General features: G+C 54.3%; 5 long non-coding RNA genes across 7 annotated transcripts; all 5 read left to right on the top strand.

The window, feature by feature from the left end:
- The first annotated feature begins 2,212 nt into the window (after nucleotides 1-2,212).
- Nucleotides 2,213-26,702, top strand: LOC135407939 (uncharacterized). Of its 2 annotated transcripts, XR_010427083.1 has the most exons (21): nucleotides 2,213-2,350; nucleotides 2,895-2,933; nucleotides 3,523-3,596; nucleotides 3,701-3,805; nucleotides 4,379-4,675; nucleotides 4,780-4,881; nucleotides 5,349-5,744; nucleotides 5,849-5,950; nucleotides 11,158-11,557; nucleotides 11,662-11,763; nucleotides 12,231-12,627; nucleotides 12,732-12,833; nucleotides 18,143-18,442; nucleotides 18,547-18,648; nucleotides 19,116-19,512; nucleotides 19,617-19,708; nucleotides 24,431-24,455; nucleotides 25,027-25,326; nucleotides 25,431-25,532; nucleotides 25,829-25,940; nucleotides 26,362-26,702. It is a non-coding gene; the product is annotated as an uncharacterized LOC135407939 (long non-coding RNA). The 2 variants fall into 2 exon arrangements; XR_010427084.1 differs by lacking the exons at nucleotides 3,701-3,805; nucleotides 4,379-4,675; nucleotides 25,027-25,326; nucleotides 25,431-25,532 and having other exon boundaries at nucleotides 3,523-3,592; nucleotides 25,802-25,940.
- LOC135407943 (uncharacterized) lies at nucleotides 8,996-9,959 on the top strand. The gene is made up of 3 exons (XR_010427088.1): nucleotides 8,996-9,231; nucleotides 9,776-9,814; nucleotides 9,904-9,959. It is a non-coding gene; the product is annotated as an uncharacterized LOC135407943 (long non-coding RNA).
- Nucleotides 15,880-16,844, top strand: LOC135407942 (uncharacterized). The gene is made up of 3 exons (XR_010427087.1): nucleotides 15,880-16,115; nucleotides 16,661-16,699; nucleotides 16,789-16,844. It is a non-coding gene; the product is annotated as an uncharacterized LOC135407942 (long non-coding RNA).
- LOC135407941 (uncharacterized) lies at nucleotides 22,766-24,428 on the top strand. 2 transcript variants are annotated; one of them, XR_010427085.1, is made up of 4 exons: nucleotides 22,766-23,001; nucleotides 23,545-23,583; nucleotides 24,173-24,246; nucleotides 24,351-24,428. It is a non-coding gene; the product is annotated as an uncharacterized LOC135407941 (long non-coding RNA). The 2 variants fall into 2 exon arrangements; XR_010427086.1 differs by lacking the exons at nucleotides 24,173-24,246; nucleotides 24,351-24,428 and adding an exon at nucleotides 23,673-23,728 and having other exon boundaries at nucleotides 22,767-23,001.
- Nucleotides 26,703-29,506: 2,804 nt separating the features above from the next.
- On the top strand, nucleotides 29,507-38,433 carry LOC135407944 (uncharacterized). The gene is made up of 5 exons (XR_010427089.1): nucleotides 29,507-29,632; nucleotides 29,828-29,952; nucleotides 30,504-32,224; nucleotides 32,298-32,429; nucleotides 34,266-38,433. It is a non-coding gene; the product is annotated as an uncharacterized LOC135407944 (long non-coding RNA).
- Nucleotides 38,434-62,873: the final 24,440 nt, after the last annotated feature.

Here is a 62,873-nt window from a genome sequence, read left to right as displayed (position 1 = left end):
TCTAAAAATAGCCAGCGGGGATCATCAGGTTTTCCAGGCAAGAAGAACAAGGAGAGAGATGAGGGAATGGGGTTCCAATTCCTAATGATTTGGTGGGTGCAGGAATGATTTGTGTGTGTTTTCCAGTCCCTTTTGATTCCTGAGATGATTTTAAAATGATGGCTTTAGCAATCAACTAAATCGGAGCTGTTGTTTTTGAGAGGAAATGGTGCCAAATAAATGCAGAGTTTTGGGTCAGTTTTGGGGATGATTTGGGTCAGTTTTTGGGGTCAGTTTGGGGTCACTGTTTGGGGTGATTTGGGTCAGTTTTGGGTCAGCTTTTGGGATGATTGGGGTCAGTTTTGGGTCAGCTTTTGGGATGATTTGGGTCAGGTTTTGGGGTCAGTTTTGGGTCAGCTTTTGGGGTGATTTGGGTCGGTTTTGGGTCAGCTTTTGGGATGATTTGGGTCAGGTTTTGGGGTCAGTTTTGGGTCAGCTTTTGGGGTGATTTGGGTCGGTTTTGGGTCAATTTTTGGGGAGCACTGGGTGTTACTGGTGGTTGTTGGGGAGCACTGGGTGTTTACTGGGGAGCACTGGGTGTTACTGGGGGTTGTTGAGGAGCACTGGGTGTTACTGGGGTGCACTGGGGAGCACTGGGTGTTACTGGTGGTTGTTGGGGAGCACTGGGTGTTTACTGGGGAGCACTGGGTGTTACTGGGGGTTGTTGAGGAGCACTGGGTGTTACTGGGGTGCACTGGGGAGCACTGGGTGTTACTGAGGGTTGTTGGGGAGCACTGGGTGTTTACTGGGGAGCACTGTGTGTTACTGGGGGTTGTTGAGGAGCACTGGGTGTTACTGGGGTGCACTGGGGAGCACTGGGTGTTAGAGGGTTGTTGGGGAGCACTGGGTGTTACTGGGGAGCACTGGGAGAGAAGATGAAAAATAAAGAGAATAAAAAAAGGAAATATAAAAAACAAAAGAAAATTAAAAAAAAAAAAAAGGCAAAAAACCTAAAAAGGAAAGAAAATGAAAATGAAATAAAAGAGGGAAAAAAAAAAAAATAACAAAACAAAAAACCCCTTCTTGGGCACCCCGTTTCCTCTCCTTCCCCCCCCCTTCCCCCGAACCGTAAATTGCGGTGTCATCACCCCTAAAATGTGAGAAGGGGACCCCAAAATGTGGGTGGGGGAACCCCAGGGAGCCGAAAAAGCGGAGGGGGAGCCGCGGTAAGAAAGCGAAGCCGGGCGGTCGGGCGGCGGGGTGGGGGGGAAGCCGAGGCGGCGAGGCCGGCGCATGCGCAGTCGTTGGCAAGACGCCGGCGATCACGTGGTAAGTAAGGGCAGTCAGGAGAGCGACCGGCGACGCATGCGCAGTGGCTCTCGTGCCGGTGCAGCGCTCCCTGCTCGAGTTAAGGGCCGGTTCCGGCGGCAGGGCGGGACTGGCGGTCTCCCGTCTCTCCCGGGGTGTGTGTGGGGGGAATAACATGAAGATTTTTGGGGGTGAAAGCGCAGAAATTAGCGAGGAGGGACGCTAATTTGGGTAAACTCGGTCACCGGAAGTAGAGAGCGACCATAAGTCCTCCAAGGCCGCTGCCCGGAAGTCCGCCAAGCCCACAGTAAAGATGGCGCCGCCAGGACCGGAAACGACCACACTAAAGATGGCGGCCCCAGCCCGGAAGTTCGCCCCGACGCCACACTCAAGATGGCGCCGCCAGGACCGGAACTTAGCCGAGGCCACACTCAAGATGGCGGCGAGAGCTCCCACCGCCCCCCCCGCCTCAGAGAGGCGTTTATCCTGTTGCCTGACCTCCGCCGCGACCCGGACCCCCGCCCCGCGCCCGCAGCGCCGTCTCGGCACCGGCGCAGGCAGCCCCCGTCTCGGCGCCGCGGCGCGCGGCGGGCGCCGCGAGGACCCCAGGCGTCCGCGCGCGCCCGCCCCGTTCCGCTCCGCTCCGCTCCCGCCCCCGCTCCCCCCCCCGCTTCCCTCCGCTCCCGCTCCCGCCGTGCCCTGGAGATGCTGTCGGAGCTGCGCCGCCGCCTTCCCCCCCCAGGAAGCGACCGACGGCGATCGTCCCCGGGGTAAGCTGGGCGCCGCGGGTCGGCGCGGCCGCTCTTCTGCCTCTCCCGCGGCCATCGGCGACTGCAGGCAGGGGAAGCGACAGGCAAGTTTCTCGCCTCTGCGGAGAAACTTGCACCTGCGTGCCGCCGCAGGGCCGGGTTCGGATGTGCCCTGGCATTGCACACGCACCACACCCCCCCGCGGGGAGGGTCCGCGCTGCCTCGAGGACCCTGTCTGTGCTGCCGGGAGAGAGAAATCCTTTGGGAAGCTGGGCTGGAAACAGCAACTCTGTGAACTGCTCAGCTTTTCCTAGGCAAGGGCAGGTTTTAGGGAACAAAGGCCCGTACGCGCGAAAGGCGCCGCGGGTCTCGCCAAGGGGGGGGGGGAGCGCGCGGCTGCAGCGCCGCGCGCGGCTGCAGTGCCGCTCCCGGCCGTGTCCGCCAGGCGGCGACTGTGAGGCAGGGCCCGGCGCTCGGGGGCGCTCTCGCAAGCGACGCCCCCGGGAAAGCGGCGGGGTTTGGGCACTGCCGGCCTTCCCCCGGAGCGCCCGGGCTGGCCCGGCGCCTGGCAAAACCTCTGAGGGAAAAGGCAAGCAACAACTACGCTTGTTCTACCCTTTCTTTAGCCAGGGACCGGAACACAGGCAAAATCAAGGGGCTCTTTGACCTGTGCCGCAGGCTCCGAGCATTTTTCAGCCTTCCCTAGCAGGGCATTCTCACCCTCTGAAAAGCTGAAAGGCTTTGACATCTGGAGACGCGCCTGCAGCTGTGCAAATTAATGTAGTTTCTTTTAGGAAAGGAAGGGGAAGTTTTCCTGTTGTGAGCCTAAAACCGAGTCTGCTCTGCTTTTTCAATCAGGTGACGAAGCTTATGGAAAAAAAGACCAAAGGCCTCGAGGTGAGTACATTCTACTGAATTCTGCTTTTCTGGGATCGGTTTGGGAAAATCACGTGAAATTCTAAAAAGCTTCTCTCCGTGTTTTCTAGTTGTTTTTTCAGCCTTGGTCTAAGTTTCGTGTAGAAAAGGGCATAGAATTATTAGAGCCTTGGTCTAAGTTTCGTGTAGAAAAGGGCATAGAATTATTAGAACAGACAAACTAGGCTTTCTCGGGAGAGATGGAAGAAAAGTCTGCTGATTGCAGTTCTGCTTTTCTTGTCTTCCCTTCGACTGTCATTTTCTCTCCCCTGCTGTTCAAATAGGCAGCAATTAATTGCTCTGCTGAAGAGTTTGCTGTACTAAGTGTCTGTCAAATTGATGCCTTCAACTCAAGACAGCACCTGCTCCTTAGTTACAAAAAGTTCCTCACAGGAAATTTTCAGGCGTGCCCATAAATCTCCTCGCTGTTTGTTTGGGAGAACAGGGTTTTCTCGTCTGTAACAGAATAGTTGTGGCATTTGCTATGGAATGCTGGTGGCAATCTAGTCAGAAGAGGCCCCCGTGCTTCACTAATTTTCCCTTTTTGCTGTTGGGGGTGACTTCTTCCCAGGGATGTTCTTCTTGACCCCCCGAGGCAAACGGAGGTGTCAGCGTCAGGAGCCATCCTAACTGAGGCCCCGGTAGGTCAGTGCTTTTTGTGTGACTGGACGGTGAAGCTGTCTGTGTGAATGACCTGGCTACTGCTCAGTGTAGTCCTAATTAAGGTGTCTTTTACTCCGTGTTCCCAGGCTCCCTCTTTCCCTTCGGTCGCCGTGGACACTGTGCCGGACGCCTCTGGCAGGACTAACCCCGGGTCTTTTATGTCCAGTGTGCTGTGCTGCGTGTGCCTGCAGGTCAGAAAAGCTGGGAGTGCAGTCCCTCTGCTTTGGTTGCTGTGTCTCTTTGGGAGTTCTTTCGGAGGGCAATGAGAGAGCGATTTGGTTTGAAGGGGACCTTTAAAGGCCACCCTGTCTTCCGTAGGCAGGGGCACCTTCCACTCTCATCCCCGGTTGGATGCTGCAAGTCCCATCCAGCCTGGCCTGGAACACTTGCAGGGATCCAGGGGCAGCCTCGGCTTCCCTGTGCGGTGTGCTCTAATAGCTCTCCACTGGCATCAGGAAAAATGTTGTCAGCACCTTTTGTGCGACGATGGTAAGCGGGACCCGGGTGAAAATTGCCTTCTCTGAGGTGCAGAGGGAAATAATTCTCCTTTGAAGTCAAATGTATTCAGATTTGCTCGAGTCTTGTCTGCCTTATGTTTGAATTGCTTTCTATTTTAGGCAGTTGTTTTAAATTAAACTTTTATTTTGTGTCTCCCCCTTCAGCATCCTGTACAAGACAAAGCTACCTTTCTTTCCTCGTGGGAATGGACCGGCCGGGCTTGGCAATCTGACCCCTCGAAAGTCTTAAGTGACCTCTTCCAGCAGGGGAAGACTGAAGCAAGCGGTGCCAGGAAGAACTGGAGTCTCTGGAGAATAAAAGCTGGAAGCGTGCCCCCGAAAATCCCCAGCCCCGGGTGGTCAGTGGTCTGACTTGCACGGACCGGTGGCCTTGGCCAGGAGCGGTCCTGCGGGAAGCGCCTTTGCCCAGGCTGTAATTTTAATTTCCCTTGGATGCTTGGCAAAGCCCCCCTGGGTGAGCCCCAGTGCCTGGCAGGAGCGGAGCGGGCTTGCAGGGAGGCATTCACCTGGTCAGCGTCAGGAACCATCCTACCTGAGGCCTCGGTGAGTGCTTTTTGTGTGACTGGACGGTGAAGCTGTCTGTGTGAATGACCTGGCTGGTGCTCGGTGTACTCCTAATTAAAGTGTCTTTTACTCTGTGTTCCCAGGCTCCCTCTTTCCCTTCGGTCGCCGTGGGTGTGCCGGACGCCTCTGGCAGGACTAACCCTGTGGCTTTTATGTCCAGCGCGCTGTGCTGTGTGTGCCTGCAGGTAAGAAAAGATGGGAGTGCAGTCCCTCTGCTTTGATTGCTGTGTCTCTTGGGTAGTGATTTTGGAGGGGAATCCCAGAGCGATTTGGTTTGAAGGGGACCTTCAAAGGCCACCCTGCCTTCCGTGGGCAGGGACACCTTCCGCTCTCCTCCCCGGCTGGATGCTCCCAGTCCCATCCAGCCTGGCCTGGAACACTTGCAGGGATGGGGCAGGCTAAGCTTCCGTGTGCAGTGTGCTCTAATATCTCCCCACTGGCATCCTGAAAAATGTTGTCAGCGTGTTTTGCTGGACGATGGTAAGCAGGACCCGGGTGAAAATGACATTCTCTTAGGTGCAGAGGGAAATAATTCTCCTTTGAAGTCAAATGTATTCAGATTTGCACGAGTCTTGTCTGCCTTATGTTTGAATTGCTTTCTATTTTAGGCAGTTGTTTTAAATTAAACTTTTATTTTGTGTCTCCCCCCCAGTATCCTGTCCAAGACCAAGCTACCTTTCCTCATGGGAATGGACCGGCCGGGCTTTGGCAATCTGGCCCCTCGAAAGACTAAAGTGACCTCTTCCAACAGGGGAAGACTGAAGCAAGGGGTGCCAGAAAGAACTGGAGTCTCTGGAGAATAAAAGCTGGAAGCGTGCCCCCGAAAATCCCCAGCCCCGGGTGGTGAGTGGTCTGACTTGCACGGACCGGTGGCCTTGGCCAGGAGCGGTCCTGTGGGAAGCGCCTTTGCCCAGGCTGTAATTTTAATTTCCCTTGGATGCTTGGCAAAGCCCCCCTGGGTGAGCCCCAGTGCCTGGCAGGAGCGGAGCGGGCTTGCAGGGAGGCATTCACCTGGTCAGCGTCAGGAACCATCCTACCTGAGGCCTCGGTGAGTGCTTTTTGTGTGACTGGACAGTGAAGCTGTCTGTGTGAATGACCTGGCTGGTGCTCGGTGTACTCCTAATTAAAGTGTCTTTTACTCTGTGTTCCCAGGCTCCCTCTTTCCCTTCGGTCGCCGTGGGTGTGCCGGACGCCTCTGGCAGGACTAACCCCGTGGCTTTTATGTCCAGCGCGCTGTGCTGTGTGTGCCTGCAGGTAAGAAAAGCTGGGAGTGCAGTCCCTCTGCTTTGGTTGCTGTGTCTCTTGGGTAGTGATTTTGGAGGGGAATCCCAGAGCAATTTGGTTTGAAGGGGACCTTCAAAGGCCAGCCTGCCTTCCGTGGGCAGGGACACCTTCCACTGTCCCCGGTTGCTCCGAGTCCCGTCCAGCCTGGCCTGGAACAGTTGCAGGGATGGGGCAGGCTCAGCTTCCCTGTGCAGTGTGCTCTAATATCTCCCCACTGGCATCCTGAAAAATGTTGTCAGTGTGTTTTGTTGGACGCCGGTAAGCAGGACCTGGGTGAAAAGGACATTCTGTGAGGTGCTGGGAGAAGGAGGACTCGTGCGGGCACCTCCAGAGACAGCGGGAACGGGAGCGTGCTGTGGAGAAGGAAAATTCCAGGGGGTGGGTGCCGAGAAATTTGTCCTTCCCTTGCCCTGTGCTCTGCACTTAGCAATGGGTCAAGTGCAGAAGTTTCCTGGGGACCCTGGAAAATGATGCCGGGTCTGCTAAGAAAAGTGGGGCCAAAGGAGCAGGACCTGGGTCTGCGAGCGTGGGAGAAACAAGGGCCGGGTCATCCTCTGCCTCTGGGAGGGAGGGCAGCAGGAAAGGCCACGGACTAAAGCACTGAAGTGCCGTTCCCCAGGGAGCCCCTGCCCAGCACTGAACTTGCTTGTGCACTTGCTGTCCCTTTGCCAGCGGAGCCGAAGCGTCGGGTGCGGGTGCCGGGGGGATGGAGCTGCCAAGGACAAACTGGGAGGGTGTTTGCGAAGGAAGGGGGTAGAAGGAGCTCTTGATGTGCTTTTTTTACTTCTTCGTCCCACAGAATTGCCACGAGAGGAAATACCTCAGAGGGGCTTCCCTCCAGATAAGCCCTGAATATGCCAGGAGGTTTCAGCCGGGAGGAAAGGAGCTGTGGAAGAAAAGCAGCCTAAAAATAGCCAGCGGGGATCATCAGGTTTTCCAGGCAAGAAGAACAAGGAGAGAGATGAGGGAATGGGGTTCCAATTCCTAATGATTTGGTGGGTGCAGGAATGATTTGTGTGTGTTTTCCAGTCCCTTTTGATTCCTGAGATGATTTTAAAATGATGGCTTTAGCAATCAACTAAATCGGAGCTGTTGTTTTTGAGAGGAAATGGTGCCAAATAAATGCAGAGTTTTGGGTCAGTTTTGGGGATGATTTGGGTCAGTTTTTGGGGTCAGTTTGGGGTCACTGTTTGGGGTGATTTGGGTCAGTTTTGGGTCAGCTTTTGGGATGATTGGGGTCAGTTTTGGGTCAGCTTTTGGGATGATTTGGGTCAGGTTTTGGGGTCAGTTTTGGGTCAGCTTTTGGGGTGATTTGGGTCGGTTTTGGGTCAGCTTTTGGGATGATTTGGGTCAGGTTTTGGGGTCAGTTTTGGGTCAGCTTTTGGGGTGATTTGGGTCGGTTTTGGGTCAATTTTTGGGGAGCACTGGGTGTTACTGGTGGTTGTTGGGGAGCACTGGGTGTTTACTGGGGAGCACTGGGTGTTACTGGGGGTTGTTGAGGAGCACTGGGTGTTACTGGGGTGCACTGGGGAGCACTGGGTGTTACTGAGGGTTGTTGGGGAGCACTGGGTGTTTACTGGGGAGCACTGGGTGTTACTGGGGGTTGTTGAGGAGCACTGGGTGTTACTGGGGTGCACTGGGGAGCACTGGGTGTTACTGAGGGTTGTTGGGGAGCACTGGGTGTTTACTGGGGAGCACTGTGTGTTACTGGGGGTTGTTGAGGAGCACTGGGTGTTACTGGGGTGCACTGGGGAGCACTGGGTGTTAGAGGGTTGTTGGGGAGCACTGGGTGTTACTGGGGAGCACTGGGAGAGAAGATGAAAAATAAAGAGAATAAAAAAAGGAAATATAAAAAACAAAAGAAAATTAAAAAAAAAAAAAGGCAAAAAACCTAAAAAGGAAAGAAAATGAAAATGAAATAAAAGAGGGAAAAAAAAAAAATAACAAAACAAAAAACCCCTTCTTGGGCACCCCGTTTCCTCTCCTTCCCCCCCCCTTCCCCCGAACCGTAAATTGCGGGGTCATCACCCCTAAAATGTGAGAAGGGGACCCCAAAATGTGGGTGGGGGAACCCCAGGGAGCCGAAAAAGCGGAGGGGGAGCCGCGGTAAGAAAGCGAAGCCGGGCGGTCGGGCGGCGGGGTGGGGGGGAAGCCGAGGCGGCGAGGCCGGCGCATGCGCAGTCGTTGGCAAGACGCCGGCGATCACGTGGTAAGTAAGGGCAGTCAGGAGAGCGACCGGCGACGCATGCGCAGTGGCTCTCGTGCCGGTGCAGCGCTCCCTGCTCGAGTTAAGGGCCGGTTCCGGCGGCAGGGCGGGACTGGCGGTCTCCCGTCTCTCCCGGGGTGTGTGTGGGGGGAATAACATGAATATTTTTGGGGGTGAAAGCGCAGAAATTAGCGAGGAGGGACGCTAATTTGGGTAAACTCGGTCACCGGAAGTAGAGAGCGACCATAAGTCCTCCAAGGCCGCTGCCCGGAAGTCCGCCAAGCCCACAGTAAAGATGGCGCCGCCAGGACCGGAACGACCACACTAAAGATGGCGGCCCCAGCCCGGAAGTTCGCCCCGACGCCACACTCAAGATGGCGCCGCCAGGACCGGAACTTAGCCGAGGCCACACTCAAGATGGCGGCGAGAGCTCCCACCGCCCCCCCCGCCTCAGAGAGGCGTTTATCCTGTTGCCTGACCTCCGCCGCGACCCGGACCCCCGCCCCGCGCCCGCAGCGCCGTCTCGGCACCGGCGCAGGCAGCCCCCGTCTCGGCGCCGCGGCGCGCGGCGGGCGCCGCGAGGACCCCAGGCGTCCGCGCGCGCCCGCCCCGTTCCGCTCCGCTCCGCTCCCGCCCCCGCTCCCCCCCCCGCTTCCCTCCGCTCCCGCTCCCGCCGTGCCCTGGAGATGCTGTCGGAGCTGCGCCGCCGCCTTCCCCCCCCCAGGAAGCGACCGACGGCGATCGTCCCCGGGGTAAGCTGGGCGCCGCGGGTCGGCGCGGCCGCTCTTCTGCCTCTCCCGCGGCCATCGGCGACTGCAGGCAGGGGAAGCGACAGGCAAGTTTCTCGCCTCTGCGGAGAAACTTGCACCTGCGTGCCGCCGCAGGGCCGGGTTCGGATGTGCCCTGGCATTGCACACGCACCACACCCCCCCGCGGGGAGGGTCCGCGCTGCCTCGAGGACCCTGTCTGTGCTGCCGGGAGAGAGAAATCCTTTGGGAAGCTGGGCTGGAAACAGCAACTCTGTGAACTGCTCAGCTTTTCCTAGGCAAGGGCAGGTTTTAGGGAACAAAGGCCCGTACGCGCGAAAGGCGCCGCGGGTCTCGCCAAGGGGGGGGGGGGGCGCGCGGCTGCAGCGCCGCGCGCGGCTGCAGTGCCGCTCCCGGCCGTGTCCGCCAGGCGGCGACTGTGAGGCAGGGCCCGGCGCTCGGGGGCGCTCTCGCAAGCGACGCCCCCGGGAAAGCGGCGGGGTTTGGGCACTGCCGGCCTTCCCCCGCAGTGCCCGGGCTGGCCCGGCGCCTGGCAAAACCTCTGAGGGAAAAGGCAAGCAACAACTACGCTTGTTCTACCCTTTCTTTAGCCAGGGACCGGAACACAGGCAAAATCAAGGGGCTCTTTGACCTGTGCCGCAGGCTCCGAGCATTTTTCAGCCTTCCCTAGCAGGGCATTCTCACCCTCTGAAAAGCTGAAAGGCTTTGACATCTGGAGACGCGCCTGCAGCTGTGCAAATTAATGTAGTTTCTTTTAGGAAAGGAAGGGGAAGTTTTCCTGTTGTGAGCCTAAAACCGAGTCTGCTCTGCTTTTTCAATCAGGTGACGAAGCTTATGGAAAAAAAGACCAAAGGCCTCGAGGTGAGTACATTCTACTGAATTCTGCTTTTCTGGGATCGGTTTGGGAAAATCACGTGAAATTCTAAAAAGCTTCTCTCCGTGTTTTCTAGTTGTTTTTTCAGCCTTGGTCTAAGTTTCGTGTAGAAAAGGGCATAGAATTATTAGAGCCTTGGTCTAAGTTTCGTGTAGAAAAGGGCATAGAATTATTAGAACAGACAAACTAGGCTTTCTCGGGAGAGATGGAAGAAAAGTCTGCTGATTGCAGTTCTGCTTTTCTTGTCTTCCCTTCGACTGTCATTTTCTCTCCCCTGCTGTTCAAATAGGCAGCAATTAATTGCTCTGCTGAAGAGTTTGCTGTACTAAGTGTCTGTCAAATTGATGCCTTCAACTCAAGACAGCACCTGCTCCTTAGTTACAAAAAGTTCCTCACAGGAAATTTTCAGGCGTGCCCATAAATCTCCTCGCTGTTTGTTTGGGAGAACAGGGTTTTCTCGTCTGTAACAGAATAGTTGTGGCATTTGCTATGGAATGCTGGTGGCAATCTAGTCAGAAGAGGCCCCCGTGCTTCACTAATTTTCCCTTTTTGCTGTTGGGGGTGACTTCTTCCCAGGGATGTTCTTCTTGACCCCCCGAGGCAAACGGAGGTGTCAGCGTCAGGAGCCATCCTAACTGAGGCCCCGGTAGGTCAGTGCTTTTTGTGTGACTGGACGGTGAAGCTGTCTGTGTGAATGACCTGGCTACTGCTCAGTGTAGTCCTAATTAAGGTGTCTTTTACTCCGTGTTCCCAGGCTCCCTCTTTCCCTTCGGTCGCCGTGGACACTGTGCCGGACGCCTCTGGCAGGACTAACCCCGGGTCTTTTATGTCCAGTGTGCTGTGCTGCGTGTGCCTGCAGGTCAGAAAAGCTGGGAGTGCAGTCCCTCTGCTTTGGTTGCTGTGTCTCTTTGGGAGTTCTTTCGGAGGGCAATGAGAGAGCGATTTGGTTTGAAGGGGACCTTTAAAGGCCACCCTGTCTTCCGTAGGCAGGGGCACCTTCCACTCTCATCCCCGGTTGGATGCTGCAAGTCCCATCCAGCCTGGCCTGGAACACTTGCAGGGATCCAGGGGCAGCCTCGGCTTCCCTGTGCGGTGTGCTCTAATAGCTCTCCACTGGCATCAGGAAAAATGTTGTCAGCACCTTTTGTGCGACGATGGTAAGCGGGACCCGGGTGAAAATTGCCTTCTCTGAGGTGCAGAGGGAAATAATTCTCCTTTGAAGTCAAATGTATTCAGATTTGCTCGAGTCTTGTCTGCCTTATGTTTGAATTGCTTTCTATTTTAGGCAGTTGTTTTAAATTAAACTTTTATTTTGTGTCTCCCCCTTCAGCATCCTGTACAAGACAAAGCTACCTTTCTTTCCTCGTGGGAATGGACCGGCCGGGCTTTGGCAATCTGACCCCTCGAAAGTCTTAAGTGACCTCTTCCAGCAGGGGAAGACTGAAGCAAGCGGTGCCAGGAAGAACTGGAGTCTCTGGAGAATAAAAGCTGGAAGCGTGCCCCCGAAAATCCCCAGCCCCGGGTGGTCAGTGGTCTGACTTGCACGGACCGGTGGCCTTGGCCAGGAGCGGTCCTGCGGGAAGCGCCTTTGCCCAGGCTGTAATTTTAATTTCCCTTGGATGCTTGGCAAAGCCCCCCTGGGTGAGCCCCAGTGCCTGGCAGGAGCGGAGCGGGCTTGCAGGGAGGCATTCACCTGGTCAGCGTCAGGAACCATCCTACCTGAGGCCTCGGTGAGTGCTTTTTGTGTGACTGGACGGTGAAGCTGTCTGTGTGAATGACCTGGCTGGTGCTCGGTGTACTCCTAATTAAAGTGTCTTTTACTCTGTGTTCCCAGGCTCCCTCTTTCCCTTCGGTCGCCGTGGGTGTGCCGGACGCCTCTGGCAGGACTAACCCTGTGGCTTTTATGTCCAGCGCGCTGTGCTGTGTGTGCCTGCAGGTAAGAAAAGATGGGAGTGCAGTCCCTCTGCTTTGATTGCTGTGTCTCTTGGGTAGTGATTTTGGAGGGGAATCCCAGAGCGATTTGGTTTGAAGGGGACCTTCAAAGGCCACCCTGCCTTCCGTGGGCAGGGACACCTTCCGCTCTCCTCCCCGGCTGGATGCTCCCAGTCCCATCCAGCCTGGCCTGGAACACTTGCAGGGATGGGGCAGGCTCAGCTTCCGTGTGCAGTGTGCTCTAATAGCTCTCCACTGTCATCAGGAAAAATGTTGTCAGCGTGTTTTGCTGGACGATGGTAAGCAGGACCCGGGTGAAAATGACATTCTCTTAGGTGCAGAGGGAAATAATTCTCCTTTGAAGTCAAATGTATTCAGATTTGCTCGAGTCTTGTCTGCCTTATGTTTGAATTGCTTTCTATTTTAGGCAGTTGTTTTAAATTAAACTTTTATTTTGTGTCTCCCCCCCAGTATCCTGTCCAAGACCAAGCTACCTTTCCTCGTGGGAATGGACCGGCCGGGCTTTGGCAATCTGGCCCCTCGAAAGACTAAAGTGACCTCTTCCAACAGGGGAAGACTGAAGCAAGGGGTGCCAGAAAGAACTGGAGTTTCTGGAGAATAAAAGCTGGAAGCGTGCCCCCGAAAATCCCCAGCCCCGGGTGGTGAGTGGTCTGACTTGCACGGACCGGTGGCCTTGGCCAGGAGCGGTCCTGTGGGAAGCGCCTTTGCCCAGGCTGTAATTTTAATTTTCCCTTGGATGCTTGGCAAAGCCCCCCTGGGTGAGCCCCAGTGCCTGGCAGGAGCGGAGCGGGCTTGCAGGGAGGCATTCACCTGGTCAGCGTCAGGAACCATCCTACCTGAGGCCTCGGTGAGTGCTTTTTGTGTGACTGGACAGTGAAGCTGTCTGTGTGAATGACCTGGCTGGTGCTCGGTGTACTCCTAATTAAAGTGTCTTTTACTCCGTGTTCCCAGGCTCCCTCTTTCCCTTCGGTCGCCGTGGGTGTGCCGGACGCCTCTGGCAGGACTAACCCCGGGGCTTTTATGTCCAGCGCGCTGTGCTGTGTGTGCCTGCAGGTAAGAAAAGCTGGGAGTGCAGTCCCTCTGCTTTGGTTGCTGTGTCTCTTGGGTAGTGATTTTGGAGGGGAATCCCAGAGCAATTTGGTTTGAAGGGGACCTTCAAAGGCCACCCTGCCTTCCGTGGGCAGGGACACCTTCCACTGTCCCCGGTTGCTCCGAGTCCCGTCCAGCCTGGCCTGGAACAGTTGCAGGGATGGGGCAGGCTCAGCTTCCCTGTGCAGTGTGCTCTAATATCTCCCCACTGGCATCCTGAAAAATGTTGTCAGTGTGTTTTGTTGGACGACGCTAGGCAGGACCTGGGTGAAAAGGACATTCTGTGAGGTGCTGGGAGAAGGAGGACTCGTGCGGGCACCTCCAGAGACAGCGGGAACGGGAGCGTGCTGTGGAGAAGGAAAATTCCAGGGGGTGGGTGCCAAGAAATTTGTCCTTCCCTTGCCCTGTGCTCTGCACTTAGCAATGGGTCAAGTGCAGAAGTTTCCTGGGGACCCTGGAAAATGATGCCGGGTCTGCTAAGAAAAGTGGGGCCAAAGGAGCAGGACCTGGGTCTGCGAGCGTGGGAGAAACAAGGGCCGGGTCATCCTCTGCCTCTGGGAGGGAGGGCAGCAGGAAAGGCCACGGACTAAAGCACTGAAGTGCCGTTCCCCAGGGAGCCCCTGCCCAGCACTGAACTTGCTTGTGCACTTGCTGTCCCTTTGCCAGCGGAGCCGAAGCGTCGGGTGCGGGTGCCGGGGGGATGGAGCTGCCAAGGACAAACTGGGAGGGTGTTTGCGAAGGAAGGGGGTAGAAGGAGCTCTTGATGTGCTTTTTTTACTTCTTCGTCCCACAGAATTGCCACGAGAGGAAATACCTCAGAGGGGCTTCCCTCCAGATAAGCCCTGAATATGCCAGGAGGTTTCAGCCGGGAGGAAAGGAGCTGTGGAAGAAAAGCAGCCTAAAAATAGCCAGCGGGGATCATCAGGTTTTCCAGGCAAGAAGAACAAGGAGAGAGATGAGGGAATGGGGTTCCAATTCCTAATGATTTGGTGGGTGCAGGAATGATTTGTGTGTGTTTTCCAGTCCCTTTTGATTCCTGAGATGATTTTAAAATGATGGCTTTAGCAATCAACTAAATCGGAGCTGTTGTTTTTGAGAGGAAATGGTGCCAAATAAATGCAGAGTTTTGGGTCAGTTTTGGGGATGATTTGGGTCAGTTTTTGGGGTCAGTTTGGGGTCACTGTTTGGGGTGATTTGGGTCAGTTTTGGGTCAGCTTTTGGGATGATTGGGGTCAGTTTTGGGTCAGCTTTTGGGATGATTTGGGTCAGGTTTTGGGGTCAGTTTTGGGTCAGCTTTTGGGGTGATTTGGGTCGGTTTTGGGTCAGCTTTTGGGATGATTTGGGTCAGGTTTTGGGGTCAGTTTTGGGTCAGCTTTTGGGGTGATTTGGGTCGGTTTTGGGTCAATTTTTGGGGAGCACTGGGTGTTACTGGTGGTTGTTGGGGAGCACTGGGTGTTTACTGGGGAGCACTGGGTGTTACTGGGGGTTGTTGAGGAGCACTGGGTGTTACTGGGGTGCACTGGGGAGCACTGGGTGTTACTGAGGGTTGTTGGGGAGCACTGGGTGTTTACTGGGGAGCACTGGGTGTTACTGGGGGTTGTTGAGGAGCACTGGGTGTTACTGGGGTGCACTGGGGAGCACTGGGTGTTACTGAGGGTTGTTGGGGAGCACTGGGTGTTTACTGGGGAGCACTGTGTGTTACTGGGGGTTGTTGAGGAGCACTGGGTGTTACTGGGGTGCACTGGGGAGCACTGGGTGTTAGAGGGTTGTTGGGGAGCACTGGGTGTTACTGGGGAGCACTGGGAGAGAAGATGAAAAATAAAGAGAATAAAAAAAGGAAATATAAAAAACAAAAGAAAATTAAAAAAAAAAAAAGGCAAAAAACCTAAAAAGGAAAGAAAATGAAAATGAAATAAAAGAGGGAAAAAAAAAAAAATAACAAAACAAAAAACCCCTTCTTGGGCACCCCGTTTCCTCTCCTTCCCCCCCCCTTCCCCCGAACCGTAAATTGCGGGGTCATCACCCCTAAAATGTGAGAAGGGGACCCCAAAATGTGGGTGGGGGAACCCCAGGGAGCCGAAAAAGCGGAGGGGGAGCCGCGGTAAGAAAGCGAAGCCGGGCGGTCGGGCGGCGGGGTGGGGGGGAAGCCGAGGCGGCGAGGCCGGCGCATGCGCAGTCGTTGGCAAGACGCCGGCGATCACGTGGTAAGTAAGGGCAGTCAGGAGAGCGACCGGCGACGCATGCGCAGTGGCTCTCGTGCCGGTGCAGCGCTCCCTGCTCGAGTTAAGGGCCGGTTCCGGCGGCAGGGCGGGACTGGCGGTCTCCCGTCTCTCCCGGGGTGTGTGTGGGGGGAATAACATGAATATTTTTGGGGGTGAAAGCGCAGAAATTAGCGAGGAGGGACGCTAATTTGGGTAAACTCGGTCACCGGAAGTAGAGAGCGACCATAAGTCCTCCAAGGCCGCTGCCCGGAAGTCCGCCAAGCCCACAGTAAAGATGGCGCCGCCAGGACCGGAACGACCACACTAAAGATGGCGGCCCCAGCCCGGAAGTTCGCCCCGACGCCACACTCAAGATGGCGCCGCCAGGACCGGAACTTAGCCGAGGCCACACTCAAGATGGCGGCGAGAGCTCCCACCGCCCCCCCCGCCTCAGAGAGGCGTTTATCCTGTTGCCTGACCTCCGCCGCGACCCGGACCCCCGCCCCGCGCCCGCAGCGCCGTCTCGGCACCGGCGCAGGCAGCCCCCGTCTCGGCGCCGCGGCGCGCGGCGGGCGCCGCGAGGACCCCAGGCGTCCGCGCGCGCCCGCCCCGTTCCGCTCCGCTCCGCTCCCGCCCCCGCTCCCCCCCCCGCTTCCCTCCGCTCCCGCTCCCGCCGTGCCCTGGAGATGCTGTCGGAGCTGCGCCGCCGCCTTCCCCCCCCCAGGAAGCGACCGACGGCGATCGTCCCCGGGGTAAGCTGGGCGCCGCGGGTCGGCGCGGCCGCTCTTCTGCCTCTCCCGCGGCCATCGGCGACTGCAGGCAGGGGAAGCGACAGGCAAGTTTCTCGCCTCTGCGGAGAAACTTGCACCTGCGTGCCGCCGCAGGGCCGGGTTCGGATGTGCCCTGGCATTGCACACGCACCACACCCCCCCGCGGGGAGGGTCCGCGCTGCCTCGAGGACCCTGTCTGTGCTGCCGGGAGAGAGAAATCCTTTGGGAAGCTGGGCTGGAAACAGCAACTCTGTGAACTGCTCAGCTTTTCCTAGGCAAGGGCAGGTTTTAGGGAACAAAGGCCCGTACGCGCGAAAGGCGCCGCGGGTCTCGCCAAGGGGGGGGGGGGAGCGCGCGGCTGCAGCGCCGCGCGCGGCTGCAGTGCCGCTCCCGGCCGTGTCCGCCAGGCGGCGACTGTGAGGCAGGGCCCGGCGCTCGGGGGCGCTCTCGCAAGCGACGCCCCCGGGAAAGCGGCGGGGTTTGGGCACTGCCGGCCTTCCCCCGGAGCGCCCGGGCTGGCCCGGCGCCTGGCAAAACCTCTGAGGGAAAAGGCAAGCAACAACTACGCTTGTTCTACCCTTTCTTTAGCCAGGGACCGGAACACAGGCAAAATCAAGGGGCTCTTTGACCTGTGCCGCAGGCTCCGAGCATTTTTCAGCCTTCCCTAGCAGGGCATTCTCACCCTCTGAAAAGCTGAAAGGCTTTGACATCTGGAGACGCGCCTGCAGCTGTGCAAATTAATGTAGTTTCTTTTAGGAAAGGAAGGGGAAGTTTTCCTGTTGTGAGCCTAAAACCGAGTCTGCTCTGCTTTTTCAATCAGGTGACGAAGCTTATGGAAAAAAAGACCAAAGGCCTCGAGGTGAGTACATTCTACTGAATTCTGCTTTTCTGGGATCGGTTTGGGAAAATCACGTGAAATTCTAAAAAGCTTCTCTCCGTGTTTTCTAGTTGTTTTTTCAGCCTTGGTCTAAGTTTCGTGTAGAAAAGGGCATAGAATTATTAGAGCCTTGGTCTAAGTTTCGTGTAGAAAAGGGCATAGAATTATTAGAACAGACAAACTAGGCTTTCTCGGGAGAGATGGAAGAAAAGTCTGCTGATTGCAGTTCTGCTTTTCTTGTCTTCCCTTCGACTGTCATTTTCTCTCCCCTGCTGTTCAAATAGGCAGCAATTAATTGCTCTGCTGAAGAGTTTGCTGTACTAAGTGTCTGTCAAATTGATGCCTTCAACTCAAGACAGCACCTGCTCCTTAGTTACAAAAAGTTCCTCACAGGAAATTTTCAGGCGTGCCCATAAATCTCCTCGCTGTTTGTTTGGGAGAACAGGGTTTTCTCGTCTGTAACAGAATAGTTGTGGCATTTGCTATGGAATGCTGGTGGCAATCTAGTCAGAAGAGGCCCCCGTGCTTCACTAATTTTCCCTTTTTGCTGTTGGGGGTGACTTCTTCCCAGGGATGTTCTTCTTGACCCCCCGAGGCAAACGGAGGTGTCAGCGTCAGGAGCCATCCTAACTGAGGCCCCGGTAGGTCAGTGCTTTTTGTGTGACTGGACGGTGAAGCTGTCTGTGTGAATGACCTGGCTACTGCTCAGTGTAGTCCTAATTAAGGTGTCTTTTACTCCGTGTTCCCAGGCTCCCTCTTTCCCTTCGGTCGCCGTGGACACTGTGCCGGACGCCTCTGGCAGGACTAACCCCGGGTCTTTTATGTCCAGTGTGCTGTGCTGCGTGTGCCTGCAGGTCAGAAAAGCTGGGAGTGCAGTCCCTCTGCTTTGGTTGCTGTGTCTCTTTGGGAGTTCTTTCGGAGGGCAATGAGAGAGCGATTTGGTTTGAAGGGGACCTTTAAAGGCCACCCTGTCTTCCGTAGGCAGGGGCACCTTCCACTCTCATCCCCGGTTGGATGCTGCAAGTCCCATCCAGCCTGGCCTGGAACACTTGCAGGGATCCAGGGGCAGCCTCGGCTTCCCTGTGCGGTGTGCTCTAATAGCTCTCCACTGGCATCAGGAAAAATGTTGTCAGCACCTTTTGTGCGACGATGGTAAGCGGGACCCGGGTGAAAATTGCCTTCTCTGAGGTGCAGAGGGAAATAATTCTCCTTTGAAGTCAAATGTATTCAGATTTGCTCGAGTCTTGTCTGCCTTATGTTTGAATTGCTTTCTATTTTAGGCAGTTGTTTTAAATTAAACTTTTATTTTGTGTCTCCCCCTTCAGCATCCTGTACAAGACAAAGCTACCTTTCTTTCCTCGTGGGAATGGACCGGCCGGGCTTTGGCAATCTGACCCCTCGAAAGTCTTAAGTGACCTCTTCCAGCAGGGGAAGACTGAAGCAAGCGGTGCCAGGAAGAACTGGAGTCTCTGGAGAATAAAAGCTGGAAGCGTGCCCCCGAAAATCCCCAGCCCCGGGTGGTCAGTGGTCTGACTTGCACGGACCGGTGGCCTTGGCCAGGAGCGGTCCTGCGGGAAGCGCCTTTGCCCAGGCTGTAATTTTAATTTCCCTTGGATGCTTGGCAAAGCCCCCCTGGGTGAGCCCCAGTGCCTGGCAGGAGCGGAGCGGGCTTGCAGGGAGGCATTCACCTGGTCAGCGTCAGGAACCATCCTACCTGAGGCCTCGGTGAGTGCTTTTTGTGTGACTGGACGGTGAAGCTGTCTGTGTGAATGACCTGGCTGGTGCTCGGTGTACTCCTAATTAAAGTGTCTTTTACTCTGTGTTCCCAGGCTCCCTCTTTCCCTTCGGTCGCCGTGGGTGTGCCGGACGCCTCTGGCAGGACTAACCCTGTGGCTTTTATGTCCAGCGCGCTGTGCTGTGTGTGCCTGCAGGTAAGAAAAGATGGGAGTGCAGTCCCTCTGCTTTGATTGCTGTGTCTCTTGGGTAGTGATTTTGGAGGGGAATCCCAGAGCGATTTGGTTTGAAGGGGACCTTCAAAGGCCACCCTGCCTTCCGTGGGCAGGGACACCTTCCGCTCTCCTCCCCGGCTGGATGCTCCCAGTCCCATCCAGCCTGGCCTGGAACACTTGCAGGGATGGGGCAGGCTCAGCTTCCGTGTGCAGTGTGCTCTAATAGCTCTCCACTGTCATCAGGAAAAATGTTGTCAGCGTGTTTTGCTGGACGATGGTAAGCAGGACCCGGGTGAAAATGACATTCTCTTAGGTGCAGAGGGAAATAATTCTCCTTTGAAGTCAAATGTATTCAGATTTGCTCGAGTCTTGTCTGCCTTATGTTTGAATTGCTTTCTATTTTAGGCAGTTGTTTTAAATTAAACTTTTATTTTGTGTCTCCCCCCCAGTATCCTGTCCAAGACCAAGCTACCTTTCCTCGTGGGAATGGACCGGCCGGGCTTTGGCAATCTGGCCCCTCGAAAGACTAAAGTGACCTCTTCCAACAGGGGAAGACTGAAGCAAGGGGTGCCAGAAAGAACTGGAGTTTCTGGAGAATAAAAGCTGGAAGCGTGCCCCCGAAAATCCCCAGCCCCGGGTGGTGAGTGGTCTGACTTGCACGGACCGGTGGCCTTGGCCAGGAGCGGTCCTGTGGGAAGCGCCTTTGCCCAGGCTGTAATTTTAATTTTCCCTTGGATGCTTGGCAAAGCCCCCCTGGGTGAGCCCCAGTGCCTGGCAGGAGCGGAGCGGGCTTGCAGGGAGGCATTCACCTGGTCAGCGTCAGGAACCATCCTACCTGAGGCCTCGGTGAGTGCTTTTTGTGTGACTGGACAGTGAAGCTGTCTGTGTGAATGACCTGGCTGGTGCTCGGTGTACTCCTAATTAAAGTGTCTTTTACTCCGTGTTCCCAGGCTCCCTCTTTCCCTTCGGTCGCCGTGGGTGTGCCGGACGCCTCTGGCAGGACTAACCCCGGGGCTTTTATGTCCAGCGCGCTGTGCTGTGTGTGCCTGCAGGTAAGAAAAGCTGGGAGTGCAGTCCCTCTGCTTTGGTTGCTGTGTCTCTTGGGTAGTGATTTTGGAGGGGAATCCCAGAGCAATTTGGTTTGAAGGGGACCTTCAAAGGCCACCCTGCCTTCCGTGGGCAGGGACACCTTCCACTGTCCCCGGTTGCTCCGAGTCCCGTCCAGCCTGGCCTGGAACAGTTGCAGGGATGGGGCAGGCTCAGCTTCCCTGTGCAGTGTGCTCTAATATCTCCCCACTGGCATCCTGAAAAATGTTGTCAGTGTGTTTTGTTGGACGACGCTAGGCAGGACCTGGGTGAAAAGGACATTCTGTGAGGTGCTGGGAGAAGGAGGACTCGTGCGGGCACCTCCAGAGACAGCGGGAACGGGAGCGTGCTGTGGAGAAGGAAAATTCCAGGGGGTGGGTGCCAAGAAATTTGTCCTTCCCTTGCCCTGTGCTCTGCACTTAGCAATGGGTCAAGTGCAGAAGTTTCCTGGGGACCCTGGAAAATGATGCCGGGTCTGCTAAGAAAAGTGGGGCCAAAGGAGCAGGACCTGGGTCTGCGAGCGTGGGAGAAACAAGGGCCGGGTCATCCTCTGCCTCTGGGAGGGAGGGCAGCAGGAAAGGCCACGGACTAAAGCACTGAAGTGCCGTTCCCCAGGGAGCCCCTGCCCAGCACTGAACTTGCTTGTGCACTTGCTGTCCCTTTGCCAGCGGAGCCGAAGCGTCGGGTGCGGGTGCCGGGGGGATGGAGCTGCCAAGGACAAACTGGGAGGGTGTTTGCGAAGGAAGGGGGTAGAAGGAGCTCTTGATGTGCTTTTTTTACTTCTTCGTCCCACAGAATTGCCACGAGAGGAAATACCTCAGAGGGGCTTCCCTCCAGATAAGCCCTGAATATGCCAGGAGGTTTCAGCCGGGAGGAAAGGAGCTGTGGAAGAAAAGCAGCCTAAAAATAGCCAGCGGGGATCATCAGGTTTTCCAGGCAAGAAGAACAAGGAGAGAGATGAGGGAATGGGGTTCCAATTCCTAATGATTTGGTGGGTGCAGGAATGATTTGTGTGTGTTTTCCAGTCCCTTTTGATTCCTGAGATGATTTTAAAATGATGGCTTTAGCAATCAACTAAATCGGAGCTGTTGTTTTTGAGAGGAAATGGTGCCAAATAAATGCAGAGTTTTGGGTCAGTTTTGGGGATGATTTGGGTCAGTTTTTGGGGTCAGTTTGGGGTCACTGTTTGGGGTGATTTGGGTCAGTTTTGGGTCAGCTTTTGGGATGATTGGGGTCAGTTTTGGGTCAGCTTTTGGGATGATTTGGGTCAGGTTTTGGGGTCAGTTTTGGGTCAGCTTTTGGGGTGATTTGGGTCGGTTTTGGGTCAGCTTTTGGGATGATTTGGGTCAGGTTTTGGGGTCAGTTTTGGGTCAGCTTTTGGGGTGATTTGGGTCGGTTTTGGGTCAATTTTTGGGGAGCACTGGGTGTTACTGGTGGTTGTTGGGGAGCACTGGGTGTTTACTGGGGAGCACTGGGTGTTACTGGGGGTTGTTGAGGAGCACTGGGTGTTACTGGGGTGCACTGGGGAGCACTGGGTGTTACTGGTGGTTGTTGGGGAGCACTGGGTGTTTACTGGGGAGCACTGGGTGTTACTGGGGGTTGTTGAGGAGCACTGGGTGTTACTGGGGTGCACTGGGGAGCACTGGGTGTTACTGAGGGTTGTTGGGGAGCACTGGGTGTTTACTGGGGAGCACTGTGTGTTACTGGGGGTTGTTGAGGAGCACTGGGTGTTACTGGGGTGCACTGGGGAGCACTGGGTGTTAGAGGGTTGTTGGGGAGCACTGGGTGTTACTGGGGAGCACTGGGAGAGAAGATGAAAAATAAAGAGAATAAAAAAAGGAAATATAAAAAACAAAAGAAAATTAAAAAAAAAAAAAAGGCAAAAAACCTAAAAAGGAAAGAAAATGAAAATGAAATAAAAGAGGGAAAAAAAAAAAAATAACAAAACAAAAAACCCCTTCTTGGGCACCCCGTTTCCTCTCCTTCCCCCCCCCTTCCCCCGAACCGTAAATTGCGGGGTCATCACCCCTAAAATGTGAGAAGGGGACCCCAAAATGTGGGTGGGGGAACCCCAGGGAGCCGAAAAAGCGGAGGGGGAGCCGCGGTAAGAAAGCGAAGCCGGGCGGTCGGGCGGCGGGGTGGGGGGGAAGCCGAGGCGGCGAGGCCGGCGCATGCGCAGTCGTTGGCAAGACGCCGGCGATCACGTGGTAAGTAAGGGCAGTCAGGAGAGCGACCGGCGACGCATGCGCAGTGGCTCTCGTGCCGGTGCAGCGCTCCCTGCTCGAGTTAAGGGCCGGTTCCGGCGGCAGGGCGGGACTGGCGGTCTCCCGTCTCTCCCGGGGTGTGTGTGGGGGGAATAACATGAATATTTTTGGGGGTGAAAGCGCAGAAATTAGCGAGGAGGGACGCTAATTTGGGTAAACTCGGTCACCGGAAGTAGAGAGCGACCATAAGTCCTCCAAGGCCGCTGCCCGGAAGTCCGCCAAGCCCACAGTAAAGATGGCGCCGCCAGGACCGGAACGACCACACTAAAGATGGCGGCCCCAGCCCGGAAGTTCGCCCCGACGCCACACTCAAGATGGCGCCGCCAGGACCGGAACTTAGCCGAGGCCACACTCAAGATGGCGGCGAGAGCTCCCACCGCCCCCCCCGCCTCAGAGAGGCGTTTATCCTGTTGCCTGACCTCCGCCGCGACCCGGACCCCCGCCCCGCGCCCGCAGCGCCGTCTCGGCACCGGCGCAGGCAGCCCCCGTCTCGGCGCCGCGGCGCGCGGCGGGCGCCGCGAGGACCCCAGGCGTCCGCGCGCGCCCGCCCCATTCCGCTCCGCTCCGCTCCCGCCCCCGCTCCCCCCCCCGCTTCCCTCCGCTCCCGCTCCCGCCGTGCCCTGGAGATGCTGTCGGAGCTGCGCCGCCGCCTTCCCCCCCCCAGGAAGCGACCGACGGCGATCGTCCCCGGGGTAAGCTGGGCGCCGCGGGTCGGCGCGGCCGCTCTTCTGCCTCTCCCGCGGCCATCGGCGACTGCAGGCAGGGGAAGCGACAGGCAAGTTTCTCGCCTCTGCGGAGAAACTTGCACCTGCGTGCCGCCGCAGGGCCGGGTTCGGATGTGCCCTGGCATTGCACACGCACCACACCCCCCCGCGGGGAGGGTCCGCGCTGCCTCGAGGACCCTGTCTGTGCTGCCGGGAGAGAGAAATCCTTTGGGAAGCTGGGCTGGAAACAGCAACTCTGTGAACTGCTCAGCTTTTCCTAGGCAAGGGCAGGTTTTAGGGAACAAAGGCCCGTACGCGCGAAAGGCGCCGCGGGTCTCGCCAAGGGGGGGGGGAGCGCGCGGCTGCAGCGCCGCGCGCGGCTGCAGTGCCGCTCCCGGCCGTGTCCGCCAGGCGGCGACTGTGAGGCAGGGCCCGGCGCTCGGGGGCGCTCTCGCAAGCGACGCCCCCGGGAAAGCGGCGGGGTTTGGGCACTGCCGGCCTTCCCCCGCAGTGCCCGGGCTGGCCCGGCGCCTGGCAAAACCTCTGAGGGAAAAGGCAAGCAACAACTACGCTTGTTCTACCCTTTCTTTAGCCAGGGACCGGAACACAGGCAAAATCAAGGGGCTCTTTGACCTGTGCCGCAGGCTCCGAGCATTTTTCAGCCTTCCCTAGCAGGGCATTCTCACCCTCTGAAAAGCTGAAAGGCTTTGACATCTGGAGACGCGCCTGCAGCTGTGCAAATTAATGTAGTTTCTTTTAGGAAAGGAAGGGGAAGTTTTCCTGTTGTGAGCCTAAAACCGAGTCTGCTCTGCTTTTTCAATCAGGTGACGAAGCTTATGGAAAAAAAGACCAAAGGCCTCGAGGTGAGTACATTCTACTGAATTCTGCTTTTCTGGGATCGGTTTGGGAAAATCACGTGAAATTCTAAAAAGCTTCTCTCCGTGTTTTCTAGTTGTTTTTTCAGCCTTGGTCTAAGTTTCGTGTAGAAAAGGGCATAGAATTATTAGAGCCTTGGTCTAAGTTTCGTGTAGAAAAGGGCATAGAATTATTAGAACAGACAAACTAGGCTTTCTCGGGAGAGATGGAAGAAAAGTCTGCTGATTGCAGTTCTGCTTTTCTTGTCTTCCCTTCGACTGTCATTTTCTCTCCCCTGCTGTTCAAATAGGCAGCAATTAATTGCTCTGCTGAAGAGTTTGCTGTACTAAGTGTCTGTCAAATTGATGCCTTCAACTCAAGACAGCACCTGCTCCTTAGTTACAAAAAGTTCCTCACAGGAAATTTTCAGGCGTGCCCATAAATCTCCTCGCTGTTTGTTTGGGAGAACAGGGTTTTCTCGTCTGTAACAGAATAGTTGTGGCATTTGCTATGGAATGCTGGTGGCAATCTAGTCAGAAGAGGCCCCCGTGCTTCACTAATTTTCCCTTTTTGCTGTTGGGGGTGACTTCTTCCCAGGGATGTTCTTCTTGACCCCCCGAGGCAAACGGAGGTGTCAGCGTCAGGAGCCATCCTAACTGAGGCCCCGGTAGGTCAGTGCTTTTTGTGTGACTGGACGGTGAAGCTGTCTGTGTGAATGACCTGGCTACTGCTCAGTGTAGTCCTAATTAAGGTGTCTTTTACTCCGTGTTCCCAGGCTCCCTCTTTCCCTTCGGTCGCCGTGGACACTGTGCCGGACGCCTCTGGCAGGACTAACCCCGGGTCTTTTATGTCCAGTGTGCTGTGCTGTGTGTGCCTGCAGGTCAGAAAAGCTGGGAGTGCAGTCCCTCTGCTTTGGTTGCTGTGTCTCTTTGGGAGTTCTTTCGGAGGGCAATGAGAGAGCGATTTGGTTTGAAGGGGACCTTTAAAGGCCACCCTGTCTTCCGTAGGCAGGGGCACCTTCCACTCTCATCCCCGGTTGGATGCTGCAAGTCCCATCCAGCCTGGCCTGGAACACTTGCAGGGATCCAGGGGCAGCCTCGGCTTCCCTGTGCGGTGTGCTCTAATAGCTCTCCACTGGCATCAGGAAAAATGTTGTCAGCACCTTTTGTGCGACGATGGTAAGCGGGACCCGGGTGAAAATTGCCTTCTCTGAGGTGCAGAGGGAAATAATTCTCCTTTGAAGTCAAATGTATTCAGATTTGCTCGAGTCTTGTCTGCCTTATGTTTGAATTGCTTTCTATTTTAGGCAGTTGTTTTAAATTAAACTTTTATTTTGTGTCTCCCCCTTCAGCATCCTGTACAAGACAAAGCTACCTTTCTTTCCTCGTGGGAATGGACCGGCCGGGCTTTGGCAATCTGACCCCTCGAAAGTCTTAAGTGACCTCTTCCAGCAGGGGAAGACTGAAGCAAGGGGTGCCAGGAAGAACTGGAGTCTCTGGAGAATAAAAGCTGGAAGCGTGCCCCCGAAAATCCCCAGCCCCGGGTGGTGAGTGGTCTGACTTGCACGGACCGGTGGCCTTGGCCAGGAGCGGTCCTGTGGGAAGCGCCTTTGCCCAGGCTGTAATTTTAATTTCCCTTGGATGCTTGGCAAAGCCCCCCTGGGTGAGCCCCAGTGCCTGGCAGGAGCGGAGCGGGCTTGCAGGGAGGCATTCACCTGGTCAGCGTCAGGAACCATCCTACCTGAGGCCTCGGTGAGTGCTTTTTGTGTGACTGGACAGTGAAGCTGTCTGTGTGAATGACCTGGCTGGTGCTCGGTGTACTCCTAATTAAAGTGTCTTTTACTCCGTGTTCCCAGGCTTTCTCTTTCCCTTCGGTCGCCGTGGGTGTGCCGGACGCCTCTGGCAGGACTAACCCCGTGGCTTTTATGTCCAGCGTGCTGTGCTGTGTGTGCCTGCAGGTAAGAAAAGCTGGGAGTGCAGTCCCTCTGCTTTGATTGCTGTGTCTCTTGGGTAGTGATTTTGGAGGGGAATCCCAGAGCAATTTGGTTTGAAGGGGACCTTCAAAGGCCACCCTGCCTTCCGTGGGCAGGGACACCTTCCACTGTCCCCGGTTGCTCCGAGTCCCGTCCAGCCTGGCCTGGAACAGTTGCAGGGATGGGGCAGGCTCAGCTTCCCTGTGCAGTGTGCTCTAATATCTCCCCACTGGCATCCTGAAAAATGTTGTCAGTGTGTTTTGTTGGACGCCGGTAAGCAGGACCTGGGTGAAAAGGACATTCTCTGAGGTGCTGGGAGAAGGAGGACTCGTGCGGGCACCTCCAGAGACAGCGGGAACGGGAGCGTGCTGCGGAGAAGGAAAATTCCAGGGGGTGGGTGCCGAGAAATTTGTCCTTCCCTTGCCCTGTGCTCTGCACTTAGCAATGGGTCAAGTGCAGAAGTTTCCTGGGGACCCTGGAAAATGATGCCGGGTCTGCTAAGAAAAGTGGGGCCAAAGGAGCAGGACCTGGGTCTGCGAGCGTGGGAGAAACAAGGGCCGGGTCATCCTCTGCCTCTGGGAGGGAGGGCAGCAGGAAAGGCCACGGACTAAAGCACTGAAGTGCCGTTCCCCAGGGAGCCCCTGCCCAGCACTGAACTTGCTTGTGCACTTGCTGTCCCTTTGCCAGCGGAGCCGAAGCGTCGGGTGCGGGTGCCGGGGGGATGGAGCTGCCAAGGACAAACTGGGAGGGTGTTTGCGAAGGAAGGGGGTAGAAGGAGCTCTTGATGTGCTTTTTTTACTTCTTCGTCCCACAGAATTGCCACGAGAGGAAATACCTCAGAGGGGCTTCCCTCCAGATAAGCCCTGAATATGCCAGGAGGTTTCAGCCGGGAGGAAAGGAGCTGTGGAAGAAAAGCAGCCTAAAAATAGCCAGCGGGGATCATCAGGTTTTCCAGGCAAGAAGAACAAGGAGAGAGATGAGGGAATGGGGTTCCAATTCCTAATGATTTGGTGGGTGCAGGAATGATTTGTGTGTGTTTTCCAGTCCCTTTTGATTCCTGAGATGATTTTAAAATGATGGCTTTAGCAATCAACTAAATCGGAGCTGTTGTTTTTGAGAGGAAATGGTGCCAAATAAATGCAGAGTTTTGGGTCAGTTTTGGGGATGATTTGGGTCAGTTTTTGGGGTCAGTTTGGGGTCACTGTTTGGGGTGATTTGGGTCAGTTTTGGGTCAGCTTTTGGGATGATTGGGGTCAGTTTTGGGTCTGCTTTTGGGATGATTTGGGTCAGGTTTTGGGGTCAGTTTTGGGTCAGCTTTTGGGGTGATTTGGGTCGGTTTTGGGTCAGCTTTTGGGATGATTTGGGTCAGGTTTTGGGGTCAGTTTTGGGTCAGGTTTTGGGGTGATTTGGGTCGGTTTTGGGTCAATTTTTGGGGAGCACTGGGTGTTACTGGTGGTTGTTGGGGAGCACTGGGTGTTTACTGGGGAGCACTGGGTGTTACTGGGGGTTGTTGAGGAGCACTGGGTGTTACTGGGGTGCACTGGGGAGCACTGGGTGTTACTGAGGGTTGTTGGGGAGCACTGGGTGTTTACTGGGGAGCACTGGGTGTTACTGGGGGTTGTTGAGGAGCACTGGGTGTTACTGGGGTGCACTGGGGAGCACTGGGTGTTACTGAGGGTTGTTGGGGAGCACTGGGTGTTTACTGGGGAGCACTGGGTGTTACTGGGGGTTGTTGAGGAGCACTGGGTGTTACTGGGGTGCACTGGGGAGCACTGGGTGTTAGAGGGTTGTTGGGGAGCACTGGGTGTTACTGGGGAGCACTGGGTGTTAGAGGGTTGTTGGGGAGCACTGGGTGTTACTGGGGAGCACTGGGAGAGAAGATGAAAAATAAAGAGAATAAAAAATAAACGAAATAAAAAAAGGAAATATAAAAAACAAAAGAAAATTAAAAAAAAAAAAAAAGGCAAAAAACCTAAAAAGGAAAGAAAATGAAAATGAAATAAAAGAGAAAAAAAAAAAAAAAAAAGAAACCCCTTCTTGGGCACCCCGTTTCCTCTCCTCCCCCCCCCTTCCCCCGAACCGTAAATTGCGTGGTCATCACCCCTAAAATGTGAGACGGGGAACCCCAGGGAGCCGAAAAAGCGGAGGGGGAGCCGCGGTAAGAAAGCGAAGCCGGGCGGTCGGGCGGCGGGGTGGGGGGGAAGCCAAGGCGGCGACGGCGGCGCATGCGCAGTCGTTGGCAAGACGCCGGCGATCACGTGGTAAGTAAGGGCAGTCAGGAGAGCGACTGGCGACGCATGCGTAGTGGCTCTCGTGCCGGTGCAGCGCTCCCTGCTCGAGTTAAGGGCCGGTTCCGGCGGCAGGGCGGGACTGACGGTCTCCCGTCTCTCCCGGGGTGTGTGTGGGGGGAATAACATGAAGATTTTTGGGGGTGAAAGCGCAGAAATTAGCGAGGAGGGACGCTAATTTGGGTAAACTCGGTCACCGGAAGTAGAGAGCGACCGGAAGTCCTCCAAGGCCCCGGCGCGGAAGTCCGCCAAGCCCACAGTAAAGATGGCGTTGCTAGGACCAGAACGACCACACTAAAGATGGCGGCCGGGCCCGGAAGTTCGCTCCGACGCCACACTCAAGATGGCGCCACCAGGACCGGAACTTAGCCGAGGCCACACTAAAGATGGCGGCGAGACCCCCCCCCCCCCCCCCCCCCCCCCCCGTTCCCCCTCTCCCCCCTTCCCCGCCCCACCCCCCCCCCCCCCCCCCCCCCCCCCCGTTCCCCCCTCTCCCCCCTTCCCCGCCCCAGAGAGGCGTTTATTTTGTTGCCAGACCTCCGCCGCGACCCGGACCCCCGCCCAGCGCCCGCAGCGCCGTCTCTCCGCGCCGCTTCCCGCTGTGGGGACAGGGCGGGGCGCTCGGCGGCGCCGGGCGCGGGCAGCCCCCGTCTCGGGGCCGCGGCGCGCGGCGAAGCGCGAGGACCCTAGGCGTCCACGTGGCTCGCCGCCCGCCCGCCCCGTTCCGCTCCGCTCCGCTCCCGCCCCCGCTCCCGTCCCCACTCCGCGGGGGGGGGATCCGTCCGAGATCATGATCAGCACCCTGGGGGACCCCACTGGCAACGGGAAAGGTACCCCCGGAACCCCCCGGGAGGGAGCTGGGAGGCTGCTGCCCTTCGGCCCCTGATCACAGGTGGATGTAGAAGTGATGGTGTTTAGGGAATGTTGATTGTATTTCCCTGACTTTAGCAACGTGGTCATTAAAAAGAGAAAAATAACAAGTCTTTTGAAATGCCCCGCACGTGGGAGCTTGCAGGCTCTGGATTAAACTTGGCTCTCTAATGTTAAAACTGTTTGCGAGGGGCGGTGGCCGAGCAGGGCCAGCGGCGGTGCCGGACGGGGCCGGCCCGGGGGTCCCTTCCCCGCGGGGTCGCAGCCGCGGGACCCCCCCCCGCCCCGCGCGGCCCCTCCCGGCGCGCCCCGCCCGGCGTTGGGGGCTGCGGCCGCTCCCGGCGCTGCCGAGGCTGCCGGGGAGGGACCGGCCTGCGCTGGGGGCACGGGGTTCGTTCCTTGTGTCCGAGGGCGGCAGCGGGAGCGGCGCTGCGGGGCGGGACGGGCGGGAGGGGCCGGGGGAGGGCGGGGAAGCCGCGGCGGGGCCCGGGGGCTGCAGCTCTCTGGCTTCCCGACTGGCTTTGCAGACATTTGCCACCTTCGGAGGAGGCACAAATCCCCGCGGAGCTGAGCAAGGGGTGCGGGGAGCGCAGCGAGCTGGGGCGGGGCTGTGACCAGGGCAGGGCGTGCGCAGTGCCCCAAACCCGCACCCAAAACCAGCCCGGAACAGCCCCAGAGCCCAGAGCGAAGCGCCGCGGGATCGCGCCGGCCCCGCCCCTCGACCCGCCCAGGCCCCGCCCCCCGGCTCGCGCCGGCCCCGCCGCTCGGCCCCGCCCTGCCCGCCCCCAAGAACGGCGCCGCCCCCGCTGCCCGCCCCGCTCCCCTTGTCCCGGGAGAGCTCCCGGCCGGGCCGTAACCGCGGAGCTCCCACCGCCCTTCCCCGGCCCCAGCAGCGCCCGCCGGGGCTGCGGCGGCGGCGGGAGCCGGGTAAGCCCCTTACCTGCCGGGTGACCCCGGGGGGAGCCGTGGCCGAGCTGCGGGGCTGGTGCTCTCTGGGTGTCTCAGGTTTTGCTTTGGGATCCCAAACCCTTTCCCCGTGCAGGGTTATGAGGCAAAGACTGCTTTAATTTGGTTTTTTTGTGCTGCGTTAATGCTTTTTGCTCGTTCTGTGTCAATTTCCAGCCTGGCTCGTGGTTTCCCCTGGTGCTGGGGAGTGGAGGCGAGTTGTGCTTCCTGCGGGGAGAGAGAAGGGCCTTGGGAAGCTGCTCCATGAGCCACAGCTGTGCCGAGCCCGGGAGTCTGTCCAGGTAAGAGCAGGGCTTATACTGCCAATGAGGAGCTGGGGTTTGCTGTTGGAAGATAGAATATGCCCATGCCTTTAAATGCAAGGACAGGCAGAAGCTGGGAGGGACCCTGAGCAGGTTTGGTGGCACGACAGCAGTTTGAAAAGACCTTGACTGTGGGGGAAGTGTCCAGGAGAAACGATTCCTTTTTTGCAGGGAGGCAGTTTGCAAGGACAGGGGGGTTGCTGTGCTCTCTAGCAAAAATACTCCCCTTGGGATGTGCAGGGTGAGGAAATGTTGGCCATGTGTGGGCTGGAGCAAAGGTGTGTGGGTGCCTGTGTGTGACAGCCGTGGGTGTGCAGGAAGGGGGTTCTGGTGCCATTGGAGCTGCCAGGGAGCCAAAAAGGGCACAGTTGTCTGAAAAAGGCAAAAAGTCTCAGCCTCTGTTGACACCTGCACCAAAGGAGATGCAAATTTTCCCTTTCTCATCTGCAGACTTCACAAAGCTCCCCAGTAAAGGAAGCTTTAGATTCCTCCCCAGCTTTATGCTAAAGGTTTCCCTCCTCCTGTCTCAGCACCCTTTCTGCTGTTGGGAGAGCACGAGGTGGATGGAGAGGATCCCCAGGCATCTGCAGGCATAAGGGACTCGTACAACTGAAATTTTCCTACAGCCCTTGTGGAAGGGACTTCCAGGATACTCTTGGGAATGTGCCAGCTCTCCTGCTGGAGCTTTTCTGTGGAATATTTGAACACAAAGGGTAAAACTAAAGTCAGGTCTGTTCTGGAGTATGTAACACTTGTGCAAAACTCCTTTCTTCTGTTTATTTTCTGTTCTGAAAAGCACACTCTGGGGTTCCTGGGCACTTCCTATTGAGTGATTCCATGAAAATAATTTTGTACTGAAAGGGGAAAGGAGCTGTCTGTGGGAGGTCAGGTGTCCATGATAAAAGCTTTATGTTTTTCAGTCAGATAAGCCTTAAAATATCTCACAGTGTATAGGAATGCCTGGCTTCTAAAACTCACCAGCTGAATCTTAGAGGCTTCTTTGAAGAGCTGATTTCAGGCAGCAGAATTGGCCCCCAGAAGGGACTCTGTGCCTGCTCTCCCGTGGCTCCAAGGGATCTCTGGCCCTTCACGCCGGCACCGAGATTTTCTCGGGAAGGGCCTCAGATCCCCGGACCAGTCTGGGACACAGGCAAGATCCCCCTGCCTTTAGAAATGAGGCCTTCTTGTGGCTTCCTCCCCGTACCCGTTGGTGGGTTCCAAAGAAGGCCTCTGGAAATGCCTTTTGGGCTGTCCATTGAAGCCTTGGGACCAAATTGGGCCCCCTGGAGGGACAGTGCTGTTGGTGCCCCCTGGGTTGGGGCACCCCGAGGACTCCAGCGCACACCGAAAGGATTATTCGGGGAGATCCTCGGGGTGCCCGGCCCTGGGGAGCTCAAAGCAAGGTCCCTGCCATGGATTCAGGCGTTGCTGAGAGTATCCCAGGGGTCCCTGTCCCTGCTAGATGTGGAGCTCTCTAATGGGCTGTAATTGGGTGATAAAAGTGGTGCTCCAAGTGCCAAAGAAGTGTGGGATTGGGATTAAGAAATGAGCAGTGAGGGTCCAATTGGCTGTTTTCTCTTGAATGTAATTCTAAGAGCTCCAGGAGTGCAAGGTGTGTGTTCCAGTCCCCAGCATTTGGTTTGCACCTGTCCTGGTCAGACACAGGTCCAACTTGCTCAGTCCTTAACCCAAGAGAGGGAGAATGAAGGACTGGCACTGTTCAGGTGATTGGTGTGACAGGGGTCAAACTGGGAAAACACTGGGGAATTCCTCAGTTTGTCTGTTTGCCAAACTCACCCAAACCTGTGCTAGGAAGAGATGGACTGGAAAAGTTGAGGCAGAAATGAAATTGAAAACTGGGGCTATTGACACTGTAATTGCTGAAACTAAATGTGTCCAAGCAGCAGCTCTTGTTGTGCAGGGAATAATTCCTGTCAGCAGCAAGGCCTCGACTGAAGTGGCAGCTGCAGTTGTTCCTGTTGTGTGGGCCAGTGGAATTGCAGGAGAGTGGAAGAGGGCAGAACCTGTAGGTATTACCCCTGATGTGGGATCTCTTCTGGTAAGGCCAAGCCAGTATCCTTTAAAATCAGAATGCCAGACTGGATTGGTTGCAGGAACAGCTGAATTTGCTCCTCCTGGTTTGCTTGTAGAAGGTGAATGCCAGAACCTGCCAAGAAACCAATGGCCAAGGTGATTGATTAGTGCAGGACCTGAGAGAACCCCCTGAAATGACAACCTGGAGTAGTTTCCAGTATTAGATTGCAAAGATGGCCTTGGCTGCCTCTCCTTGAGCAAGTAAAGCCAAGAAACCTTTGCTTTTGCAGGAGAAAATCTGGAAAGCGGGCAGGAAGAAGAGAAGCCCCGTGACTCCTCCCTGAGCCCCAGCCAGCCCATGAACTGCCTTCCTGGGAATGGTGGGATGGGCTGGACTCTGGATTGCTCCCTCTGGATGTGTGGTAAGACTGTTAGGGCAACTTCTCAAATAGCCTGTAAGCATTTGCTGCCTTGGCTAGATGGTGCAAGGGCAGCCTTTAAGCAGCTGAAGCATTCCCTGAGGAGAGCTCTGGGTCTGCCAGATGTCTCAGAACTGTTGGAAGCATCTTTGCTGGGGAGGGCAAAGAAAGGACAAGGGGTGCAGTGACCCCCCTGAGAAGGGACTTTGAGTTAATGGCATCCCTGATGGTGAACTTTGTGGGCTGTTCCCCCTGTAGGGCAGGTGACAGTCCCAGCTACAGGGATGGGAAAAATGGTTAAAAGGGAGCCCCAAAAGCTGGAAATCCTCCTGGAGGCTCTTGGCAAACAGAGTTTCCTGAGTTCCCCCTGTTACGACCTGGGTTACGACCTGCCTCAGGAAAAGGGTGGTGGGGTAACCCAGGTTTTATCAAAAATTCCTTTGGGGTGGATTAAAGCGAAACGACACTAAATAATCGGTGTATGAAAACATATATTGATAAGATTTATTTTAACAGTTTTGAATCAATAGGTAAGTTAACATTTTTGGGTGCTGTCATAATCAATAGGTAAGCTAACACTTTTGGGTGCTGTCATAACCTTTCTGAGGAGGAGAAAAATGCATAGGGGAGAGAAAGGCAGGATAAGAGCAAGGGAGAGTAAGGGAAAGAAAAGCTGAGAGTGGACAGATGTCCATAGTCACCGCCCACGGGGTCCAGCGATAAAACTTGATAGTTGCAGCTTCCATGTCTGTCACTTGAAGTGGTGGCCTTGATCTGCTGGGGGTGAAGGAGGGAAGCCCCCACACTCCAAGAAGTTATGAATTATCATATCCATGGTCAGTGTCACGGGCCATGCCTCGAGCCTCCAACCTCTCCCTGGGCCCTGCGCAAGAGCTCCTGGGTCTCGCCTGGTTCCCGCCTTTCAAGTTTAGCAGAGGGAGGGAGGGGCCTGATTGCTCGTCAGATGTATCAATAGTCAAAAGCCTGCAAGCTCAGCTCTTTATCTTTTCAGGACTTCACACCTCCAGCACTGGAGGGAGGGAGGGTCCTGATTGCTCGTCAGATGTATCAATAGTCAAAAGCCTGCAAGCTCAGCTCTTGCCTTTTCAGGACTTCACACCTTCAGCACTGGAGGAAGGGAGGGGCCCGACTGCTCATCAGAGGTATCATGCAAGTCAAAAGCCTGCAAAAGTCTCCTAGAATGCATACATCATCAACCATTTCAGTCTCTGACAACCCCTGACAGAAGGACAGTGACAGCTTTTGAGTGCTGGTAGATCCTTTGAATAGATAGCCTTGAGTGTGTCCTTGTTGCCCCAGTAGGCCTTGTCCACCTCCCCATCTTCCAGGGGATATACATATTAAAGTTGAAAATGCTCTTCCTAATCCTTTGTTGTCTTGAGTCTCTCCCCTGCAGGAACTGCAGGAACTCCTGGTGCCGATGGATTGGACGCCCCAGCCCCTCCGTTCCTGCCCAGCCACTGGGGCCGTGTCCAGTGGTGGCACTGCCAGCCCTGCAGGGGAAGTGGGAAGGGCCTTTGCAGGTCTGGTGGGTCACATTTATGGCAGTTGATGTTGCAGAAAAAGGACCTTGGGTATGTTATTATTGATTTAAGAAAGCTCCTTTAGGTTGGTGAGCAGAACAAAGTGGATCCTTCAGAGTTCCCATCCGTGTTTGTGTCTCAGCCTGTGTTAGGATTCAGGGCTGTCAGGTGTTGTCACTGAGGAGTCAAACTGTGCTTTAAATAATGAGACCCTGGCCTGATGGCCCAGTGTCAAGAAAAAAGGGGGAATGATATCTGAGTGTTGAGATGTAACAAGGGCTAATCCTTTTTGCAGTGGGATGGAGCCTGGAAACTGCACAGAGCTGAGCCCAGGGATTGAAAGGGACCAACCAAGGGAGGTGAAGAAAGAAGGAAGAAGGGAAGTGAGGCAGCAGCCAAGCAGCACCAAGTTGCTGTGTAAGCAGGTGAGTTGTGTTGAGGTTCCTCAGGCAGGCACTGAGGACTTTGAGGGCTCCAGACAGAGCAGACCTGGGAAGGCCCTTGGTGAAGCCCCGCAGAGACCTTCTAAGGGTAGGTGTGTATGGTGATAAGTGTTGGGATTGTCCTGAATGTGGAACAGGAATGCAGGGAAGCAAAATGAACCCTCCTGTAATGCTGACCCCTCCCATCAGCTGCATTGGAGACACCTGTGTGCCCTTTGGGATCTGATTGCCAGGACCCCCGTGGGGCTGGGATCATGGCAGGGTGTTGTAAGCAAGGAATGCCTGGCTTGGAAAACTCACCAGCTGAGTCTTAGAGGCTTCTTTGAAGAGCTGATTTCAGGCAGGCAAATTGGCCCCCTGGAGGGACTCTGTGCCTGCTCTCTCGTGGCTCCAAGGGATCTCTGGCCCTTCACGCCGGCACCGAGATTTTCTCGGGAAGGGCCTCAGATCCCCGGACCAGTCTGGGACACAGGCAAGATCCCCCTGCCTTTAGAAATGAGGCCTTCTTGTGGCTTCCTCCCCGTACCCGTTGGTGGGTTCCAAAGAAGGCCTCTGGAAATGCCTTTTGGGCTGTCCATTGAAGCCTTGGGACCAAATTGGGCCCCCTGGAGGGACAGTGCTGTTGGTGGCCCCCGGGTTGGGGCACCCCGAGGACTCCAGCGCGCACCGAAAGGATTATTCGGGGAGATCCTCGGGGTGCCCGGCCCTGGGGAGCTCAAAGCAAGGTCCCTGCAATGGATTCAGGCATTGCTGAGAGTATCCCAGGGGTCCCTGTCCCTGCTAGATGTGGAGCTCTCTAATGGGCTGTAATTGGGTGATAAAAGTGGTGCTCCAAGTGCCAAAGAAGTGTGGGATTGGGATTAAGAAATGAGCAGTGAGGGTCCAATTGGCTGTTTTCTCTTGAATGTAATTCTAAGAGCTCCAGGAGTGCAAGGTGTGTGTTCCAGTCCCCAGCATTTGGTTTGCACCTGTCCTGGTCAGACACAGGTCCAACTTGCTCAGTCCTTAACCCAAGAGAGGGAGAATGAAGGACTGGCACTGTTCAGGTGATTGGTGTGACAGGGGTTAAACTGGGAAAACATTGGGTAGTTCTTGAGTTTGTCTGTTTGCCAAACTCACCCAAACCTGTGATAGGAAGAGATGGACTGGAGTCTCTGCTCCCCTGGGCAGTTGTTCTGCATGACCTGGGAGCCTCTGGGATTAGACTGGACTGTGCAGAGAGGGAGCAGTTTGTCCTGTGGAGCTGGGCTGGGTTTGTTCAGGATGCCTTGGGAGGCAGGGCTGGAGAGGCTCCTCTGTTGGCTGTGGTGCTGGAAGGTTGTAGCAGGAGGGCTGGAGCCCTTTGACCTCCTGCTCCCCCTGTGAGCCCGGCCGGGCCCGTGCCCTTGGCAATGGAGGGCCCCCCATTGCTGAGCCAGCGGTTCCGGGGCCAGGAGGGATGGGATCAGGATGCCGAGCTCCCCCCAGGGCCAGGGCTGCCAGCGTTCAACCATGGAGAGAACTGAGAGCAGAGTGAGATGGAGGCCAAGCTCCAGCACAGGGATGGGTGAGGAAAGACCCTGGTCCTCAGGTGGAGCTTTGAATTCCCTGGAAAAATGGATCCTGTCAGATGGTTCAGGCCCTTGTGGGTGCTGGAGCCAGAGGCCTCTGTGATTTATGGTCACCCTGAAAGGTTGCAAGGACAGCAAGTTTTGACTGCAGGATGAGGTGGCAAACAAAGTGAAGTGGTCCAGAGAAAAGCTGAGGCTAAAATTGGTCCTGTGCCAGAGCAGCCTCGTGCAGTGCTTGTTGCTGTTCCTGAGTGTCCCATTGCAGTGGATATTTCCAAGGGTGCCTTGTGCTGGGGAACACTGGGGGCAGTTCCCTTTCCCTGGGCAGGGCAGGCAGGGCACGTTTCCCCCCTCGAGGGTGGCTCCACAGTCCCCCCCTGTGCCCTGGGAGCGTGGCAGAACACCTGGAGCCACTGTCCTTGTCAGAGAGGGCAAAGGGATGGTTGGATGGGTGAGGGAATGGGTCAGGGAGTACAAACACCATTAGAATGAGTAGTGCAGCACATGGAAAGGAAGGGGGGAGTTAATCCAGACAAAATCCAAGCACCTGCCCAACCTGTGATATTTTTAGGAACTCAGAGGTGCTGTGGTCCCTAGGAAGTATTGCCCAGGACTAGGCAGGAGACTTCAGGCTTGGTCACCTCCAGGGGCAGGCAGTGGGGAGGCAGCTCTGCTGTTGAGGATGGGGTTATTTTCTCTGCTTTATTTTGTCTCCAGAGATATTCTGCCCATTAGTCCAAACTGCCTCCGTCTCCTAACTCTCTGAAGAGGTTTTCTGCTTTTTGTGGGAGGGTAAGGTTTGGATTCTAACTATAGAAGAGCCAACAAAATAAAGGCTTCGTGGCAAACAAATGGTGTCTCCCAAACTCTTTGTACTTCAAATAGATGCCTTTATTCTTATTTTTTTCTTATTGGTATTCTCAAGGTGTTTAATACCCTGTCTACAGTTATTTATTTTGGCTTCTCTTTTTTATTTGTTACAAAGTTGATGTGACTGACTTCTTTTTGAAATCCAGCAGTGCTCTCAAGGATATTTCCCCCCCACTCCTGGGCTTGTGCAGGGCTGTTGAGTCCGTGTGTGCCGCTGTCAGCTTTGCTTCTCTGTTTGCTTGGTTGGCTCCTGTTAGGAGAAGGTTTGTTTCCTCCACTGTAATAATTCAGGGAAATCCTGAGGTATGATTTAAGAAAGAAAGTCATGAACTGTTGCAACAAATGTGAATCTGAGAGTGCCTAAAAGCTGTTACTGAATTCCATTTCCAGGGACTGTCCTGGTGGGGATAATCCAGAATTGCAGCTTTGATGTTTAAAAAGGAGCCTGTGGTACTTCTTGTTTCCTGTGCTGGGCTTTCCTTGAACAGTGCCCAGGGAGGGGAGCAGCAACAGCTTCACTTGGAAGTGGACTCTGGTTTTTAAGCACATCCTAAGCTCAGTGTGGTTTTGGTATCACTCAGTACTTATTTTATTTGCCATTTGTCTTAAATTGTATACACCTTTGAAGTGCCAGCTGTGTTTTGAAGACATTCTTACAGTTGTTTCAAGTGAAATTTGGAATGTTACAAATTTAGAAAGAGATGATTTTCCTGTGAATAAACTACTAAAACAAAGGGGGGAGTGAGGAAAGCCAAGTTCAGGAGATAACCTTACAAACTGGTTTGGGAAGTTGTTTACCTAAATAGCCCAAATTGGTTTGAGCTGCAGCACAAACGGGGGGGAGAAGGAGAGGTTTTGTATTTTGACAGTTCTTTCAGTTTTTTGCAGGGACTACTGCCAGGTTCTCTTTGAAGTCCAAACCCATTAGCATGGGGAAATGTGTGTTTGGCTTTAGAAATAGGAGTTTATATTTCCCTTTGAACTAGAGGAATGTTTCTATGTCTTTGAATTTTAAATTGCATATGAAGCAGAAATATGTTTGTGTTTTACAGGTGATATTTTCACGAAAATAGAAATGCATCATTGGATCTTACTCCTCTGAGGGCAAACCACCAGCCTGATCATTTCTTAGTCCCTCAAACCCAGTGCCATGAACTCCGAGGGGTCTTTGGGTGCAAATGTGTGGAGTGGTGGTGGCCCCCGTGAGATGTGACCAGCTGGAAATGTGTGTGTGTGTGTGTGCAGAGCTGGGCTGGAGCCCTTGGGATTTGGCTCCCAGATCCCCCCCAGCCTTCAGGAAAACCAGAGGACACCGAACCCTGAGTGAAGGGAGTCCCATCTGCAGAAGGGTTTTTAGGTTGGGGAAAAGCTCTCCAGAACAAAGCCTGGGTTCAAAACACCTTCAGCACAAGTCAAGGAGCACAGACCCTGAAGTCATCAAGTTATGAAGTTTGGTTCAAACCATTTGCTTCTCAGTCAGTTTTAATGAAGTGTTAAAAGGAGAACTTAAATAAGGTTAATTTCTGATAGAGAACAATGGGAAGAAGTCAAGTGGTTTAAGTTCATTAAACATGTTTTATATCAGTCCATGGTTATTTAATTGAGCGTTGTTTGGAATTTTTCTTTTTGCATTTGTTCCTTGTGTGCTTTTCTCTATCTAAGGGATGGTTGGAGGTCTTTCTGATTGGTTGGATGTTGTTAATGTCAGTGCTAGACTGGGGTGGACAGTCATTGTAACATGATTGAGAGTTTGATGCATTTTATTCTGTGTGCCCTGTTTGATGTCTCGTGTTCAGCGAGTGACTGGGCAGAGTTTGTCCCAAGCCTTTGTTTTTCAAGTGAAAACCCAAAAGGGGAATTGCAGTTGCAGCTTTGCCCTTGAGCTGCAGCTGGAGCCTGGCCAAAGAACAAGGAAAACCTCCCTGGGGAAGGAAGGGGGAGCCAGAGAAGAAAAGCAGCTGCAGCCAGAAAGGTGGGTTTGGGTGTGAGAAAAGCTGCTGGGACCCAGCAAGGGGCTCTGGAGGGCTCTGGGGTCCCTATAATGGGTCTGGGGTTTCTGTAGGGGCTCTGGGGTCCCTATAAGGGCTCTGGGGTCCCTCTAATGCCCGGGAGAGGAGCTGCTGCCGCCCCAGCCAGAGCAGAGGAGTCGCTGCCCAGAACCAGAACTCCCTGAGAGCTGAACTGGGGCCGTGTGGGGCCAGAGGGGAGCAAAGGGAGGGATTTGTTCCTAATAAAAGAAATAAAGTTTGGGGCATTTTTGGGGTGATTGGGGTGAGTTTCTGGTCATGTTTGGGGGAGATTTGGGTCAGTTTCTGGTCATGTTTGGGGGAGATTTGGGTCAGTTTCTGGTCTTTTTTGGGGAGATTTGGCTGACTTTTGGGTGATTTTTTGGGGAGATTTGGGTGAGTTCTGGGTCATTGTTTGGGGCAATTTTGGGTCAGTATATGGTCAGTTTTTTGGGAGACTTGGGTGAGTTTTCGGTCATTTTTTGGAGAGATTTGTGTGAATCTCCGTTCATTTTTTGTGGAGATTTTGGTCAGTTTCGGGTCATTTTTTTGGGAGATTTGGGTGTAGTGGTTTGGACTTTGTTTTCCCCCAGAGGCTAAGAAAAGTGGTAGACCCCAAGGGGTGGAACCCCTGGAAGTTTTGAAGTTCTGCCCAATGGGCGCTCCTGCAGAAATGTAAACATATCACAAGCAAACAGAAGAGATGAGTTGTAGTTTGGTTGTGGAGGAGAGGTGGCCATGCTGTAAGCCACGAGGTAGGGGCTCTGAGCCCCTTGGGGCCTCTGGCCCCCTCCCAGCCCTGGCTGGGGGGGACTGCAAAGACCTGGAACAGTGCTAGACTGGACTAAGTGTCTGTAGTTAAGCCGGGAGATGTTTTCTCCATGGGCACAGAGCAGCAGCCGGGACTGACCAGAGAAACGGTGGCAGAGAGCCAGGACTGATGAGAACCTGAACTGAAGGAGCAGCAGAAGCAACATGCAGCACTGCAGAGAAAGGACTCCTGGAAAGGGAGAGAGAAAGAGAGCCAGCAGCAAGGAGACAGAGTTTGGGGTAAGACTGTACCAGCCCCCCCAAAACTCCTTTGAGACCTCCGGAAAGGAGGACATGGACTCCTGTTTAGGAGAAGAGTTGTAGACATGCAGCACTGGAGAGAGAGGAAGGGTGAGCTGAGAAGGGTGAGCTCTGAGCTGAGAAGCTCAGAGCGTCCTGGAGCTGGACCGGGACGGCCAGATGGAATGGGGGGGGGTTGACCTTGGCCCCCCTCGCTGCTGCTGACAAGCCTGGCAGCCTGAGACAGAGCACAGGAGCTCTGGTAGAACTCTTGAGGCAAAGGCTTGCAACTGAATGCTGCCCAAAATGTTCTGACTCAGGGGTGAATCCCCTGAGGAAAGGACTTTCACGAAGATGCCCCTGCATTTCGTGATATGCCTGTGGTGATGCGAGTCTGGTCCCTGCTGGCAGTCCACAGGTGAGGCCTTCGCTTGGACCGAAGGAGAGCCGAGGGGCTTGGAGACCCCCTTGTGTATGTTGAACAGAGATCCAGCTACAACAACCCAGTTACTGCTGCATGGAGGACAGAAGAGGAGCTGCTGCTTAAGGACTGGAAGGGATCTGTCCTTCTTTCCCTCCTGGACTTTTATTTGGAGGAGAGAAGAGATCTGGTCTATTGTAAATACTATATGCCATGGTAGAGATAGTTGTGATCGTGTGTATAATGTGATATGATATTTTTTTGTACAGTCATTGTAATATATTCCCTTTCCCCCACTTGGAGTCTGGTGTGTTTTGTCTGGAAAAAACCCATCTCACATTAGGTTGAGATGTGGGAGGGGGCTTAGACTAGGGGATTGGATTTTGGGACTATCTCAAACCTTGACATGGGGTGAGTTCTGGGTCATTTTTTGGGGAGATTTGGGTCAGTTTCTGGTCATTTTTTGGGGAGATTTGTTTGAGTTTCTGGTCATTTTTTCGGTAGATTTTTTGTCACTTTCTGATCATTTTTTGAGGAGATTTGAGTCAGTTTTTGAGTCATTTTTTGGGTGATTTGGATGAGTTTCTGCTCATTTTTTTGGGCAGATTTGGGTCAATTTTGAGTCAATTTTGAGTCAATTTTTGAGATGATTTGTTTAAGTCTTGGTGTCAGTTTTTTGGGGTTTTGGGGTCAATTTCTGGTCATTTTTGGGGAGTGATTTTGTGTCATTTTGGATCAGTTTTGGTGGATTTTTTTGCATTTTTGGGTCAAATTAGGGCCAATTTGGGATTTAACCCACTGCTGCCACCTGCTGCTGAACACGGAGTACTGCAGTCGGCCCCAGAGGAGGCGCCTGGCTCCGCCCCCTCGAGCTCATCCCTCCCCCTCGCCTGTGGCTCCACGTGCCCTCCCCTCCCCTGCGGGGCAGCCCCAGGGGGGGCCAGTGAGAATGAGGAGGGGGAGGCCCCGCTGGGTGAGCATCTGGGAGCACTTAATGTCGGGAGCTTTTGCAGGGGAGCAGCCCATTCCAGGGAGTCTCTGAAGCAGTGATGGTGAGAGCACCTTGCAGCAGCTGCAGGAAGCCCCTGCGTGTGTCTGGAGATGGATCATCGCTCAAGGAAGGTGCCAAGAGATGAGCCCTGTGCCAAGAGGCAGTGCAGGAGAGGGGAGTAGTGCATGTGACCAGGTGGGGGAGGGTGGGGGTGCAGGGAAGATGCAGCTCGGACGGGAGGAAGAGCTCAGAGGTGTCTTCTACTGATATGAATATGCAAAACAGGGAGTGAGGTAGAATATAAGCATCGGAGGTGCTTGGGCAGGGGAGCCAGGACGCAGGGGAGGGGGTCACTTTGCTGAGAACCCAGAGTTCCAGTAGGCTCTCTGAGGAGCAGTCAAAAGGAGTTTCTGCTTTGGGGCTGGTCTCCAAAGGAAGGCACCTGAAACTGCTGCTTCTGATATATCCGTAAGTATGAGAGGCTGTAGGAAGCTCACTGCTGTACCAAGCCAGTAATTTCCACCGATATTTTGCAATTAAAAACAGTGAGTTTTATTTCCTCTGTGCTCAAAACCTGATGGTATTTGTTAAACTCACTTGCTAAGTTGTGCATTGCTTGATGAACCCTTGCCTCTTTCCCTTTCCCTAGAGAGATAATTGGTCCTGCCTTGGAAGCAAGAGAATGCCCTGCTGTCTGGGGCTTTTGCTGTTTTTTTTCCCCAGCTCACCTTTCACTGAGTCACTTGGACTGGGACAAGCCCCCTTTGAGCCTTAGCTAGTGCCTTGTGTGGTTATTGTCAGCAGGGGAGAAGGGGAAGGGCACAACTTTCCATAGTATTGGTCCATGTCCTCCTCTGTACAAAAGCACCTGTTTAGGAAGTGTGATGTAGCCTTGAACTGCTCTACCCAACATGTAGACTCAGAAATCAGTGGAACAGGTTCCTTACCATGCATCATTAGCATGCTGAAATGCTGAGCTGATTGAGGCAAAGGTTCTGCAGTGTTCTCAGGAAGAGTGGTCAGGAGTGTTCAGTCAGGAGAGCAGGGCTTTGCGGGGCAGATACAAGTTGCATCCATGCGCTTTGAAGATTGTCTCGTGTTCATTTGTTTCTGTGAATGATTATTAATGAGAAGTAATGTAATTTAACCATTAATTCTGCAACTTAAGGACTATAATTTTTTCTCTTGACTTTTCATAAAGAATTGTGAACACCTTTAGCCAAAAATTTCTTGCAAAAACAAAGAAACAAAACCACCCAGAGAACAATTGCAGGCATCAGTGAAAAAAAGAGAAAAAAACCCCAAAACTAAAAAGCTGGAACTGACAGCTGAGACTTCCAAAGTCATAGAGATCAAACAGGAAACATCGAGACTCTCCCAAAATTGAATACGGACAAAGATACCTCCCAGACAAAAGCTACCACACCAGAAAGCTCTTGCTGCTTAAGGAGTGCCCAGGCTGGCCCACCACCTGCACCTGAAATTAAAAGGGCCAGTGCTTTCTTTGCTGTGGAAAAGGAGTGTTGTTCATTTTTAGGAATCCTGTGCTGGAACTGGCAGTTGGACTCCCAAAATGGCATCCGAATGAAGATTCCTCCAAGACAAAAGGTGCCAGGACAGAGAGATGTTGCTGCCCATGGAGTGCCTAGGCTAGCCCACCAACTGCACAGGAGACCCTGAGGGTAAGCACTTTCTTGCCTGGGAGAAAGGGCTGTTGTTCGCTTGCAGGAGTCCTGCAGTGAAATTGCCAGTCCAAGACCCAGAATTGAATACAGACGAGGATTCCTCCCAGACCAAAGCTGCCAGCACAGAGAGCTCTTGCTGCCCACCGAGTGCCCAGGCTGGCCCACCAACTGCACCTGAAACCAAGAAGGTAAGGGCTTTCTTTCCTGGGGAAAAGGGTTGATGTTACCTTGCAGGAATCCTAGAGCTGAAATGGGCAGTCCAACTCCCAAAATTGAATATGAACAAGGACATCAAATGTAGCATACCAGAAAGCTCTTGCTGCTTTAGGAGTGCCCAGGCTGGCCCACCAACTGCTCCTGAAACTACAACAGTCAGTGTGTCCTTTGCTGTGGAAGAGGGTGTGGATCATTTTCAGGAATGCTGCCCTGAAACTGCCAGTCCGACTCCCAAAAATCCATATGGACCAAGATTCCTCCCAGACAAAAGGTGCCACCACAGGAAGCTCTTGCTGCTGAAAGAATGGCCAGGCTGGCCCACCAAATGCACCTGAGACCTGAAGAGTAAGCGCTTTGTTTACTAGGAGAAAGGGCTGTTGTTCACTTGCAGGAATTGTGCCCTGAAATTGCCAGTCCCAGTCTCAAAATTCCATACGGACAAAGATTCCTCCCAGACAAACGGTGCCACCACACAAAGCTCTTGCTGCTGAAAGAGTGCCCAGGCTGGCCCACCACCTGCTCCTGAAACTACCACAGTCAGTGTGTCCTTTGCTGTGGAAAAGGGTGTGGATCATTTTCAGGAATGCTGCCCTGCAACTGCAGGTCCGACTCCCAAAAATCCATACGGATCAAGATTCCTCCCAGACAAAAGGTGCCAGGGTGGAGAGCTCTTGCTGCCCGTGGAGTGGCAAGGCTGCCCCTCCAACTGCACAGGAGACCCTGAGGGTAAGCACTTTATTTCTTGGGAGAAAGGGCTGTTGTTCGCTTGCAGGAGTCTTGTCCTGAAATTGCCAGTCCCGGTCCCAAAATTGAATACGGACAAAGATACCGCCCAGAGAAACAGTGCCACCACACAAAGCTCTTGCTGCTGAAAGAGTGCCCAGGCTGGCCCACCAACTGCACCTGAAACCAAGAAGGTAAGGGCTTTCCTTCCAGGGGAAAAGGGTTGATGTTACCTTGCAGGAATCTTAGAGCCAAAATGGGCAGTCCAGCTCCCAAAATTGAATACGGATGAAGATTCCTCCCAGAAAAACAGTGCCACCACACAAAGCTCTTGCTGCCCACCAAGTGCCCAGGCTGGCCCACCACCTGCACCTGAAATTAAAAGGGTCAGTGCTTGCTTTCCTGTGGAAAAGGGCTGTTGTTCGTTTTTAGGAATCCTGCGCTGAAAGTGGAAGTCCAGCTCCCCCTATTCCATATGGACAAAGATTCCTCCCAGACAAGAGGTGCTAGGACAGAAAGCCTTTGCTGCCCACGGAGTGCCCTGCCTGGCCCACAAACTGCGCCTGAAAGCCAAAGGTTGTATGCTTTCTTGCATGGGGATAAGGGCTGTTGTTTGCTTTTTTCAGCCCTGAGCTCAAACTGCCAGTTTGACTCCGAAAATTGAATACGGACGAGGATGCCTCCCAGACCAAAGGTACCACAGCAGAAAGCTCTTGCTGCTTAAGGAGTGCCCAGGCTGGCCCACCACCTGCACCTGAAATTAAAAGGGTCAGTGCTTGCTTTGCTGTGGAAAAGGGCTGTTGTTTATTTTTAGGAATCCTGCGCTGAAACTGCCAGTCCGACTCCCAATATTCCATACAGACCAAGATTTCTGCAAGACAAAAGGTTCCAGGACAGAGAGCTGTTGCTGCCCACGGAGTGCCCAGACTGGCCCACCAAATGCACCTAACGGCCAAAGGTTCCAGGCTTTCTTTCCTGGGAATAAGGGCTGTTGATCGTGTTTTTTAATCCTGTGCTGAAACTGTCAGTCTTACTCCCAAAATTGCATAAGGATGAAGATTCCTCCCAGACAAAAGGTGCCAGGACAGAAACCTCTTGCTGCCCGTGGAATGGCCAGGCTGGCCCACCAACTGCACCTGAAAGCCAAAGGTTCCAGGCTTTCTTTTCTGGGGGTAGGGGCTGTTGTCTATTTTCAGCCCTGTGCTGAAACTGCCAGTCTGACTCCCAAAACTGAATGCGGACGAAGAGTCCTTCCAGAAAAAAGGTACCTCCACAGCAAGCTCTTGCTGCCCATGGAGTGCCCAGGCTGGCCCACCAACTGCAACTAACAGCCAAGGATTGCAGGCTTTCTTACCTGGGGGAAAATGCTGTTGTTTGTTTTTCAGAGCTTTGCACCGAAATTGCCAGTCCCAAAACTGAATACAGATGAAGATTCCTCCCAGACAAAAGGTTCCAGGACAGTGAGCTCCTGTTGCCCATGGAGTTTCATATCAGCTACACCTGAGGCCCTGAGGGTAAGGGCTTTCTTTCCTGGGGAAACAGGCTCTTGTTCACTTACAGGTGTCCTGAACTGAGAAAGATGGTTTGACTGCCCAAAATGAACTCAGACGAGGATTCCTCCCAAACAAATGGTGACAGGACAGAAAGATCTTCCTGCACAGGGAGTGCCACAGCACCTGCATGTGCAGCCCTGAGATGAAGGGCTTTATTACCTGGGGGAAAGGGCTATTGTTTGATTTCCAGAGACTTGTGGTGATAATGATGGTGCAACTCTCAAAAGTGAACACAGGTGAACATAACTCTGAGACAAAAGATGCCAGGACAGACATCTCTGGCTTCCCATGGAGTGCCCTGGGTGTCTCATGTAGTACACCTGAGAGTCTGAGGCTACATGTTGCTTTTCATGGGGAAATGGTCTGTAATTTGCTTGCAGGAGCTCAGTGCCAAGATAGCTGGACCGACTCGCCAAAATTCAAAAGGGATGAAGATTTCTCCCAGGCAAAAGGTGCCACCACACAAACATCTTGTTGCCCATGGAGTGCCCAGGCTGGTCCATCAACTGCACCTGAATCCCAAAGTTTACAGGCTTTCTCTCCTACAAGAAAGGGCTGGTTTTTGCTTTTCAGAGCCCTCCCCTGAAAGTGGAAGTCTGACTCCCTCTACTGAATGCCAGCAAAGATTCCTCCCAGACAAAAGGTGCCACCACAGAAAGCTGTTGCCACCCATGGAGTGTCGCACCACCTGCACCTGAGACCGTGAGGGTAAGGGATTTCCTTCCTGGGGATTCTTTCCCTGGTTCTTTCCTGGTTTTCCTGCTCTGAAAATTCTAGTCTGAGTCCTGAAATTGAACATGAATGAGTATTCCTCTTGGACCAAAGGTGCCACCACAGAGAGCTTTGCTGCCCATGGAGTGTCCAGCCTGGCCCACCAATTGCCCCTAAAATTTTAAGGCTACAAGCTGTCTTTCCTGGGGAAAAGGGCTGTAATTCGTTTGCAGGAGCCTTGCAGTGAAATTGCCAGTCTGACTCCCAAAATGAACATGGACAAAGTTTCCTCTCAGAAAAAAGGTGGCAGGACAGAAAACTCTTGTTGCCCATCAAGTTTCACACTATCTGCACCTGAAACCCTGAGGGTCAGGGCTTTGTTTCCTTGGGGATACGGCTGTCTGTTGCTTGCAAGAGTCCTGCCTCTAATACCTGATCCTCCTCTCCAAATTGAACATGGACGAAGATTTCTCTGAAACCAAAGGTAACGGGACAGAAAAATCTTGCTGCGTGTGAAGCTAATTAATTAATTAATAACCCATTAGGGTGCAGTGCAAGAAATTAATTACTGAATTAGGTCATTAGTGAATAATTAGCATGCTTTGTACAAAGAGAATTAGTTAATTGGTAGCTAATTAAGGTCTGGTGGAAAAGTTAATTACTTTATTATCAAAGGGGAAAAGGGTCCTCATTCACTTCCAGGAGCTGTGCAGGGAAATTGGCCATGTCAGTCCCCAGACTGAACACAGCTGAAGCTTTTTGTCAGAGAAGAGCTGCTAGGGTCAGAAGCTCTTGCTGCCTGTGCAGTGCCTGGATTTCTCTTCATTTCCGTCTGAGACCATTAGGGTGAGGGCTTTCTTTCCCTGGGGAAAAGGGTTCTTGTTCATTTCCAGGAGCCCTGCAGTGAAATTTGCCATGTCAGCCTCCAGACTGAACACAGCTAAAGCTTTTTCTCAGAGAAAAGATGCCAGGACCACAAACTCTTGCTGCCTATGGAGTGTCAGGGTGGCCCACCACCTTAACCTTTCATCTTCTTTGATAAGTTAATTTTTTGTCTGCATTTTTAGGTTGTTTATCTTTTTCTCCCTCTGCCCAACAGACAAGTTTAGTTTCTTACCTGGTCTTTGCTGTTTTGGTGGGTATAGCTGCAGAAAGAGAGATGGTGTATTTATCCTCATTAGCAGTGTTTTCCTGCATCAGGGCCTTCACCCCTCCTGAACTTAAAAAGCTCAGTGCTACTCCTCCCAGAGCTTTTATACTCTGTGGCATTTGGCTCCTCCCTTTCCCTCGGGCCTCATGGGAAGGTGTGTGGGCGTGGCCAGGGGTATATTAACCCCAGCCTTTGCCCAAGGAGGTCATTTAGCAGCCGGGCTTCAATGGAATAAGAGCTCTCCCCTTCTTTCAATGAATGGGACTTCTCAAGCTATTCCTGCTTTATTGAAGCATCAGCTTTGGCATCCAAAGAAGCAGAGCTGTATATGGCAATGAAGAGGATTACACTCAAATGCAAGGTTTTTAAATTTACTAATTTTGTGTCCTGTGTTGGTAAGGTGCTTTTGTAATTTGTTATCTTTTTTTCTTTTCCTTAGGAGCCTTGCATCTTTTGAGATCTCCTGATCATCTCAACTGCAGCTTGGCATTTTTTCACAAGTGTTATCCTGCCCTGAGATGAAGCTGCTCTGTGTTGAAGATGGCTACAGGCACCCAGATTTGCAAGTAGTCAGTGGGGGGGTACAGCCCACAGATGGAGTGAGGGCTGGGGTGTCGTCTTAGGAATTGCCAAGGGTGTTTTGAAGGTAGTACGGGTGGAAAGCAGTGTCCAGCAGCCCCCTAAATGTCTGTGAAGGCACCCACTGACTTTTCAGATGTGCCACTTAAGTTTTCCTTTCCTTCACCCAGATATTCTGCGTGATTACAGCTGCAGTCTTTGGCTGCAGGCAGTGACCCTGGGTGGTTTGCCTAAAGAGAAGGGAGACTCTTTGAGCTCTCCCCATCTATCTGGGTGACTTTGGTTAGGGTTTCTTTACCATGTCAGAGGGACAGGGTGTAAAGCAGAGTTGAACAGAACAGAGGCCAGAGGAACAGAGCAAGAAGGTGGGTGGTCACCTGACATCAGCACAAAGATGTGGCTTTTGGCTCCACGTTTACTGGATGTGTTAAGGATTTTGTTGTTTGGGTTTGTTTTTTCTTTGTTTTCAGCTGCAGAGCCCTGGGCCCAGGAGGCTCTAGGCACCGGAGGGGAGGTGATCCAGGTGAGTACCTGTGAGCAAGGTGAGCATTGATTCCAGGACAGAACTAGATGGTCTTTTACAGGTGTTGTGGTGAATCTGTGCACATGCTTTGTTTCTTGTGTTTTCCAGGGGTTCTGCCACCTTCTAACAGACAGACCAATGCTTCAGGGACCCTGCTGGTAAGAGGTCACTGGGGAGGAGAGGTAGGTAGGAGCTCCCACAGGAAAGCCATCCTTTCAGGCAGTATCTCAGTATGTACATTTGCTTTTGGTTTTTTTGCTTTGCAAACAACGTGTGCAGCCTCAGAGGGCTGGAGCCACCTGCTAATTAGGTTTGATGGTCTTCAGCTGCCCATGTGAGTAATCTCCTAGTCCTACGAGGGTCATCAATTAAGGCTCAACCTCTTCCAGTTGTAGGTGCCATCCAGCCTGCCTTTGGCAATGGAGGAGCCTTCAGGTTGAGGTGGGGAGGTAGGGAGGAGGTGCTGGGTGTTTCAGAGACACCACGTAACTTTTTTTCCTCACTCACCCAGGTACGGCACACAGTGACGGCAGCAGCCTCTGACTCGAGTTGGAGCCAGTGGCCCGAGAACCTCTCAGCTCAGGGGAGGGTGAGTAGCCAATTGCGGGGTTATCTCCCACGTGCTGCCCAACTCTTGTGTCAGTTTCTGTTTTCTTTCTCACAGCAACTGAGTCAGGGATCACAGGACCCTCTGAGCCAGCCGGGCGTCCTTCCTTCGTGTCAAAGGTGGATTCACATCCCCGCCTATGGGACAGATAAGTGGAGGACTATCACCTGGAGAGGGGATGCGAGCTGGGTCCAGTTTTATGTTTAGGAGGGAGGGATTTTCAAATGAGCAGAGGGGAAAGGGTCTGCCCTAAGAGGCCCTTGGCACACATAGGAGGAGCAGTTTCCTTTACATCACTGGAGTAGGATGTGCAGGGCAGAGTCGTTCAGGTCTGTGTCGTGTCCTTTGTCCAGTCTGTGTTTTGTGTCTTACAATTCACAATCACAATTCACAATTGTTGCACCACAGCACTTGTCCAGAAATGTGCCACTGGAGTTTGTGTTTGGCCTGGAACTGCTCTGCCCTGCAGTGTAGACTTGAGGATAGGTGGAGTAGGAAGGAGACTTTACAGGTAACCTGTGATAGGCTCAGCCACTCAGGGCAGCAGTTCTCTGGTCCTCCCGGAGGCAGCCCCTGCCTGCAGTGTGAGTGCAGTCACGAGAGCGGGCTTTTCCAGAGACGATGGGAGTGGTACAGCAGGGCCTTAAAGTTACGTCAGTGTTTGTGCAGGTTGTCTTCAGACCCCAGATGGCTTGTCTAAAGAGAAATTACAATTGCACAGCAGTTAAGGTCCCTCCATTTATATGGCTGACTTGGCTAACTCATTTCTTTGCGGTGTCAGAGGGACTGGATGTAAAGCAGAGATAAACAGAAGAGGCTGGAGGAGGACAGTCAGAAGGTGGCTTCTCATGTGAGGTCAGAGCCAAGACATGACTTTTGGCCCTAGGTTTACTTGATCATTTGGATGGTTTGGTGGCTTAGTTTTGTGGTTGTGGGTATTTTTTAAGATGCAGAGCCCTCGGCCCAGCAGACGATGGGCACCAGAGGGAAGCTGAGCCTGGTGAGGAAGGTGAACAGTGACTGCAGGACACAACTAGCTGCTCTTTTGTAGGCAGGGTACTTGTGGTGAATCTGTGTACATACTTGTTTTTTTGTTTTCCAGGCAATGCACCAACTTCTAACGTACAGTCCAGCGTGACAGGAACCCTACCTGTAAGAGGTCACGGTCAAGGGGTGTCAGACAGAAACTGCCATGGGAGCAGCATACTCTTGGGCAGCATATCAATTCTTACACTTACCTCTGGGTTTTCTTGCAGGAGATGTAGGCAGCCTCACAGGGCTGAAGCCAACTCACAGTGATGTGAAGAACACGGTTTGGTCCTCTGGAGCTGTCCTTGTAGGTAATCTCTGAGTATAAAACGGATCAGCAATGAAGCAATGAGCTTTTTTAATTGCAGGTGCCATCTGGCTAACCTTTGGGAGCAGATGAGCATTGGAGGTGAGTCGGGGAGGCAGCAGGAGGAGTGGGGAGCATGGGGGCTGGGGCCACGTGGCACGCTAGTCAGATATGGAGTCTGGTTTTCTTTCTCGCAGTTGACTGGTCGTAGTGTGACGATGGCAGGAACCCCTGAGGCAGCCCAGGTGCCCCTCCTGTGCATCCGAGATGGCTTCGCATCCCCGGCTCTCGGCAAGATAAGTGCGGGGCAAAGAGCCAGAGAGGGGTTGGGAGTGGGTGCAAGTGTGTGCCTGGCCTGGAGGGATTTTTGAAATGAGTCCGGTGCACGGGGTATCCTGTGCCAGGTTATTTGGACTCATCAAAGGAAGGGCTTACTTTTTATCTTTGGATTCACGTGTGCCGGGCAGAGCAGTTTCGGTCTGTGTCCCGTCCTTTGTCTGGTGCGTGTTTTGTGTCACGTGGTGTGTGTGGTCACAGGTGTGGGGTGTCTCACTTGGGGTCAGCCTGGACCTGCTCTGCCCTGCTCCGTGGATCAGTGGGTAGATGGAATATGGCTCGGAGTCTGACATCAACGTGTCAGTTCCCTTAGAGAGTGGAGCCGATGGGTGTCCAGTCTGTGAGCAGGATGGTCTTGCGATGCCCTGCTGGGGTGTCTTAGAGTCCCGGCTAGGTAGAGTAGCAAAGAGTGTGTAGGGTTTAGAGGTTTTTGGCTTTCGTTTTGAGGAATCCCTAAATGTTTGAGAGCTGAGTGTTTGAGCCTTTGCCCATTTCATTTGCAGGGGCGGTGTTGGGAGCAGCTGAAGAGAGAGGAGCCTTGTAGGTGAGTTGGGGAGGCAGCAGGAGGAGCGGGGATCCACTGCAGCTTTAGAGATGGCCTCTAATTTTGTCTCTCGCTCACTCAGGTATCCCAGAAGATGACAGCCTCAGTGTCCGAGTCCGGTGAGAGCCGGCGACGCGAGGACCTGCCTCGTTGAGAGTGAGTAGAGGGATCGTGGGGGCTGGGGCCACGTGGCACGCTAGTCAGATCTGGAGTCTGGTTTTCTTTCTCGCAGTTGACTGGTCGTAGTGTGACGATGGCAGGAACCCCTGAGGCAGCCCAGGTGCCCCTCCTGTGCATCCGAGATGGCTTCGCATCCCCGGCTCTCGGCAAGATAAGTGCGGGGCAAAGAGCCAGAGAGGGGTTGGGAGTGGGTGCAAGTGTGTGCCTGGCCTGGAGGGATTTTTGAAATGAGTCCGGTGCACGGGGTATCCTGTGCCAGGTTATTTGGACTCATCAAAGGAAGGGCTTACTTTTTATCTTTGGATTCACGTGTGCCGGGCAGAGCAGTTTCGGTCTGTGTCCCGTCCTTTGTCTGGTGCGTGTTTTGTGTCACGTGGTGTGTGTGGTCACAGGTGTGGGGTGTCTCACTTGGGGTCAGCCTGGACCTGCTCTGCCCTGCTCCGTGGATCAGTGGGTAGATGGAATATGGCTCGGAGTCTGACATCAACGTGTCAGTTCCCTTAGAGAGTGGAGCCGATGGGTGTCCAGTCTGTGAGCAGGATGGTCTTGCGATGCCCTGCTGGGGTGTCTAGAGTCCCGGCTAGGTAGAGTAGCAAAGAGTGTGTAGGGTTTAGAGGTTTTTGGCTTTCTTTGTGAGGAATCCCTAAATGTTTGAGAGCTGAGTGTGTGAACCTTTGGCCATTTCATTTGCAGGGGGGGTCTTGGGAGCAGCTGAAGAGAGAGGAGCCTTGTAGGTGAGTTGGGGAGGCAGCAGGAGGAGCGGGGATCCACTGCAGCTTTAGAGATGGCCTCTAATTTTGTTTCTCGCTCACTCAGGTATCCCAGAAGATGACAGCCTCAGTGTCCGAGTCCGGTGAGAGCCGGCGACGCGAGGACCTGCCTCGTTGAGAGTGAGTAGAGGGATCCCACGTGGCTGGGGCCACGTGGCACGCTAGTCAGATCTGGAGTCTGGTTTTCTTTCTCGCAGTTGACTGGTCGTAGTGTGACGATGGCAGGAACCCCTGAGGCAGCCCAGGTGCCCCTCCTGTGCATCCGAGATGGCTTCGCATCCCCGGCTCTCGGCAAGATAAGTGCGGGGCAAAGAGCCAGAGAGGGGTTGGGAGTGGGTGCAAGTGTGTGCCTGGCCTGGAGGGATTTTTGAAATGAGTCCGGTGCACGGGGTATCCTGTGCCAGGTTATTTGGACTCATCAAAGGAAGGGCTTACTTTTTATCTTTGGATTCACGTGTGCCGGGCAGAGCAGTTTCGGTCTGTGTCCCGTCCTTTGTCTGGTGCGTGTTTTGTGTCACGTGGTGTGTGTGGTCACAGGTGTGGGGTGTCTCACTTGGGGTCAGCCTGGACCTGCTCTGCCCTGCTCCGTGGATCAGTGGGTAGATGGAATATGGCTCGGAGTCTGACATCAACGTGTCAGTTCCCTTAGAGAGTGGAGCCGATGGGTGTCCAGTCTGTGAGCAGGATGGTCTTGCGATGCCCTGCTGGGGTGTCTTAGAGTCCCGGCTAGGTAGAGTAGCAAAGAGTGTGTAGGGTTTAGAGGTTTTTGGCTTTCGTTTTGAGGAATCCCTAAATGTTTGAGAGCTGAGTGTTTGAGCCTTTGGCCATTTCATTTGCAGGGGCGGTGTTGGGAGCAGCTGAAGAGAGAGGAGCCTTGTAGGTGAGTTGGGGAGGCAGCAGGAGGAGCGGGGATCCACTGCAGCTTTAGAGATGGCCTCTAATTTTGTCTCTCGCTCACTCAGGTATCCCAGAAGATGACAGCCTCAGTGTCCGAGTCCGGTGAGAGCCGGCGACGCGAGGACCTGCCTCGTTGAGAGTGAGTAGAGGGATCGTGGGGGCTGGGGCCACGTGGCACGCTAGTCAGATCTGGAGTCTGGTTTTCTTTCTCGCAGTTGACTGGTCGTAGTGTGACGATGGCAGGAACCCCTGAGGCAGCCCAGGTGCCCCTCCTGTGCATCCGAGATGGCTTCGCATCCCCGGCTCTCGGCAAGATAAGTGCGGGGCAAAGAGCCAGAGAGGGGTTGGGAGTGGGTGCAAGTGTGTGCCTGGCCTGGAGGGATTTTTGAAATGAGTCCGGTGCACGGGGTATCCTGTGCCAGGTTATTTGGACTCATCAAAGGAAGGGCTTACTTTTTATCTTTGGATTCACGTGTGCCGGGCAGAGCAGTTTCGGTCTGTGTCCCGTCCTTTGTCTGGTGCGTGTTTTGTGTCACGTGGTGTGTGTGGTCACAGGTGTGGGGTGTCTCACTTGGGGTCAGCCTGGACCTGCTCTGCCCTGCTCCGTGGATCAGTGGGTAGATGGAATATGGCTCGGAGTCTGACATCAACGTGTCAGTTCCCTTAGAGAGTGGAGCCGATGGGTGTCCAGTCTGTGAGCAGGATGGTCTTGCGATGCCCTGCTGGGGTGTCTAGAGTCCCGGCTAGGTAGAGTAGCAAAGAGTGTGTAGGGTTTAGAGGTTTTTGGCTTTCGTTTTGAGGAATCCCTAAATGTTTGAGAGCTGAGTGTTTGAGCCTTTGGCCATTTCATTTGCAGGGGTGGTCTTGGGAGCAGCTGAAGAGAGAGGAGCCTTGTAGGTGAGTTGGGGAGGCAGCAGGAGGAGCGGGGATCCACTGCAGCTTTAGAGATGGCCTCTAATTTTGTCTCTCGCTCACTCAGGTATCCCAGAAGATGACAGCCTCAGTGTCCGAGTCCGGTGAGAGCCGGCGACGCGAGGACCTGCCTCGTTGAGAGTGAGTAGAGGGATCGTGGGGGCTGGGGCCACGTGGCACGCTAGTCAGATCTGGAGTCTGGTTTTCTTTCTCGCAGTTGACTGGTCGTAGTGTGACGATGGCAGGAACCTCTGAGGCAGCCCAGGTGCCCCTCCTGTGCATCCGAGATGGCTTTGCATCCCCGGCTCTCGGCAAGATAAGTGCGGGGCAAAGAGCCAGAGAGGGGTTGGGAGTGGGTGCAAGTGTGTGCCTGGCCTGGAGGGATTTTTGAAATGAGTCCGGTGCACGGGGTATCCTGTGCCAGGTTATTTGGACTCATCAAAGGAAGGGCTTACTTTTTATCTTTGGATTCACGTGTGCCGGGCAGAGCAGTTTCGGTCTGTGTCCCGTCCTTTGTCTGGTGCGTGTTTTGTGTCACGTGGTGTGTGTGGTCACAGGTGTGGGGTGTCTCACTTGGGGTCAGCCTGGACCTGCTCTGCCCTGCTCCGTGGATCAGTGGGTAGATGGAATATGGCTCGGAGTCTGACATCAACGTGTCAGTTCCCTTAGAGAGTGGAGCCGATGGGTGTCCAGTCTGTGAGCAGGATGGTCTTGCGATGCCCTGCTGGGGTGTCTAGAGTCCCGGCTAGGTAGAGTAGCAAAGAGTGTGTAGGGTTTAGAGGTTTTTGGCTTTCGTTTTGAGGAATCCCTAAATGTTTGAGAGCTGAGTGTTTGAGCCTTTGGCCATTTCATTTGCAGGGGTGGTCTTGGGAGCAGCTGAAGAGAGAGGAGCCTTGTAGGTGAGTTGGGGAGGCAGCAGGAGGAGCGGGGATCCACTGCAGCTTTAGAGATGGCCTCTAATTTTGTCTCTCGCTCACTCAGGTATCCCAGAAGATGACAGCCTCAGTGTCCGAGTCCGGTGAGAGCCGGCGACGCGAGGACCTGCCTCGTTGAGAGTGAGTAGAGGGATCGTGGGGGCTGGGGCCACGTGGCACGCTAGTCAGATCTGGAGTCTGGTTTTCTTTCTCGCAGTTGACTGGTCGTAGTGTGACGATGGCAGGAACCTCTGAGGCAGCCCAGGTGCCCCTCCTGTGCATCCGAGATGGCTTCGCATCCCCGGCTCTCGGCAAGATAAGTGCGGGGCAAAGAGCCAGAGAGGGGTTGGGAGTGGGTGCAAGTGTGTGCCTGGCCTGGAGGGATTTTTGAAATGAGTCCGGTGCACGGGGTATCCTGTGCCAGGTTATTTGGACTCATCAAAGGAAGGGCTTACTTTTTATCTTTGGATTCACGTGTGCCGGGCAGAGCAGTTTCGGTCTGTGTCCCGTCCTTTGTCTGGTGCGTGTTTTGTGTCACGTGGTGTGTGTGGTCACAGGTGTGGGGTGTCTCACTTGGGGTCAGCCTGGACCTGCTCTGCCCTGCTCCGTGGATCAGTGGGTAGATGGAATATGGCTCGGAGTCTGACATCAACGTGTCAGTTTCCTTAGAGAGTGGAGCCGATGGGTGTCCAGTCTGTGAGCAGGATGGTCTTGCGATGCCCTGCTGGGGTGTCTAGAGTCCCGGCTAGGTAGAGTAGCAAAGAGTGTGTAGGGTTTAGAGGTTTTTGGCTTTCTTTGTGAGGAATCCCTAAATGTTTGAGAGCTGAGTGTTTGAGCCTTTGGCCATTTCATTTGCAGGGGCGGTGTTGGGAGCAGCTGAAGAGAGAGGAGCCTTGTAGGTGAGTTGGGGAGGCAGCAGGAGGAGTGGGGATCCACTGCAGCTTTAGAGATGGCCTCTAATTTTGTCTCTCGCTCACTCAGGTATCCCAGAAGATGACAGCCTCAGTGTCTGAGTCCGGTGAGAGCCGGCGACGCGAGGACCTGCCTCGTTGAGAGTGAGTAGAGGGATCGTGGGGGCTGGGGCCACGTGGCACGCTAGTCAGATCTGGAGTCTGGTTTTCTTTCTCGCAGTTGACTGGTCGTAGTGTGACGATGGCAGGAACCCCTGAGGCAGCCCAGGTGCCCCTCCTGTGCATCCGAGATGGCTTCGCATCCCCGGCTCTCGGCAAGATAAGTGCGGGGCAAAGAGCCAGAGAGGGGTTGGGAGTGGGTGCAAGTGTGTGCCTGGCCTGGAGGGATTTTTGAAATGAGTCCGGTGCACGGGGTATCCTGTGCCAGGTTATTTGGACTCATCAAAGGAAGGGCTTACTTTTTATCTTTGGATTCACGTGTGCCGGGCAGAGCAGTTTCGGTCTGTGTCCCGTCCTTTGTCTGGTGCGTGTTTTGTGTCACGTGGTGTGTGTGGTCACAGGTGTGGGGTGTCTCACTTGGGGTCAGCCTGGACCTGCTCTGCCCTGCTCCGTGGATCAGTGGGTAGATGGAATATGGCTCGGAGTCTGACATCAACGTGTCAGTTTCCTTAGAGAGTGGAGCCGATGGGTGTCCAGTCTGTGAGCAGGATGGTCTTGCGATGCCCTGCTGGGGTGTCTAGAGTCCCGGCTAGGTAGAGTAGCAAAGAGTGTGTAGGGTTTAGAGGTTTTTGGCTTTCTTTGTGAGGAATCCCTAAATGTTTGAGAGCTGAGTGTTTGAGCCTTTGCCCATTTCATTTGCAGGGGCGGTGTTGGGAGCAGCTGAAGAGAGAGGAGCCTTGTAGGTGAGTTGGGGAGGCAGCAGGAGGAGCGGGGATCCACTGCAGCTTTAGAGATGGCCTCTAATTTTGTCTCTCGCTCACTCAGGTATCCCAGAAGATGACAGCCTCAGTGTCCGAGTCCGGTGAGAGCCGGCGACGCGAGGACCTGCCTCGTTGAGAGTGAGTAGAGGGATCGTGGGGGCTGGGGCCACGTGGCACGCTAGTCAGATCTGGAGTCTGGTTTTCTTTCTCGCAGTTGACTGGTCGTAGTGTGACGATGGCAGGAACCTCTGAGGCAGCCCAGGTACCCCTCCTGTGCATCCGAGATGGCTTCGCATCCCCGGCTCTCGGCAAGATAAGTGCGGGGCAAAGAGCCAGAGAGGGGTTGGGAGTGGGTGCAAGTGTGTGCCTGGCCTGGAGGGATTTTTGAAATGAGTCCGGTGCACGGGGTATCCTGTGCCAGGTTATTTGGACTCATCAAAGGAAGGGCTTAATTTTTATCTTTGGATTCACGTGTGCCGGGCAGAGCAGTTTCGGTCTGTGTCCCGTCCTTTGTCTGGTGCGTGTTTTGTGTCACGTGGTGTGTGTGGTCACAGGTGTGGGGTGTCTCACTTGGGGTCAGCCTGGACCTGCTCTGCCCTGCTCCGTGGATCAGTGGGTAGATGGAATATGGCTCGGAGTCTGACATCAACGTGTCAGTTCCCTTAGAGAGTGGAGCCGATGGGTGTCCAGTCTGTGAGCAGGATGGTCTTGCGATGCCCTGCTGGGGTGTCTAGAGTCCCGGCTAGGTAGAGTAGCAAAGAGTGTGTAGGGTTTAGAGGTTTTTGGCTTTCGTTTTGAGGAATCCCTAAATGTTTGAGAGCTGAGTGTTTGAGCCTTTGGCCATTTCATTTGCAGGGGTGGTCTTGGGAGCAGCTGAAGAGAGAGGAGCCTTGTAGGTGAGTTGGGGAGGCAGCAGGAGGAGCGGGGATCCACTGCAGCTTTAGAGATGGCCTCTAATTTTGTCTCTCGCTCACTCAGGTATCCCAGAAGATGACAGCCTCAGTGTCCGAGTCCGGTGAGAGCCGGCGACGCGAGGACCTGCCTCGTTGAGAGTGAGTAGAGGGATCGTGGGGGCTGGAGCCACGTGGCACGCTAGTCAGATCTGGAGTCTGGTTTTCTTTCTCGCAGTTGACTGGTCGTAGTGTGACGATGGCAGGAACCCCTGAGGCAGCCCAGGTGCCCCTCCTGTGCATCCGAGATGGCTTCGCATCCCCGGCTCTCGGCAAGATAAGTGCGGGGCAAAGAGCCAGAGAGGGGTTGGGAGTGGGTGCAAGTGTGTGCCTGGCCTGGAGGGATTTTTGAAATGAGTCCGGTGCACGGGGTATCCTGTGCCAGGTTATTTGGACTCATCAAAGGAAGGGCTTACTTTTTATCTTTGGATTCACGTGTGCCGGGCAGAGCAGTTTCGGTCTGTGTCCCGTCCTTTGTCTGGTGCGTGTTTTGTGTCACGTGGTGTGTGTGGTCACAGGTGTGGGGTGTCTCACTTGGGGTCAGCCTGGACCTGCTCTGCCCTGCTCCGTGGATCAGTGGGTAGATGGAATATGGCTCGGAGTCTGACATCAACGTGTCAGTTTCCTTAGAGAGTGGAGCCGATGGGTGTCCAGTCTGTGAGCAGGATGGTCTTGCGATGCCCTGCTGGGGTGTCTAGAGTCCCGGCTAGGTAGAGTAGCAAAGAGTGTGTAGGGTTTAGAGGTTTTTGGCTTTCTTTGTGAGGAATCCCTAAATGTTTGAGAGCTGAGTGTTTGAGCCTTTGCCCATTTCATTTGCAGGGGCGGTGTTGGGAGCAGCTGAAGAGAGAGGAGCCTTGTAGGTGAGTTGGGGAGGCAGCAGGAGGAGCGGGGATCCACTGCAGCTTTAGAGATGGCCTCTAATTTTGTCTCTCGCTCACTCAGGTATCCCAGAAGATGACAGCCTCAGTGTCCGAGTCCGGTGAGAGCCGGCGACGCGAGGACCTGCCTCGTTGAGAGTGAGTAGAGGGATCGTGGGGGCTGGGGCCACGTGGCACGCTAGTCAGATATGGAGTCTGGTTTTCTTTCTCGCAGTTGACTGGTCGTAGTGTGACGATGGCAGGAACCTCTGAGGCAGCCCAGGTGCCCCTCCTGTGCATCCGAGATGGCTTTGCATCCCCGGCTCTCGGCAAGATAAGTGCGGGGCAAAGAGCCAGAGAGGGGTTGGGAGTGGGTGCAAGTGTGTGCCTGGCCTGGAGGGATTTTTGAAATGAGTCCGGTGCACGGGGTATCCTGTGCCAGGTTATTTGGACTCATCAAAGGAAGGGCTTACTTTTTATCTTTGGATTCACGTGTGCCGGGCAGAGCAGTTTCGGTCTGTGTCCCGTCCTTTGTCTGGTGCGTGTTTTGTGTCACGTGGTGTGTGTGGTCACAGGTGTGGGGTGTCTCACTTGGGGTCAGCCTGGACCTGCTCTGCCCTGCTCCGTGGATCAGTGGGTAGATGGAATATGGCTCGGAGTCTGACATCAACGTGTCAGTTCCCTTAGAGAGTGGAGCCGATGGGTGTCCAGTCTGTGAGCAGGATGGTCTTACGATGCCCTGCTGGGGTGTCTAGAGTCCCGGCTAGGTAGAGTAGCAAAGAGTGTGTAGGGTTTAGAGGTTTTTGGCTTTCTTTGTGAGGAAGCCCTAAATGTTTGAGAGCTGAGTGTTTGAGCATTTGCCCATTTCATTTGCAGGGGCGGTGTTGGGAGCAGCTGAAGAGAGAGGAGCCTTGTAGGTGAGTTGGGGAGGCAGCAGGAGGAGCGGGGATCCACTGCAGCTTTAGAGATGGCCTCTAATTTTGTCTTTCGCTCACTCAGGTATCCCAGAAGATGACAGCCTCAGTGTCCGAGTCCGGTGAGAGCCGGCGACGCGAGGACCTGCCTCGTTGAGAGTGAGTAGAGGGATCGTGGGGGCTGGGGCCACGTGGCACGCTAGTCAGATATGGAGTCTGGTTTTCTTTCTCGCAGTTGACTGGTCGTAGTGTGACGATGGCAGGAACCTCTGAGGCAGCCCAGGTGCCCCTCCTGTGCATCCGAGATGGCTTTGCATCCCCGGCTCTCGGCAAGATAAGTGCGGGGCAAAGAGCCAGAGAGGGGTTGGGAGTGGGTGCAAGTGTGTGCCTGGCCTGGAGGGATTTTTGAAATGAGTCCGGTGCACGGGGTATCCTGTGCCAGGTTATTTGGACTCATCAAAGGAAGGGCTTACTTTTTATCTTTGGATTCACGTGTGCCGGGCAGAGCAGTTTCGGTCTGTGTCCCGTCCTTTGTCTGGTGCGTGTTTTGTGTCACGTGGTGTGTGTGGTCACAGGTAGGGGATGTCTCACTTGGGGTCAGCCTGGACCTGCTCTGCCCTGCTCCGTGGATCAGTGGGTAGATGGAATATGGCTCGGAGTCTGACATCAACGTGTCAGTTCCCTTAGAGAGTGGAGCCGATGGGTGTCCAGTCTGTGAGCAGGATGGTCTTGCGATGCCCTGCTGGGGTGTCTAGAGTCCCGGCTAGGTAGAGTAGCAAAGAGTGTGTAGGGTTTAGAGGTTTTTGGCTTTCTTTGTGAGGAATCCCTAAATGTTTGAGAGCTGAGTGTTTGAGCCTTTGGCCATTTCATTTGCAGGGGCGGTGTTGGGAGCAGCTGAAGAGAGAGGAGCCTTGTAGGTGAGTTGGGGAGGCAGCAGGAGGAGTGGGGATCCACTGCAGCTTTAGAGATGGCCTCTAATTTTGTCTCTCGCTCACTCAGGTATCCCAGAAGATGACAGCCTCAGTGTCTGAGTCCGGTGAGAGCCGGCGACGCGAGGACCTGCCTCGTTGAGAGTGAGTAGAGGGATCGTGGGGGCTGGGGCCACGTGGCACGCTAGTCAGATCTGGAGTCTGGTTTTCTTTCTCGCAGTTGACTGGTCGTAGTGTGACGATGGCAGGAACCCCTGAGGCAGCCCAGGTGCCCCTCCTGTGCATCCGAGATGGCTTTGCATCCCCGGCTCTCGGCAAGATAAGTGCGGGGCAAAGAGCCAGAGAGGGGTTGGGAGTGGGTGCAAGTGTGTGCCTGGCCTGGAGGGATTTTTGAAATGAGTCCGGTGCACGGGGTATCCTGTGCCAGGTTATTTGGACTCATCAAAGGAAGGGCTTACTTTTTCTCTTTGGATTCACGTGTGCCGGGCAGAGCAGTTTCGGTCTGTGTCCCGTCCTTTGTCTGGTGCGTGTTTTGTGTCACGTGGTGTGTGTGGTCACAGGTGTGGGGTGTCTCACTTGGGGTCAGCCTGGACCTGCTCTGCCCTGCTCCGTGGATCAGTGGGTAGATGGAATATGGCTCGGAGTCTGACATCAACGTGTCAGTTTCCTTAGAGAGTGGAGCCGATGGGTGTCCAGTCTGTGAGCAGGATGGTCTTGCGATGCCCTGCTGGGGTGTCTAGAGTCCCGGCTAGGTAGAGTAGCAAAGAGTGTGTAGGGTTTAGAGGTTTTTGGCTTTCTTTGTGAGGAATCCCTAAATGTTTGAGAGCTGAGTGTTTGAGCCTTTGCCCATTTCATTTGCAGGGGCGGTGTTGGGAGCAGCTGAAGAGAGAGGAGCCTTGTAGGTGAGTTGGGGAGGCAGCAGGAGGAGCGGGGATCCACTGCAGCTTTAGAGATGGCCTCTAATTTTGTCTCTCGCTCACTCAGGTATCCCAGAAGATGACAGCCTCAGTGTCCGAGTCCGGTGAGAGCCGGCGACGCGAGGACCTGCCTCGTTGAGAGTGAGTAGAGGGATCGTGGGGGCTGGGGCCACGTGGCACGCTAGTCAGATCTGGAGTCTGGTTTTCTTTCTCGCAGTTGACTGGTCGTAGTGTGACGATGGCAGGAACCTCTGAGGCAGCCCAGGTACCCCTCCTGTGCATCCGAGATGGCTTCGCATCCCCGGCTCTCGGCAAGATAAGTGCGGGGCAAAGAGCCAGAGAGGGGTTGGGAGTGGGTGCAAGTGTGTGCCTGGCCTGGAGGGATTTTTGAAATGAGTCCGGTGCACGGGGTATCCTGTGCCAGGTTATTTGGACTCATCAAAGGAAGGGCTTAATTTTTATCTTTGGATTCACGTGTGCCGGGCAGAGCAGTTTCGGTCTGTGTCCCGTCCTTTGTCTGGTGCGTGTTTTGTGTCACGTGGTGTGTGTGGTCACAGGTGTGGGGTGTCTCACTTGGGGTCAGCCTGGACCTGCTCTGCCCTGCTCCGTGGATCAGTGGGTAGATGGAATATGGCTCGGAGTCTGACATCAACGTGTCAGTTCCCTTAGAGAGTGGAGCCGATGGGTGTCCAGTCTGTGAGCAGGATGGTCTTGCGATGCCCTGCTGGGGTGTCTAGAGTCCCGGCTAGGTAGAGTAGCAAAGAGTGTGTAGGGTTTAGAGGTTTTTGGCTTTCGTTTTGAGGAATCCCTAAATGTTTGAGAGCTGAGTGTTTGAGCCTTTGGCCATTTCATTTGCAGGGGTGGTCTTGGGAGCAGCTGAAGAGAGAGGAGCCTTGTAGGTGAGTTGGGGAGGCAGCAGGAGGAGCGGGGATCCACTGCAGCTTTAGAGATGGCCTCTAATTTTGTCTCTCGCTCACTCAGGTATCCCAGAAGATGACAGCCTCAGTGTCCGAGTCCGGTGAGAGCCGGCGACGCGAGGACCTGCCTCGTTGAGAGTGAGTAGAGGGATCGTGGGGGCTGGGGCCACGTGGCACGCTAGTCAGATCTGGAGTCTGGTTTTCTTTCTCGCAGTTGACTGGTCGTAGTGTGACGATGGCAGGAACCCCTGAGGCAGCCCAGGTGCCCCTCCTGTGCATCCGAGATGGCTTCGCATCCCCGGCTCTCGGCAAGATAAGTGCGGGGCAAAGAGCCAGAGAGGGGTTGGGAGTGGGTGCAAGTGTGTGCCTGGCCTGGAGGGATTTTTGAAATGAGTCCGGTGCACGGGGTATCCTGTGCCAGGTTATTTGGACTCATCAAAGGAAGGGCTTACTTTTTATCTTTGGATTCACGTGTGCCGGGCAGAGCAGTTTCGGTCTGTGTCCCGTCCTTTGTCTGGTGCGTGTTTTGTGTCACGTGGTGTGTGTGGTCACAGGTGTGGGGTGTCTCACTTGGGGTCAGCCTGGACCTGCTCTGCCCTGCTCCGTGGATCAGTGGGTAGA

This window comes from Pseudopipra pipra, unplaced genomic scaffold (assembly GCF_036250125.1).
Source record: "Pseudopipra pipra isolate bDixPip1 unplaced genomic scaffold, bDixPip1.hap1 HAP1_SCAFFOLD_100, whole genome shotgun sequence".
NCBI lineage: Eukaryota > Metazoa > Chordata > Aves > Passeriformes > Pipridae > Pseudopipra > Pseudopipra pipra.
Note: the sequence above shows the minus strand (reverse complement) of the source record. Positions and strands in the feature narration are given on the sequence as shown.